Source organism: Beta vulgaris, chromosome 6, assembly GCF_026745355.1.
Source record: "Beta vulgaris subsp. vulgaris cultivar EL10 chromosome 6, EL10.2, whole genome shotgun sequence".
Classification (NCBI taxonomy): Eukaryota; Viridiplantae; Streptophyta; class Magnoliopsida; order Caryophyllales; family Amaranthaceae; genus Beta; species Beta vulgaris.
Window position 1 is genome coordinate 13997320 of NC_079207.1, and position 58486 is coordinate 14055805.

A 58486-nucleotide genomic window follows, 5' to 3' on the forward strand; every position below is an offset into this window, starting at 1 on the left:
GGTCTCAAGGGATTCAACACACAGTCAAGTGAGTCTACTTGCATTGTGTGCCCTCTTGCAAAGATAATAAAGCCACCCTTCCAAGCTAGTGAATCCAGGGCCCAGGAAGCATTTGAACTGGTTCACATTGACACATGGGGACCATATGGAGTGAATTCAAAATATAATGAAAGATACTTCTTGACTGTGGTGGATGATCACACAAGAATGACTTGGATTCACCTTATGGAACATAAAAGTGATGCATATGGAGCTTCGACTACTACCTTTGTCAACATGGCAAGAAATTATTTCACCAAGCAAGTGAAAGTCATAAGGTCTGAAAATGCTCCAGAACTTGATGATAGGTTAAGCAGACCTCTCTTCAATGCTCTTGGAATCATGCATCAGACTACATGTGTAGATACTCATGAGTAAAATGGAAGAGTGGAAAGGAGACACAAGAATATCTTGGAGATGGCAAGGTCCCTGCACTACTAGAAAAAACATCTTTTACTACTTTACAAATGCTTGGGTTGTTTTAATAACCCGAGCATTTGACAAGTTTTTGGAAAATTAAAAAGAAAAATTCACAAATGCTCGGGTTTTTAAAAACAACCCGAGCATTTGACTAATTTAATAAATTTTTTGGGAAAGGAATTTAATACTTGGAAGTTGAAACGCAAACTCTACAACTATTTCCCCTTTAATATCTGTTCTCTCTCTCTTTCCCTCAACTCTCGATCTACTTCTCTTTCTCTCTCTTCCCCTCTTGACTCACTCTCGATCTGCTTCTTCGAATGCATGTCCAGGTAATTTCTTCCGATTTTTATTACTGTATTTTAGTTTTATTGTTGTATTTTAGGTTCTTTTTGGTTTTCTGGATTTTGGGATTATTTTGGGTGTTGTATTTTAGGTTTAGGGTTAAAATCTCTTTTGCTGAATTTCTTCCGATGCTCCTCCTCTAACGCCGGCGACATTCTCATCAAATTTCAAGGTTTTTTTTGCAACCACTTATACATATTTATTTGCCCTAATCTTGCTGTAAATATTGTAAACATGAGAAAAATTAGAATATTTAGTGTTTGTGTAACTGATACATGTCTTGCATTTGCACTAATTTCACGTCCTTCTACTTTTAAATTACAAATTTTGATTTCCTTTAGTTTTGTATTTCGTCAGATTACTTGCAAATTGCAACATTTCTAGAATTCTACTTGATTTGCAACTGATTATATGAGGATATTCGAGTGATATCGGAAGGAACTGAGAATTCAGAAGAAGTTGTCTCAACTGTAAGTGCATGATAATCCAGTTTCGATTCGCAATATCTAGCTAGTTTGGATTTAGGTTCTTAGGTTTTCATTATCGGGTTTTGTTGCATTTTTTAATTGTGTGAGCTCGTCTGCTCGTGAGGTCGAATGTAATGTGTGTCTTTTTGCAAGTTGTTATAATATTCTTATGCAATTGATTTTAAGAGCAATATTACTATACCATGGTTTAAATGAAGTCACAATCGAACATCACATAAGCAAACTATCGAAACTAGATAAGTGGTGACAGCTAATGAATATAAACTGGCCGGTTCCTGATGAATATTACTTTAGTTTAAACTTGTTAATTTGAAAATCTATCACTCTCTGGCTGTTTTGTGAGGATAATTTTGCGCTTTTCTTTTTATGTTCCTTGTGGTCTTTGTTATCATTATTGACCGTGCTTTCTTGCTGTCGTCGTTGGGTCTTGAATGGTTTCTGACACCAGATTATATTTTGGGGCATACCTGAAGCAACTGTTAGAACTTCTAGAAAGAACAGAAAAGCCTTGACAAAAGTTTTCTGGTGATAGAATTTTGAGGATCACAATAACTATGCAGATCCACATACCTGTTCTTGCAATCTCCCTTTTTATTTTCTATTTTTTTTAGGATCATCTGTTGGATTCCAAGTAATAATTATGTTATAGGTCTTGAGACTGAAGCTTTTGCTATGGAGCATCATATTCTGGAATCTAAAACTAGAAGCACTTGACAAGATCAATGATGGTTTATGGATTAGAAGTAATAGATATCTTTAATCTATGAAGCACGGGTACTTCCCCGGAGTGCCGTTTCCCGTACCGGGGACGGGTACGGTACGGGTACGAGACGACTACGGCGGAAAAACGTCCCCGTGACGACTCTTGAGTGGTGGGGACGTCGGGTTCAGTAGGGGACGGCTAGGGTGGTTGATGGGAACGTTTTGGGGACGGATCTTGAAGCTTTAAGGCGTACCCCTCTGTCATGGCCGGATTTCTTGAAGCTTTTATTCATTGCCATGGCCGGATTTCAATAATCGTGTTTTTTGGAACTGGGAAGGAGAGAGAAAGGGGAAGGGAGGTAAAAGAGACAGCTGTTTTTTTCATATTTAAAAATTAAATGACTAGTGGTAGTGGGTGAACTGTAGACTGCGAATTATACCCGAGTCAGATTTTTTTTTGAGTATTGGGACAGGTTTGTTTATATTATTTAATATATAAAAGTAGACTAGGTGAGTAGGTGGTCAGGTTCCTTTGGGGTTTGAGTTAGTGGAGGGTTTGTTTTTTTCTGTTCTTTATTACTTCATCAACTTGTGCCATACAACAAACTTATCTTTTACCGATTTGAGTCTTTTACCCTAGCTATTTTTTTTTTCTTATTGCACCGAATTCCAATTATTATACTTCTATTACAACATTCTGATTTATCATAATTAAGCACATATATAAAGATATGGGCTATATCATTACTTTTCTTTTTTAATGACTGTTTATTTTACCAGACTTTTTTTAAATTATTAGTTTATATTTTATATTTATGTCATTTAATACGGTTCTACATAAATTAAATGGAGATTATATCTATTAAAAATGTAAGGTAATATTATCGATTTTTTTTTACCGAATCCAAGCCGTACCCGTTTTTGAAAATTTTGGTTTTGCCGTTTTTCGTCCCCGTACCCGTCCCCGTATCCGTCCCCGTATCCGTATCAGTGCTACCTAGTCTTTAATAACCTTAAAGTACTTAACATTTTTATTATAGTTTACCCCCTGCATTGCCGAGGTTTGGAAACTAACAATAACTGTCTATGGATTAATGACTTCATATGCCTAACACTAGGAAACCAACCGTTGATAGGAATGTATTTGTTTCCAAAAATCTAAACAAATTTAAACTAATTCGTTAACTCGTTATTATTCGGAATTTTGTTTGGATCAAGACATTAAGCTTTCGACATCATATCTAGGAGGAAAATCGCGGATGCGGTTGCATTCATGGTATTGGTTGCGATAACGCAGAACAACTTGTAACAGATGAACGAAATGAATAGCGGTTAATGTGGCGTGAATTCATTGATTTGAAATCATATTATGCTATGTTTGGATAGGAAGATTTCATTTCAAATTCTGGATTTGGATAAAATCTATTGTTTGGATGACATGGAATTTGAAATCATGGAATTTGTCCAAATTCCTATCATAAGGCTTGTATTAGTAGAATTTAAAATTCAAGTTATTACCTTGTCATTTGAAATTCTCTCCTCATACATATCCTAACTCTATGAGTATCTACATCCCAACTTCACTCATTCTTTCTAATATTTATTTCTCTCTCTCCTTTAGTAAATCATTTTTTCTCTCTCTTCCATTAAACCTCTATTTCTCTCTCCTCTATCAAACCCCCTTTACAAAACAATGATTAGGAATTGAAATACAAACTTCAAATTCCAGATTTCAATTCCATTATTTGAAAAGAAATACAAGTTTCCAAACACTACCTTAACAGATTTGTGACCTAAACTGTGTATATTTCAAGTCTAACAAGTATTTGTTCAACTTAGTATGACTAAACCTATCATATGCTTGGGTTATATATATGTTGAATGAATAATTACTTAAAACATGAGTGTTTTCTCCTATTATTCATATAAATAAACACTCTCATTTATATTATCTAACTTGAAATCCCAGGTCATGTTTTTCTTCCTTCTTTGGTGTGTGCACCGTTTTTTCTAGTTGCACTTTTGTGTAGTTAATTTATATTCAAGATCACTGTTTTGTGTAGTTAATTAGATTCCTAATTATGTCGTAAAAGTTCGAATCACTGGTTCATAATAATTTGTATTCATTTGAGTGTAGTTAGTAGAACTGGATTGTTGTTATACTGATGAATTTATCACTCTGAAGATTAGCAAACAGCCAAACCTCCCTTCCCCATATTCAATGCACTGCACCTCTGTTTTGCAACCTCGCTGCCCACGCATGCTGCCTTGTCACACAGTAGTGTATAATCTTCCTTGTTTCAGAAATTAGTGATAAAGGTCTTTTCATTTAACACAAAAGTTGGATGTCTGAATTGATATGGTGAATATTGCAGCCTATTACGGGATATGGAGTTGCCAAAGTTGTGGATTCCCGGCATCCAAACTCAAGGCAGACGACCTTGTATGGGGAATGACTGGATGGGAAGAATATACTCTTAGAGCATCTACAATGGGGTGGGTTTAGCTTGGTCTAGCAAATAGTAAAACTAGTTTTACTTGGTTTTGTTGTTGTGGAACTTGACTCTTTGGCTTGGTTGGTCTGGAAATCCAGACCATATGAGCATGGGATGGCGTGCACAAAAAGTAGCTTTTATTAATTTAAATCATCTATTTTATATAAAAAATAAACATTGTATATGGTGGAGTTTGGTAAAGGTAGGAGAGAGAATATGGTGGGGTTTGGTAAAAGTAAGAGAGAGAAATAGAAAAACCAAGTAAGACCAACCACACCATTGTGACAAAAAACAGATGAGTTGGTGGGAATTTTAGTGGGATGTGAGGTGTAAGAAGGAGGAAAGGAGAGAGAAAAAAAAACTCCAAGACCAAGTAAGACCAACCCACCCCATTGTAGATGCTCTTACTACGCTCACAGATCTGTTTTTCAAAATTGAGCAAACGGATGTGCCTCTTTCTTACTATACATGACTTCTTGGTATGCTGCTGTGTTCAAAATGTTTATTAAGCTTTTGTAGACGTGGGAGTTGTACCATGAAAGATTCTCTGGATTCTTAGGACTAGGATATTTAACTTCTAAGGTAGCTGTTAGAACAATGTACAATTAGGAAAGAACAAGGTTCCTGATTCTTGCAGTCAGGTGATCAAAATGTTTTTCCTAATAGTTTTTTCGCTCCACATGGAATTTGAGATTGTCAGCCCATGAATGAAGCTTATCAGATGATAAAATTATATTTTTAAAAAAAAATTGTATCTGTCAGGTGTTAGTTTTTTTCTGATAAGAAAGAAAATCTCATTTGGGGAAACTAATAGTTGGGAATAGAGGAGAGCCAAGAACTAGTAATGCAGCAACAAGTGGAGCTCCAAAGAAAGCTTTACCAATAGAACTGTCGGCTTTGTCATTGGATGAACTCAACAAATGTACCAACAATTTCATTCAGAAAACATTGGTTGGAGAAGGTTCTTATGGCCGAGTATTCCATGGCAAGTTAAACAATGGCCAAGAGGCTGCAATTAAGAAATTGGATACGAGTTCTGCGCAGGATTCAGATTCTGATTTTGAAGCTCAGGTATCTTACATTATATTTCTTCGTATACTTTAGAAACTCTATTTTTTCGGATTTTTGATCCAATTTCTCGCTTGTTATGTGGCTCATTGCAGTTGTCAATAGTTTCAAGACTAAACCATGAGCATTTTACAGAGCTTGTGGGTTATTGTTTGGATCAAAGTAACAGAATATTGGTTTATCAGTACACAACAATGGGTTCTTTACATGATGTATTGCACGGTATAACATTCTTTTCACCTGACCTTTTCAGAACTGAACTTATTCTACATGTTTGGACATGATTAGCCCCGATTTCAGCATATTTTTACAAATAATTGGACCTTTTATTTATCAACATTGGCTTATCTCTTGTATAGGGAAATACAGTGAATTGGTTCTATTAATAAACTGAAATATATGTTCTCTTCTTGTATTTTCTTTTACAAGACAAGAATATATACATGAATTTTTGTTTATTAGTTTCGAATTTCGATCGAAACGAATGATTCGTTCCCTCATTGTGTGGCGAAACATAATAACAGCATTAACCAAAGATTTTGGAAAACCAATGGTTAGAAACACTGCCAGCTACATGGGTGCCAATTATTTGCTAATTTTAGTAGCCAATTGATGCAGCTGAACATGCTGCAGTGAAGTTTCTACTGTTTTTACGACATGGGATTTGCTGCCTTCAGATTCTACCTCATGTCAGAAACCAATATAATGTGTTAGTATAATATGAGGTTCTCCGCTCCTTTAGCTTGTATTCTTTCTCTAGTATTGGTTAGGCTAATATGTTATTAATATAAGTACCCTTTACTACTAAAATGTTTTTGTCAGGGGCGGATCCAGGAATTTTTTTATTGCCTGGGCCATATAAATCGAACAAGAAATTTAACTAACCAAAAATTAAGAAATATGAATTTTTGAAGGACAAAGATCCACAATCATATGATTATATGTTCCAAAAACATTATTTGATACAAACTATTCTCGTCATCAAAATTGGACTCTCCTTGTTTTCATTGAATTGAAATCATCTATGATCGAGTCAATTGTAAATTTTTCAGCAATATCCTTCTCTATATAGACAATCAAGTACTCCGATAGAAAGTCGTCGTCCATCTTATTTCGCAAGCTAGTTTTGACAATTTTCATTGCTGAAAAAGCTCTCTCAGAAGTTGTTGTACTAACAGGAAGAGTTAAAATTAGTCGAATCAATCTATCAACTAAAGGATAGATATTGGACTTACCAATTTCAGCTAAAGTTCGACATAAATCAGTTATGGAACTCAAATTTTTCATCTCATCATGATTAGAGACACATCGGTAAAATAGCTGAAGTTGGTACCTCAAATGAAACTGATCATCTTTAGAAAAGTCTGCAGGATAGTACTTTTCTGCAAGACGGCAAATGTTATCCACATTGAAGTTCTTATATCCCTTGTTAGGATTCAAAGATGCACTTAAGACAAGAAGCTCTGTTGTTTTCTCACTGAAACGACTATTTAGTTCCTGCAATTGCTGATCCATAGTAGTTGTAAACACATCAATTTTATAATGATGCTCCACTGATATGTTATCTTTGTTACGTCGAGATCGTATTAAATCAGAATAACTAGCTTGCATATCTGGGACTAGAGTGCCATGTCTGTTGCAAAATGAGAGTACTTTGTCCAAAAGATCTTTCCAACCTTCATCTCTGAGATCTTCAATTGAGGATTTTGTATCAACAAGTAAATCCATAGCATGCAAAATATCTTGTGATTTTTGTTGTAAGGCTCGACAAAGTAAATCTGTGAACGCCATGAGTTCTTGATCATATGCAAAATGAATACAAAATCAAATGCTAATAATTTTTTAAGAGCATAATTAGCATCCCCTCGTTGTGAATATGTGGCTCGACGATCAATGGCTATTTTCTCAAGTACTGTACGTGTCGCATTGAACATTCTTAGTAAACTGCAAATTGATTTAAAATGTGAACTCCATCTAGTATCTCCAGGACGTTGCAATGTACCAATTTGATTCATCCCTTTTCCAGTATCAACCTCCTCAATTTCAATCAGGTGCTCCAACTCAGCTACTTGACTATCCGTAACTCATCATGACGCTTGGAAGAAGAACTAACAACATTCACAATAAAAATTAAATCTTTGAAGAAATCATGAACCTCAGATACTTCTCTTGCGGCAACAATAAGAGATAATTGCAACTGATGGGCCAGACAATGCACATAATATGCATAAGGGCAATCATCTATAAACAAAGCTTGTAAACCATTCCACTCCCCACGTATTGCTAGCTCCATCATATCCCTGACCTCTAAGATCTTTAATATTCAACTCATGATTAGACAAAACTGTTGTTATTTCATCTTTGAGAGTTCTAGAACTTGTGTCTTTGACATGCACCAAGTCCAAAAATCGCTCTTGTACAATACCATCTTTATTAACAAATCTTATAACAATAGCCATTTGCTCCCTTTTAGATACGTCTCGTGATTCATCTATGATTATGCAAAATTTTGAATGACCAATCTCCTTTCGGATTTCATTCTGCACTTTCTTAGCAAAGACATGCAAAATTTGCTTTTGAATTGACGGAGCAATATATTTGGCATTTTGTGGTGCATTTGCTAGCACCACGTCTCGTACATCCTTGTTATAGGATGCAATGAGTTTTAACATCTCTAGAAAGTTTCCTTGATTTTTGGAGTCGGCATTCTCAACATGTCCCCTAAACGCACACTTTTGAAATGTGAGCCATTTTACAACATTTATTGAAGCTGATAGTCTTAAACGATTATCTGCAATCTGTTTTGGAGTGAGATTTTCAAAAGCAGTGTCTATATGACCTTTATTTTTCTGAATATTCTCCCAACATTGAACTGAATATCCATGAGCTGAATTAATGTCTCTTCCTATATGGGATACAAATGCACAATCTTTTCCACCAACTCTCTTCCAATTTCTAAATCCTTGTACTGTAAAAGTATCTGAACCAGCTTTCCCCAATGGTTTCTTATCAAAAAAAGCATGGGAAACAATAGGCAGCATCAGTTGTTGGTGAATACTCTAGCCACGTAAAAGTCTTAAACCAATTAGATACAAATCGACGTGGATGGCTTTCTGGACCTGATAAAGGATACTCAGACAAACGAGTTTGGTAAGGTCCAAACTCAATGAACTTGCCCACAATTTCTCGTTGTATCCCGGAGGGATAACTACTGATTGGCTTATGCAATGCTGGATCACGCACAAAAGAAGTGTCACTACTATTAGGTTGTTGGTTTGGTATCTGAGTTGGATTATCCGGAATCACATTGTTCGTCGTTATTAGGATCATCAAAATTCACGTTATCAACATTTATTTCTGGAGTAGGTTTTTGTTTTTGGAAGTACGAATTAATGGTTTTTCTCTTCATATTTTAAACCTAGAAAAAAAATATTGAATTATATTAATAATGTATCAGATTAAGATATTAATTAAAATAAAAATTATATGTTAAGTGCTAAGAAAAAAGTTATACTTCGTCTAGCAATTAGCAATTATCAATTATCCTAGTTAAGTAATTTTATTAATGAGATATAAAAATCAACTATTAACTTAATATGCAATATAACAATAACATGATACAATTATGCAAGTCATACAATCAAAAGTTAAAAAATAAAAAAAAATGGTCGCCAATTGTATGAAACACTAAGAAATAAGAATGGCAAATATCATAATTCATAAATGTAATTTGGAAGCATAGGCAAGCTACTGCCTACTAATTACTAAAGATGTAGAATTGTAGAAAACTAGAAATTAAAGGTGAGTATACAGTATTCAATTGATTGATGGCAAATTGGCAATCATATTCTGATATAGTGATATTCATGGCATTAGCATAAAACTAGAAGTTAAAGACAACTAATAATTAATTAATTAAATATAGAATAAAGAAAGAAAGTGATGTACTTTTTGGATGAAAATTCTGAATTTGCTGTTGTAATTGCTGCACTGAGCCACTGACGCACTACGGCACTAGTACTATTGCTTTCTGCTTCACGAAATCGCCTGCTATTGTACCGACTTGTCTTACTAGGGTAGGGTAGGGATTATTTTAAACCTTGAAAACTTCAGTTTTTTGGCTTATTATATATATATATTATTATGGGCCTTTAAAGTAGATTGATTTTTTTTCTGGAACATGGGGGGGCCAAGGCCCGGATAGGCCCCCCCTTGGATCCGCCCCTGGTTTTTGTTCTGTTTTGTTTTTTTACCTGAATACATGGTATAATTGTAATTTGACAGCCTGACGGGGTGAGATTAAGTTTGAACTTCACAACTTTTTCTACTGCGGCTTTATCTTATGGATATAATATATCTGAAGAGTAATGAAGTTGATAAATGGGCATTTTCTGCATCCTAAATAGGGGAAGTTCGCTAAAATATGTTGTTTATTTGCCGTAGTCACAAAAGAGAGGAAAAAACTTATGGATGTATTTCTTTGCTTACATATACTGGGCACCAATCTTCTGGCTTAGTAAAACAATGTGAATGCCTCTTTGCTATGCTTGTGAGTTTAGAGGAGAGGTATCAGAAAAGAAATCAGTCATTTTTTTCTTCATATTGTTGTAAATATTCTCTGTTTCTACATCTATTTGCTTGTACTTTCAGTCTGTTGGCTTTTGGTTTTGCTTTCGTGTAAATTCTGCTTCCTTCCTTCATGTCTTTGCTTTCGTGTTGGACCTTTCTGTATAGCTATCTGTCTGGTTAGCAGCAGACTTCTTCCATATCTTATGAGCTGATTCTGACATGTGCTTCTCTTGGATTTATAATTATAAATATGCTACAAGTTGCTGGAGCTTTAACTCTGGTGAACCTGTTACGCAAGTGAATGACAGAAAATGATTGGAACGATGACAGACCTAAGCTAGCTATACTTAATTGTTTTGTTAATGTAAACATTGTAAACCAATGACACATATATTTTATTGTATTTATTAAGTTCTGGAATGCTTCTCATGTTTCTTTATCTCATGTGCTCAATGGAGCATAGGAAAGAAGAGGGGAAGAATTTGAGACATGCGTAAAAGTTGGAGCTATGCTTTATTGTTTTGTTGATGTAAACCAATAAATTATAGATTTTGTTATAGTTGATGCATTTCTTGGCTGCTCATGTATTCAGTTGTGATTTTTTGGCTCCTGTTATAAGATGGAATTTTTGTTTTGTTTTCTCGTGTTTTGCAGACTTGTTACTCATGCTGCTGGCCAGCAGGGTAGCAGGTCTGAATTTTTTTTTTATAAGAAAAGCTCAAATGCTCCGATTGTTAAGGAAAAACCGGAGCATTTGATATAACAAATGCTCCGGTTTTTCCTTAAAAACCGGAGCATTTAAAAACAAATGCTCCGGTTGTAAACCGGAGCATTTGTAAAATGCACAAATGCTCGTATGACGTTTTCTACGCGTTAATTATGGAGCATTTGAGGCCTAAACAACCGGAGCATTTGAGGTTTTTTCTACTAGTGCTGAAGCTTCAAGCGGGCCTTCCTTCAACTTTTTGGGGAGATTGTGTGCTTGCATCCACACATATTACAAACAGACTCCCCACTCCTACTCTTCAAAACCAGTCCCCATATGAGGTACTACATAACTCCAAACCTGATTATGATTTACTAAAAGTGTTTGGTTGTTTTGTTTTGGCTTATAATCAAAAAAGACTGGTGACAAACTAGACATTAGAGATGTTCCATGCATATTCATAGGGTACCCTCACACCCAAAAGGGGTATAGAGTGTTCAATTTATAATATTGAACAACTCCACCTTTATAACCAGACATGTCAAATTCTATGAACACTTGTTCCCATACAAAGTGTTCAAGAAAAATGACACACCTATTGAACATATGAGCACACCGACCCAGATGAAACTTGGTTTGAGGACCTTGCAAAACATGATCACCTCCTTCAGAAAGCCAAACAGGCAGTGATCCTCAAGACACTACTGATGAAACTATTAGTGATCCACAAGACACTGATCAACCACCCATTGCAGAAGTGAGAAAATCCACACGACATCATAAACCTCCCTCCTGGTTAAATGAATACCACACTAACCTTGTTCACTCTTCTCACTTTCACCCTGAAAAAATCACAAAAACCATCTCCTATGAACCTAACTCTCTGCACCATTGTGCTTCCTTTCCAAAGTTACCAAGTATAGTGAAACTCTTCACTATAAACAAGCTGTAAAAAACCAAAATTGGATGACTGCAATGAATGAATAATTAAATGCTCTTGAAATGAATGACACCTGGGATATAACATCTCTTCCCCCTGGTAAAGTGGCCATAGGTTGCAAATGGCTATTTAGAGTCAAGTATAACCCTGATGGAAGTCTAGAAAGACACAAATCTAGACTTGTTATTCTTGGCAACAAACAGAAATATGGGATAGACTATGAAGAGACCTTTGCCCCAGTTGCCAAGCTTGCAACTGTGAGGTCTCTCCTTGCTATAGCTGCCATCAAGGACTGGTATATCCATCAAATGGATGTTAAAAACGCTTTCTTGCATGGTGCACTAGTACAAAAACGTTGATTTACGTCGGACCCTGGACCCCTATTTGTCTCGGACTTGGGTCCGACAGCACAGGTCACGACGCAGATGACCTAAAATTGATCTGCGTCGTATGCGAAAACGATGTAGATTAGTTAGCTATTTGCGTCGCACGTTGTATATGGTGCGACGCAGATGGCTCTCCCTAGCCCAACACCAAGCTTCAAAGGGTAATGTGCGTCGCACATCGCCTAGGGTGTGACGCAGATGAGTGATTTGCGTTGCACCTTGGGCTACGTGCGACGCAAATTGCACTTTTTTTTTAATTTTTTTTTGTTTTTTAATTAAAAAAACTAGGAATGAGGCTGTTGCAAACTTGCAATAAAGATTTCAGTTTCTTCACAAAAGAATCGTAGATTTGTAATAATAAATTACAGAAAATAAAGAAAAAGAGATAATTACATAAAAAAGAATACATAAATTACAGAAAAATCAATTAAATAAAATTACGGAAAAATAAAGAAGATTACAGAATTACTGAAAATCAAAATCATAAAAGAAAGAATTTCAGAGCAACTACAGTCGAAATTTCAGATGGTGGTGCAAATCTAGATCTTCACCTCAAACGCAACTACAGTCGAGAAGAACCAGATCTGAAAACGAGAAAAGGTTAAGAGTCAAAATCAAAGTTCATGAACAAATTTCGAGGTAGGTTGCCGGAATACCTTCATCGGACTAGGAAAATACCATCCTTTTACTGAAAATTTCAGATCTGAAAACGAGAAAAAATGAACAAAAATAATCAGATATAAAAAAATGAAATGATATTAAAACCGATAATAAAACTCAATTCCATAGAACTTAAATCTGAGTTGAAATCCATGAATCACATACAAAACACGAAATGAAGCGATTAAACGAAGAAAAAGAAAGAAAAAGAAAGAATACCTGGTCGATTTCATCGATGCTTTCTTTGCTTTCGACATCGTCGGTAATGACGCCCAATAGTTCGACTCCCTTGATCGGTGCTTTCTTTGCCTTCACAACGGCCAATAGTTTGGCTCCTTTGATCTATAACGACACCCTTCACAACGACCAAAGAAAAAATGAAACGAAAGAGATGATGTTTACTTCTTGAAGTGAAACGAACGAATTTTGACGAGTGAAGGAGAGAGAGAGAGGGAGAGAGAGAGAGAGAGAGAGAGAGGGAGAGAGGGAGAGAGGAAGACGCAGCTGGGTACTGATGGGAGATGGGGATTTGTTTCATTTCAGTTTAAGAGGGATATTTGTGAGGGCGGCCCAACTGATGTGCGTCGCATGGGCTTGGGGTCCGATGCAAATTAGTAATTTGCAACGCACCTCAACGACGTGCGACGCAGATAGTTGTCAACACTGTGCGTCGGATGGACCTCGGGGTCCGACGCACATGAACGATATGCGTCGCACATCATCTAGATCCCGACGCATATTGCTCGTATCTGTTGGTTGTGAGCAGTTGTTTTACGTCGCACTCTGGCTCCCATGCGACGCAAATTCACTTTTTGCGTCGTTTCCGTTGTAGTGCGACGCACTTGGGGGGACGCAAATCGTCCTTTTTTTGGTAGTGGTGATTTGCAGGAAACAGTCTACATGAAGCTCCCACCAGGTTACACCAAGCAAGGTGACATAATTAAGATACAAACACGGGGGGAGTAGTGCAATGAGAAGCAAAAAGAACCTGAAATTGTGTGTAAATTAAAGCAATCCCTATATGGTCTGAAATAGGCACCTATGCAATGGTTCTCTAAGCTTAGCACTGCCTTGAAACACAAACACTTTGAACAATCCAGGTCTGACTACTCATTATTCACTAAACACAATGGAAACAGTGAATCAGGCATTGAAGAGGCTAAAAATTTCCTATCTGAGTACTTTCACATGAAGGACATGGGTCCAGTGAGCTACTTTCTTGGTTTGGAGATAGACAGATCCAAGGAAGGCATATTTCTTTCTCAAAAAAAAAAAATTAGTACTGGACCTCCTGCAAGAATATAACCTGCAAGGATTTAGGACTTTGAAACTTCCCATGGACACCCACAACAAGCTCACAAATGACACTGGCAACCTTCTCCCTGATCTAGAAAAATATCAAACGCTCATTGGGAAGCCTATTTATTTGACTGTCACAAGACCTAACATCACATTTATTGTGCATGTATTAAGCAAGTTTATGCACCAACCCACTTCATCTCACTATCAAGCTGGGCTTAGGGTCCTCAGGTACTTGGCTAGCTCTCCTGGACAAGGAATTCTTCTTGTGTTCTCAGGTCACCCCTTTGGGGCATATCTTGTTCTTCATCAACATCGTCGTCATCAGTAATCCAATTAATTTTATGATTAAGTGAGTCGAATGCTAGAAAGCTCCAGTTTAAGTGCTGTCAAAGGTACAAGTTCTATTGCTACTTCATATGCAAAGGCTTTTATGCTATGTTTTTGTTTTAGGATTACCCATAGGATTATTGGCTGATGGGTTTTTTATTAATTTGATTTTTGTTCTGTTAATGTCTATTTTCATCGTGGCATATTCAAATAAAATTTCAGGCCAAGTGGTTTCAATTCAATTTTTGGCAACAATGATGTAAGAGCTTATTTGGTTAACCTTCAAATACATGGGAAATTAGAATTCGTAGGAAGTAGGTATATGTGTTGTTGTTTGGTTGGCAAAAACATGGGAAGTAGAACTTTCTAGGAAGTTCTATTTCCTACAAAATGGAGGAAATAACTTACCTAGGCCCCTCTAGGTAGTGGAAATTCCCATGAGAAATAGAATTTCCCATGTTCAACCAAACAAAAAATTGTACTTCTTAAGAAATGAAATTTCATGGGCAATGCAAATTCAAGGGAAGCTATACTTTCCAACTTCAACCAAACGACCCCTAAGTAGTTTTAAGTGTATTTTAGATTTCACTTGGAACGAGATAGTTATATAAGTCTATTGTGCAACTCATTTCTTTATATTACAAAGTTGGTACGTTGGCGCATGAGTTGTTTTCTACGTCCTCTAGTTTTACTTATCTATATTAATATATTAAAATATGTTTTTAAATAAGAAACGGTGTCACATGGCGCTCATTTAACTCCATGTAATCCATATTCAACAAAAAAATAGTAATTGCATATAATATAGGGTTTGAACCCGCGATTTCAAATTTATATACTAAAGCTTTAACCACTCGATCAAATGACATTAAGTATTATTATTTTAAAATATAATATTAATAAATGAATTTTTTCCTTATACGGAGCATAATCCAGACCTAATTACTAGTTGATTAATTATTTTGAGTTAGATTATACTCACTTCACCTAATATAAGCTGATTACGTTTGGTCTAATTTTAGATTCATGATTCTAATATTTTAAGGATAAAGATAAATTTTGCAATTAAAGTTACTATAGAAGTCTTTTTCCCTTTTAATGGGTAAGATATGGTAAAAATCGGATGCTCACATTTCCTCAAAAGGGGGGGGGGGACGAATAAGGCGATTCCCTCCTTTAAGGACATGTACGAGCTATATGCTTGGCAATTAGGGTTTTGGAGGAAAAAAAAGTTTTGGACTATTTTTAGAGTTTTGATTAGTTTAAAACTCAAAATGGGTGTTTGGTAAAAGAGAGTTTTAGAGAGAGTTTTGGAATAAAACTCTCAAAATGAAAATCTTATTAGGAGCTTTTACTTTAGACTATTGATATGTCTATTTTATATAGAGATTTTACCTCCATCTCTCATTCATTATTGGTCTAATTGCGCTCTTCGGAGCCATTTTTACTACTAATGTGCTCCTTGTAGTGTGTTTGTATTTTCAGATTGATCATTGTAGGAATTTGTACGTTTTAGTGCATTTCCTACTCATTTATATTATTACAAGAGATGATGTACTTTCGAGAGCACAAGCATTGAGTTGGAAGAGTTTTGAAGCAAAGCGAATAATAAAAGAAGTAGAAAAATGACTCCAGTCCACTCTTTTGATTATATATCAAGTTATACAAATCCAAATAGAGTGATTCCAATTGTGTTAGATTCTACATTTCAAGAGCTTTCCAACGACTGGTCATTTGCCTAATTCCGACGAATGACGAAGAAGTTATGGCGTTTTAAAGATTGAGATTTTGTGCAGTCTAACGATCGCCCGGCCGGGCGGAATCCGCCCCGACAGCCCGGGCGCCCTTACTTAGCCAAATTTCATCGTTTTTGATGAGAAGAAAATATTTTGTTGCGGCCCGACCGGGCGGAATCTCGCCCGACCGGGCGGGGCGCTATTTTCTACTCTACGGTTTATAACCTGACGACCACCCGGGGCGAAATCCGCCCGGGCTGGTCGGGCGAGACGAATTCTGGGCCGTTTTAAGCGCGTGTTGTGCCACTTTTACGAGACATATAAATACTTATTTTCTTAGAGTTAAAAACGACCCCTTTTTATTAGAGAATACATTTTTTATTACTTTTTAGAGAACTTTTGAGAATACTCCATTGTTGAACATTGATTACTACGCTTTGATTCCTTCTAGTAAAGACTAAGTTTTCTTAATCTCTTCTTTCCTTCATTATTAGTATGTCTCTTAATTTGTTTATTATTTGTTTTGTTATTTCAATCATGTGTGAATAGTCTATTAATCTAGGGTTAAGTTAAACCCTAGCAATGATTTAATACATGAATTCCTCCATTAATCCCATGTTTATGTGATCAATTGTTCTTGTTTGATTGGATTGTTCTTATGTTCATTATCATACTAGGGATAGATGATTTTGATTTGACTCCATATATCTTGTTTTCAATGGGAATTGAATCTAGATGGTTTTGTTGATTCAATCAATGGTATGAATATCTCTAAGGGAATAAGTAGATAGGATTGCTAGGAATTTAGTTGTGATGCTATGCTTAATGTCTCTTTCTTGCATGATTCCACGGGAGTAGGTTTGATTGCTTGTTTAGAGTAGCCATTGGTACTCGGGAGAGGTCTGTGGTAGTTATAGGGTGCATTACTCCTCTTGAATTGTTGATTATGTTTATTGGGATGGAAATTATTCATGTATTGGTCATGCTAGTGGTGATGCTTAATTCTAGATGTTTTAATTAATTGATTATACCTTGTGTGTTTCTTGTGATTGTCGTAGTTTAGCATTAGTCTTAGTTCAACATCCTTTCCATCATTGTTTGTCACTCGTCTAGTTAAATTGAGTCAAGATACCTAGTGTTTGATACTGTTTGTCCCTGTGGATTCGAGCCTGACTTACCCTGCTACATAGTTAGGAGGTAGTTAGGAAATTACTTTTGTTAGGTGCGCGACACGCCTACCAACTATTAGGTAAAAATATGTTCAATGATTTTTTTGTTTCTAATAATAATACTACACATAAGTATTAAAATGTTATTAAAAGTCATTTCACATAGACAAATGGTAATAATTACTAAAATTATCACTTTGAGATTACAGAAGGTTATTGGCGATGTTGTTGATCTTGCTCAAGCTGGCTTTATTCCTAATAGGTCCATCTCTGACAATATTTTCTTGGCAACCGAACTTATTAAAGGGTACACTACCAAGCAAGTCAGTCCTAGGTGTATGGTCAAAATTGACCTGAAGAAGGCCTATGATTATGTAGAGTGGTCTTTTCTTCAAATGATGCTCTCTGAAATTGGGTTCCCTCAGAATTTATTCAATGGATCATGGTGTGTGTCACATCTGTCAATTATACCATCCTTATAAATGGAACTCCTAACCCTCCTTTTCCTGCCAAGAAGGGCCTAAGGCAAGGGGACCCTATGTCACCCTTCTTTTTTGCTGTATGTATGGAGTATTTATCAAGGTGCCTAGATCTCTTGAAGCATAATCCAAATTTCAACTTTCATTCTAGATGTGAAAGACTTGGCATCACACACTTAATGTTTGCAGATGACTTGCTTCTCTTTGCAAGAGCTGATCAAAGTTCCATCACTCTCTCCTAATGCAAACTTTCAATAAATTCTCTGCTGCTTCAGGACTTGTTGCAAATCTTGACAAGAGCAATGTATATTTTGCTGGGATTCATGATGATGAAATTCATAATCTATAAGAGATGCTCCGAATGCCAGTTGGGAGATTCCCCTTTAGATATCTAGGGGTGCCCCTGCACTCAAGGAAGTTGTTTTATACTTAGTGTAAACCCCTCCTTGCAAAAATTGTTGCTAGAGTCAAAACTTGGACAACTAGGAAACTTTCCTATGCTGGTCGAACATAATCGATAAAATTCTTCAGGGCATTCAAGCTTACTGGTGTCAGATTTTCTTGCTACCAAAGAAAGTGCTTAAGGAAATTCAGACTACTCTTAGAAATTTCCTATGGACAGGATTGGTACCATTTCTTGCTACCAGTTGAGTTTTAAAGAAATCACTACTTGGAATAAAGCTGCAATTGCAAAGTATTTTTGGGCTTTGGCTCTAAAACAAGATAGACTATGGATCAAATAGCTACATGTCTATTATATTAAGCAGTCTGATGTATGGACAGTTACTATTCCTAATAGGTTGTCTTGGGCTATGAAGAAAATCTTTGATTCTAGCCATGCTCTCATTGATGATGCCACCTGCAGCCAGTTTGTGCATCATGAAAAATTCTCTATCAGGAAATGCTATTGGTTTATGAGAGGTGATAGACCTAAGGTGGAGTGGAGAAGAATCATTTGCAACAGTAAGGCAACCCCTAAAGCCATGTTTATAACATGGGTGCTGCTACAAGGTAGGCTAAGTACAAAAGATAGGCTATTTCAATGGGAGATAGTTAGAGATCAAAGGTGTCCATTATGTAATGCAGCTGATGAAACTTTAGATCACCTATTTTTCAATTGTGCCTACAGCAAACATATCTGGAGTAGATGCCTGCAGCTAATTGATGTTCCTGTTGTTACTAATCTTGTCACAATCATCCCTACTGTGGCTAAATACAGTAGGAAAGCTTGTAGAAAGCATCAACTGCTTAATATGGTGTTTGTAGAATGTATTTATCATATATGGCTACAGAGAAATAGGAAGGTGTTAGATGATCAAGCCCTTAGCCCTTAGCCCTCAGCAAGCTGTTAAGCATATTATTTTTGCTATTACTTGTAGACAAGGACAGGATGTAACTCGGCTTTTGTTATAGGCTTTCATTGCTATGTTGTTCTCTGGGCATGTCCAGGAAGTGTTGGCAAGGGCTTGCTTTGAGAGCTTCACTTCCAAACCTTTCCTAGAAGGTGTGGGAAGGGTTGCTTTTGACGCTTGCTCCTCTTAGGTTGTACTCTTTTTTTTTTTGGTAGTCAATAAAAACTTTGAATTGTCAGAAAAAAAATGGTAATAAAATTTTACCAAACACATTTATAAGAAAAAGTTGTCAAATCAACCGTAAATCAAATTTGCTTAACAAAAAGTTAAAAAATTCTAACCGCAAAAATCTAAACTCTAACACCTAAACTCTGAACTATATTTGTCAAACAAGACGAACTTAAAATAGGAATCCTATACTAGTGTCCCGCATAGTATAATTAAAAAAGTTGATTTCCCATCATTTTATTAGTCATCGTTAGGCTCGTGGCTAGTGTCAACATTAATCCTATACTCGTAACTCCTTTTCCCGCAATCCTATAAATTAGTTATTCATTCTTGAATAGGATCACACGTACTAATAGAATTAGAAGTATTAGCATTGTAGTTAACAATTCTACTAAGTACAAACCATAACACTATTGACTGTAGTAATAAGAAAGAATTAGTAATAATAATAATGGTGGATGCATCACCAAAGTTTACTTCAACGGACCTTGGCAATGCCGCACATAATGGTGATATTTCATTCTTCGAGTCTCTCTCCAGAAAAATACTTTCCAAAGTTATCAAACTCCGCGATAAATTTGGCGCCTCTCTCCTCCATGTTGCCGCTAACGGCGGTCACTGTCAGGTAGTACTCTCTTAATCGCCATTGTTGTAACTTTTAAGTTTCTCTTTAATTATGGGTTTTTCTTTTTCTTAAGCTGCTGAAGATTCTAATTGGAGCTGATCATGGAAAGACTTTGATCAATGACAAACAAGTTGACGGTTTGAGTCTCCTTCATTTCGCTAGTACTAATGGTCATCTTGATGTTGTTCGTTTTCTCATTGACAATGGTTAGCAATTTCTTTTATTTTCATTTCTGTATTTTTTTTCTTTTACAATCAAGGAAACAATGGGTTTTCTTGATTTCTTGTTTTTTTTTTTTAATTGGGTGATTTTTAGTCATACATACGTACGAGTGTCTACTTGGGTACAACGTCTAAGCGTCCAACTCGTCAACATTTTAGGTTGAAATGAAGTGCCCGAGTTCCGATACAACACACGGTTCTTGAGGTAAATGAGGGTGTCGAAGTAACATAGTAATTAGAGCTCGTTTCATCATGTTCCTTTTTGAGGACCTTTTCCAAATTGGTTGGGTTGATAAATTGGCAACAAATTTTGGGGTAGTGTTCGTTGTGTTGACAGATTCAATGAATAAGGGAGTTACTTCAGTTTGCCATCGACCTTTTTTAAGCAGTCTAATTTAATTGAGGATGTTTCAATGTTTTTCTTTCTATATATTACTTGCCTTGACTTAAGTCTTTCTAGGTTGTGTAGTGTTTACATTCTATTTAGATTTCTTGAATCTGTATACCAGATATCATAATATGAATAAAAAACTGTGCACAGGAGCTGATATCAACGTGGTAAATAATCTTGGTGAAACTGCTCTTCAGCTTGCTGCCTGTAGTAGACGTACAGAAGTTGCTAAAATGTTGGTTGTTCATGGTGCAAACATCAATGCCAAGGATAAGGTCCATAACCTACTTTAAGCACTTAATTGCACATACAATGAAATATCAAATTACCCTTGAAACTTGTGTTGTGTCTAGTTTGTTTACAATGCACATGTATTATAGTGATTGATACTTGAAAATTTATCTCAGTTTGGGGCCACAGCAATGCATTATGCAGCTTACACAGGAAACTTAGAGTTGTGTAAATTCTTGATCCAATATGGAGCTGAAATCGATGCCCTTGACGAATCTGAGTTTACTCCTCTGATGACTGCTGCCCAAGCAAATCATAAAGAGGTTGCACTTTATCTAACTAGAAGTGGAGCAAGTTGGGTGGGACTGAATGAAGTTGAGGAAGGCTATACGACGGTTCTGGAGAGTTGTTCAGAGGATGTTGCAGAAGCAATTCTTGAAACTTTAAAAGAGATGGGTATGATTGTTGATACTGTGAGACGAGTTTCTTCGTCGGGATGAACATGTAAACATTCTTCCACTCACCCACTGGTTTTGGTGTGTAGGACTTTGTAACTTTGCTGCCTTCTCTTTTTGTATCTCTGAACCAAAACATGATCATATTTTGAGTCTCTATACTAGCTGAACTGTAGATAACCTTAGGAAATCCTATAGCAATTGTTAATCTTGTACATCATTGTTTTTTAGCAATTTGTAATCTTGTAGCTTCAACTTTGTCAAATTTGTAAATGTAAGCAAGAAAAAGAACAGATTTGATGCCTTCATTACTCTCATTTAGAGTTCAGGCTTAGAACTATTTCATTGAAGAATTCTGTCTGGAACAATTGCAGGAGAAATGTTTTTGTTGAATAATCTAGATTGGCATTTATACTCAAGCCCTCTAGATTATTACAACAGACAAAAATAGAAAAAGAATTACCAATACAACAAACTCTAACAACCTAACTAACTTGTTGTTGGTTGTTGCTAGCGTGGCTTGAGACCCACTTGGAGCTTGCTGCTGGGTCTCACACTCGATCTCACTATACTGTCCAACAGACTTCATTTGATATATTTCCATGAATTACGTATGTTTATTTTTTATTATGTTGATCCTTTTTCTTGTGTTTGGCTACTTTGTGCAGCGTCTGAATTAAATTATTTATCCGTATTGCTAAATGCCACGGTAAAATTTCTTATTAATTCCCTAAGGTCTTGTTTGGTTGAGCTTTTTAATGCTTGGAACGAAACAAATTTTATAATGAATCCATTACTCTTAATTTGGTTTGGGTAGTGGGTTAACCATAACCCTTACTTGAGGGTAACTCACCTCCAAAATGTTACCTTCCATATTAGAGGAGTAACAAAATCCTTTCCATTCCCTTACCAGTAATCCATTTCCTTTGTTGAACCAAACACCCAATAAAAATAACAATTATTGTTACCATTCCCCCCATCCCCCCCTCCCCGCACGCTTGATTTCATTCCTTTTTATTCATCTATTTACACCAAACGTCCCCTAAATACGTATTATTTTACTAGATTTATATATCCCTTATGAATTGCATCACTAGTTACCACCCCACCAATTTTTCCCGTGAGCGTCACTCCTCGGCGACACATCATCTCCTTTGGCAAGCTTGAGATTATCTCTAACAAACCAAAACTTGAAAAAATATGGTGAGGCGTCTAGCCGTCCACCATGGACGCCCCACCATAGGCACATGCGTCCATGGTAGGTGCATGCACCCGTGATGGGGCGTCCATGCTGGAGTCTGGAGGCCTCACTATATTCGAGTTCGTTGGAGCGTGTTCGACTAGTGTGGCGGATCGGTGTGCAATTCTTCAATTTCTGAGTGAATTTGTTGTTCAATTGTTTATTACAAATTTGGGGTGTGGTGAACTAGTGGTGGTGATGGCAGCGACGACAACAATGACGGAAGAATGGAAATGGGTTTTACCATTCGACAGCATAAAACTACCAACGCCTTAAATACATAATTTTATATTGTATTTTGTACCTCTCATTTCTTCTCCCTCTACCTTCCCCCATTTCCCTTTTCCCTTCTTCCACCGCCACCACCATTGGAGCATCCGCCGTCACCACCATCAGTCCACTACACCCCAAATCTGTAAAAAAAAAAATTGAACAACAAATTCACTCAGAAATTGAAGAATTGCACACAGGTCCACCACACCCCACATCAGTCGACCACACTCCAACGAACTTAGTTCTCATAAATTAAAGACCTAAATTCAATTTTTTTTTATATATAAAAATATGGTGAGGCGTCCATACTCCAACATGGACACCCCACCACATGTGCAGGCGCCTGTCATGGACGCTTGTGCCTGTGGTGGGTCGCCTGTGGTGAGTCGTGAACGCCTCACCATATTATATTGGGAAAAAAAACAATTTTTGGTTGTCAATGATAATCTCAAGCTCGCCGAAGGAGATGAAATGTCACGGAGGAGTCAGACTCGCCGGAAAATTGATGGTGGTGGTGTACTAGTGGCACAATTCATAGTCGAGGTGGAAGAAGAAAGGTAAGTGAGGGAAAGGGATGTACAAATTTAGTAATGAATACGTAATACAGATTAATTCCACACATTGCACAAAGTAGCCAAACACAAGAAAAAGATCAACATAATAAAAGTATTTTTGTCTGCTATAATAATCTAGAGCGCTTGAGTATAAAAAGCCAATCTAGCAATCTAGACTAGCTCATTTATTCATTCAACAAAAACATTTCTTCTGCAATTGTTCCAGAGAGAGTTCTTCAATGAAATAGTTACAAGTCTGAACTCAAAATGAGAGTAATGAAGGCATCAAATCTGTTGTTCTTTCGCTTACATTTACAAATTTGACAAAGTTGAAGCTAAAATATTGATGTACAAGATTAGCAACTGCTATTGGATTTCCTAAGGTTATCTACAGTTCAGCTAGTATAGAGACTCAAAATAAGATCACGTTTTAGTTCAGAGATACAAAAAGGGAAGGCAGCAAAGTTACAAAGTCCTACACACCCAAAATCTGTGGGAGAATGTTTACATGTTCACCCCAATGACGTAGAAGCTCGTCTCACATGATCAACAATCATACCCATCTCTTTTAAAGTTTCAAGAATTGCGTCTCCAACTTCCTCTGAACAACGCTCCAGAACCGTCATATAGTCTTCCTCAGCTTCATCTAATCCCGCCCAAATTGCTCCACTTCTGGTTAGATAAAGTGCAACCTTTCACCAAATTAAGCAAGAAGATCACACAATTAAGTCAATCTTCATAAATAAACGCCAATAATGGTAAAACCAGTCACAAACCATATTATCAAAGAAACCAGAGAGGCTGTTAGAGTCCATACAGAATGAAGAAATCACATAACTCTACAAGTAAAAAATAGAAATGTACCTCTTCATGGTTTGCTAGGGCAGCAGTCATCAGAGGACTAAACTCAGATTGGTCAACGGCATCGATATCAGCTCCATATTGGATCAAGAATTTACACAACTCTAAGTTTCCTGTGTTAGCTGCATGATGCATTGCCGTGCACCCATACTGAGATAAATTTTCAAGTATCAACCACCATAATACATGTGCATTGTAAACAAACTAGACACAACACAAGTGTATGTGCAAGTGCTTAAAGTAGGTTATGAACCTCGTCCTTGGCATTGACGTTTGCATCACCATGAACAACCAACAATTTAGCAAGTTCTGTATCAGCTCCTGTAGCAGCAAGGATAAGAGCAGTTTCACCAAGATCATTTACCATGTTGATATCAACTCCTGTGCACAATTTTTTTATTCATATTATGAAAATAACAAAATGTTGGCTTCAAAGGTGCATTGAGAAGTAAATACTGAAAAGCAGAATTTCAGTCAATTTAGCAGCAGATCATCCCATAGTGAACTTATCAGCGACTCAGTAAATAAGTGATACAACATATGTTAACTTTCTATGTTGCTTAGACTCGGGTACCCATGTCCGACACGGATACGTGTCCAAGTGTCCGACTCGGCTATTTTTTGGAATTTTTTCTATTTTTTAGCCCAAAACAAAGTGTCCAAGTGTCCCACCCAGGTCCGAGTGCCGAGGATCCGACACGGGTACTTGAGGTGAAATGAAGAGTCCGAGCAACATAGTTAACTTTTGCAGTTGCAAGAAAACATAGTAAGCATAAGGCAAACCTTAATTTGAAAAATTAAGTTGCAAATTTATGTTTAGTAAAAGAGAGAGTTTAGTTAATTAGTTACCCAAGAAACATTAATATGCATGATACCTGGTATCCAGATTCAAGAAATCTAAATAGAATGTAAACACTAGAAAACCTAGAAAGACTTAAGTCGAAATATTTACATGTAGTACTATATCACATCCCAGAAGTCAGACGTACTTAACTCTCCATCAATAAACTTCACCGTTTTTTTTCTTGTTGACACCGCATTCGAGTAGACACTACACTCGACATTCTAAATTCTTTTTGAAAGAGACATTCTAAATTCTTAATATACTTGTAATTTCTTGCGCGAGGAAACGTTTAGGAGTATTACTAAGCTACATGATACCAAGAAAATAAAAATTTACAAACTAACCTTAATTAAACTTCATGTTGATCAAATGTCACTAAAACCAAGAAATCACCCAATAATAAATAAAAAAAAAAAAAACAAGAAATCATAAAAACCCATTGATCCCTTGATTGTAAAAGAACAAAATACACAAATCAAAATTAGAAAAAGAAACTGCTAACCATTGTCAATGAGAAAACGAGCAACATCAAGATTGCCACTAAAAACAGCGAAATGAAGGATACCATAACCCTCATTGTCTTTATCATGGATCATAGTCTTTCCATGATCAGCATCTAGTAGAATTTTCAGCACCTTAAAAAAAAGAAAAGAAAATAAAAGAAAAACACATAATTAAAGACATGCAATGAAGAAAAGAGAAACTTGTAAGTTATAACAATGGCGATTAATTAAGAGTGTACGTACCTGACAGTGACCATTGGCAGCGGCAAGGTGGGGGACAGAAGCGCCACATCTATCGTTGAGTTTGATAACTTTAGAAAGTATTTTTCTGGAGAGAGACTCGAAGAATGAAATATCACCATTACGTGCGGCATTGCCAAGGTCATCTAGAGTAAACTCTGGTGATGCATCCACCATTATTATTATTACTAATTCTTTCTTAGTACAATGCTAAATACAATGCTAATACTTCTAATTCTGTTAGTGCGTATGATCCTATTCAAGAATAATTAACTAAATTATAGGATTGCGAGAAAAGGAGTTACTAGTAGTTAACTACTTTTTAGCCAAAATCATGTAAAAGAAAAAAGTTTCTGTCAATAAACAATTAATTTTGACACTAACCACGAGCCCAGCCAACATGGGCTTGTTAATTTTTCAGATTATATGAAAATGGGTCTGGGTAACCCAATAAGGAGGAGGAGAGTTTAGCCCACTTACAAGCTAGGAGGTTCCATCCTAAACACTCCTAATCTTATAAAGTGATTTATTCTCTCCTTTTTTTCCGATGTAGGACACTCACAAGTGGGCATTTAATGGGTTTGAACACACCCCCTCACTTGTGAGTGTCCTTAGGAAATTTAGAGCTAACTGGAAAGGTCAGAACAATAATCATCTTAGGGGCTGGACATCCTATCGAGGTAAACCTTATCTAGTAGCGATCAAATACCCAGTTTAGACGAGACCCACAACACAGGCTCTGATACCATATTAATTTTTCTATATGAAAATGAGCTTGGGTAACCCAATAAGGAGGAGGAGAGTTTAGCCCACTTACAGAGGAGGTTTCATCCTAAAACCAATTGGTGATAGGAGGAGTGACTCCTAATCTTATAAAGTGATTTATAAATCTAAGCTCTTTCATGTAATTATATAAGTATCTACACTTTTTGTAATATATATTAAAATTGCATATTTTTTTATTTCAAAATATTAAACGCGATGGAAGGACAGACTTAGTGTAGTATATTTAGGTGCAGCCGGTAGATTTTTAATTATAATTTGGAACATTATTGTTTAAATTAATGTAATTTAAAAAAACAACGAAGCCATTGAAATAACTACGGCTAAACCGTCATTGTAAAAGAAAGTAATGCTGCGACGGATGTATAAGGCAACGACTGCTGTTGAATATTGGTGACGGTTCAAAAAAGACGTTAACTGAAAGGTTGTTTTAAGTCGTCGGTGAGACAATGACTGTTTTAAACCGGCGTTGCAATAACGTCTCTTCAAGACCGTCGTTGTTTAAGCGACAACTCTTAACAGTAGATGACATATAATCCACATCGGTATTCAGAACAGCCGCGGATAAGTAAGCAAACCATCGTTGATTAGGGTACCGACGGCCAAACGGTCGTTCATTCCTAAATCAGCGATCATCGTTGCAACGACTGTCGATCAACGACCATCTAAGAACTTACACATACAATGAAGTATCAAATTCCCATTAACACTTGTGTTGTGTGACTGTGTCTATCTTGTTTACAATGCACATGTTGTATGGTGGTTTATACTTGAAAATTTATCTCAGCTTCGGAGCACGCGAATGCATTATGCAGCTAGCATAGGAAACTTAGAGTTGTGTAAAGTGTTGAGATCGATGACCTTGACCAATTTGATCTTACTCCTTTCATGATTGCTGCCCTATCAGAACGCAAATAAGTGCATGCATCTAAGTGCATGGTGCACCCGTTTCTAAACTACGTCGTTTTATCATTTTTAGAGTCTATAATTTTAAAAAATTATTGTTATTTGCTTCCTTAAATTTTGCAACTAAAGATTTCTTTTTCGAATTTAAATTTAGAAGGTATATGCTCTTTTACCTTAAGTGTAGATGTTCATTTACCATATGTTCTTTTCATTATAACATTTTTTCTTTTATAAATATAAATTTACGCGTTCTTTATTTTAAGTCGTGTGTTTTTTTTTTAAAGTAGAAAAGTTGTTGAAAAAAATTCATGTACTTTTATATAAATGGTATGTTCTTTTTGGGTGCACAATACTCATTGTGCATAATCCACGCTTTGCAGACAGCCTCTCAGCCTCTCCGTTTCTTTTGTCAAACTGTACAATACTGATACTCCCTCCAAAAATAATAGCTACATTTACCAATCTAATCATATTTTCTGTAATAGTATAGTTTGTGACTGGTTTTACCATTAGACCCTTTATTTACTATGATTATTTGATGAACAGAGTATCGGAACTAGCGCAATAAAATAGACAATCTTTTAACGAAAGTGTGACATTTGCATAATTATGAGGTATTGAAACAATGTGATTAGTTATTGGCGAATTATCTATGAAGATGGACTTAATTGTCTGATCTTCTTGCTTAATATGGAGAAAAATTGCACATTTTCTAACCAGAAGCGGGGTTTATTGGGCGGGATTGAAGCTAAGGAACGCTGTTTGACGATTCTGGAGAGTTGTCCAGAGGATCTTGCACACTACAAATGAATAAGAAGCGAGCTAGATTGGCTTTTATACTCAAAATGGTAAACTTTTTCATTATCATATAATAGAAAAAGACAAGAGTAACCACAATAACTAATACTAACAACCTAACTAACTTCTTGTTGACTGTTGTTGACGTGGCTTAAGACCCACTTGGAGCTTTGCTGCTGACTTGCTGAGTCTTTAAATTAGAATTATTTTTGCCCCCCAACGGAAACATCATGGTAAGATAAAGTGTCGTGCCAGACTGATACCTTCACAAGTTAACCGATCTGGGTTTGCGAGCAGACACTTTGACATTGGGGGATATATGGGAAAACCCTCTTCCAAACCTTGAGATTGAAAGATTCTTTCCTTACAACTAGACCAAATTTAGCTTGGTGGGTATGTATCTAGACTGACCAGTAGAAAACATACTACATTTGAAATATGATATTGTCACGTATTTGTTGATCCTTGTTCTTCTTCGGTTTGTGCAAAGTATGAATTTCATTATTTATCTTGAGAGCAGTATCAACAAGCTTTTGATTGCTCAGATCGGCTAATTCTTTCATGAAGCCAAATCCAACAATGAAATTGTAATTTAGATGTCATTGTAACTACTATCTTTGTTTCTTTTTAATCTTATGCATTTTTTTAAAGTTGTTTCGTTTTAATATGCATACTTTCACTTTATCTAAGAATGGTAACCTTTTTCATTATCTTTCCCCACCATTTGAATCCATCTCTACTCGCTCATATATGCTCTCTCGTCAAATTCTTTTATTTTATATTTAAAAGTAGCTTTTAATATTCTCGCTTTTCTCTCCCTTACTTTGAAGGTTTTTTCTTAGTCATCCCTTAAAAGTAAATTTTGTAAGTTTTTTGGAAGGCATTTAGTATTAAAAAAGGCTATTGAAGGTACTCTGTCCTTATTTATTTGTCTTTGAATATGCACACATTATTAAAATTAAGGGTTTATTCTTTTGATCAAAAACTTATTTGATCTAAATATTTTAGACCTAATTTTACCATATGTTTACATTTAATTGTATCTACAAATTTTATCAGACACTACATTGATGGCTTTTTTTTGCTCATTACTCATTTGGAATACTTAAAATGAGTAAAATAAGGAGAACGACGAGAGCTTCAAATTAACGAATTAGCAAAAATATAACCATAGATGTGCCATTCTCCGATACACTCACTGAAGGTCCTATTTCAACTTTTCAAGTATAGATGTATACTCCACCTTGGAGGAGTAAAAGTCGAAAGTGATAGCAGATGGATCTCGGAGGGATTCAATGTTTGTCACAAGTTAGGTTATACGAACACTTTTGTACGAGACACATGTTGTGTTTAACATATATAGAATACCAACACCATTGGGATACACCTAATATTTGTCGGACACTCTAAATGATATCATTTTTAATGAATAGTTAGATGACACTTATGAGTCACTTTCAAATCCTCGATGACATCATTAATACGTTAAATTTTTGCATGAATTGAACTCTTTTAATAAATACTCCCTCCGTCCTCTATTAGTTTACCCGTATTCTTTTTAAGGGTGTCCCTTATTAGTTTACCCCTTTCTTTTTTTTTACTGTTTTTGGAATGGGACCACAAACTTTTCATCACACATACATTCAACTTTAATATAAAATAATAGTTTCTCTTTCTTTCTATGACCCACAACATTATTTATCCTAAAACTCTGTGCAAAAGAAAGAGGTAAAATAATATATAGAGGACGAAGGAAGTATAAATGGCCAAACAAGAAAACGTATCATAGTCAAATGCTCAAACTAGCTTCATATAGAGCATAAGAACACATGGAAAGGAGTGATGATTAGTAAAACTACATGAGTTGCATGCAAGGTTTTTTATATGAAATTAAACAGCCAATAATGCCAAATCAATAGCTAAATGTGGTGGATCTAGAATATTACATGATGGGTATAATTTTTTTAAAAAAAATTTACTAGGTGTAAATGGTGAAATTTTACAGAAAAATAAACTACAAATTTTGACAGAAAAACACTATAAATCAAAATATAATTGGACACTCAAAGCCTAATGCATAATCAATAGCGAATCTTGCTCCTTTTTCTTTTTGGGAAGCCAAGTTAGCAAACTAAAAATTGTAATAATAACTACGTACGTACGTGGTATATAACTATATAAGGCATACATGCACATCGACATAAAAAGTTTTCGTACAAAATCCAAATAAATTTGTAGTAGTAAATAAGAATGGATGCAACACCAAATCCAAATGCAAAGTTGAGTAAAAGCCAGTTAGAGGAGCTTAAACAATCCGCAATTGTGGGTGATACTACATTCTTTGACTCTCTCACAAAACTACAACTTTTGAAGGCTATCGAACACCGAGACGAAACTGGACTCTCTCTCCTCCACGTGGCCGCTACCAACGGTCAGTTTGAGGTACTCTAAATCACCATTGTTAAGTGTTAAGATTCTACTTCTTGTTTCCTTCTTTATTCGCCATTGTTAAGTTTATGATGTTCTTCTTTAAGTTGGGTCATTTTCTTTGTCATCAATATGTTACGACAGGTGGTGAGAATTCTAGCTGAGAATGATTCAAAGAAGAGTTCGATCAATGACATGGAGAAACAGGGTCGTACTCCCATTCATTTCGCTTCCAAATGTGGCAGTGTTCAATCTGTTCTTTTACTAATCATCCATGGTTAGCAATTTCTTTGATTTATTTTTACATCTTTTTTGTCAATTATTGGATGATCATTTCTTGGTTTTTGTTTTATTGGGTCAATTCTTGATTTTGGTTTTAATGATATATTGATCAAATTGAACTTTTCAATTATGATTAGGTTGTGATTTTGCTCCTATAATTTACATTTTCTTTGCATTTGGCGAGTCTATGTATTCACTATATATTCAGGGAGGGTTGAGTAATGTGTTTGAGTCAAGAGTCACGGGCTGGGTTGGGTTTCGGGCTGGAAATCGCTGTAAACGCCTGGCAGAATCCGGCTTCAGGCTGAAAAATTACCCAAATTCCTAGAAGTCACAACTTGCATTGTATGAGAGCTATTTCCTAGAAATCTGTTCAAGTTACTTATGACATACTGTATTTGGTAGTGATTCCAAGAAGTTGCAACTAACATTATATGAGAGTTGATTAGCATTATTCTAGAACATAGCAAACTTCCCAAATGGGTTGAGGGTGGTAGCTACAGTGGCAACAAAGGGGAGGAAGTTTGTGGAGAGATGCAATGGGTGAGGGTGGTAACTAACATTGTATGAGAGTTGATTAGCATTATTCAGTTTCCCCCGTCCTTATGTGAGGTAGATAGATAAGGAAGTGGAAAGATTGGTCTTAGGGGTGCAAAATGCGAATTGTCAGCAGAAACAACTAACATCTTTTGGTGTTACCCCATCCTTATGTGAGGTAGATAGATAAGGAAGTGAAAAGATAAGGAAGTCAATGCCGGTGATTACGTTTCCAGTTCCCACTCCGGTCCCATTTTGCTTAATTTGTCTCACCATCGCTTCCAAAATTAGCAACTGGTCACTCTTGATTTTTGTAGGAGGATGATGCCTCTTCCTAGGAGTACTATTTTATCTTGTAGGAGTAGCCTCGTTGAAATCATATACTCTCAACTGACAGATGCTACTTCTTAGAGAGGTGATATTGACACGGTTGTTTACGATTCAACTCCTGTGACATTGTTCTGCAACATTTGCTTACCATGGTGGTTTCACAAGAAGCAATTGCGCTTCTGCTGGAATTTGGTCATTGTAAACTTGAGTGGAAGAAGAGGTTCAGATTTAGCTGAAACTTTCATATAAGAGCTTTTTATAAAGTTCTGCTCCAGCACCATCTATAGGGAGGTATTATGGGGATCGAATACGCCTTGTTGGGATGAGATGAGGGTGAACGAGTGGAGAGAACACTTCGTATAATAGCAAGACAGCCAAGACTTGCTGTTGACAATTTTTAAGCACTCCAATGTAAATTGAGTGTGTTTCCACGTTTTCATTTCCATATATGATATATCCATGGCCTTTAATGTAAGTCTTTCTAAGTTGTTTAGTGTGTACCTTCTTTTGAATTTCTTGAATATGGATACCAGGTATCATACATGATAATGTTTCTGGGAACAAAGGCGTGTTACTAGGATATCTATTTCAAATAACATAATTTGAAACTTGGATTTTCTTCAAATTTGGTGTTATACTACTGTATATTTTTCTACCCGCATTTTTGGCTTGAGTACTGTGCTTTCTTTTTTACAGCTAGACATCCCAAAACCTACCTATGATAGGATCTGAAGGGTGAGGGGATTATTCGCAGTTTTAACACACGCTGTATAGTTACTAAGGCATGATCTTGCTGCTATGTATGCCGTATTTTTTACCTTGCTGTTTCATGTTTCTATTGCCAGATGTACATGTTAGCCCAATGTTTGATCGTAAAATGGTTCTAAATTGTGGGCAGGAGCTGATATTGACATGGCAGATATTGATGGTAAAACTGCTCTTCACTATGCTGCTGGTAATGGATGGGAAAGAATTGCTATGTTGTTGATTTTGTGTTCTGCAAACGTCAATGCTAAGGACAAGGTTTATAACTTACTCTAAGCACTTTCACTTGTAATGAAGTATCATATCCCTATTTCACTTTGTTGTGTTTAGCTTGTTTACGTTGCCTATGTTTTATGGTGGTTAATGCTTGGAACATTTATCTCAGCTTGGAAACACGCCATTGCATCATGCAGCTAGCATAGGAAGCTTAGAGCTGTGTGAATTGTTCCTGGAAAATGGAGCTGAGATCGATGCCGTTGACATATGTAAGCTAACGCCTTTGATCAATGCTGCCATATATGCACATAAAGAGGTACACTTTTGTGTGATCTTGTCTTGTGAGTTCTGACCTACCCTCCACTTTTTACTGATCTATTATGGACTTTGATAAACTTCATTGGGCCCACACACAAGCCCATGTTGGAGGAGAGAATGACCACATACAAGGTTGGCAGGGTTCCATCCTAAAACCAATTGGTGATAGGTGGAGTAACCCACCAATCTATATGTTAGTCATTCTCTCTCTAATTCTTCAATGTGGGACAATTATTTCTAACTCACATGTGGGCTTTACTCTTAACACTCCCCCTCACATGTGAGTCACCTTTAATCTTGCAATTTGGATAGGTCACAACATCCTCGTTGGGCTCTCTCCGGACTTCCAACATGAGGTCAACTGGGCCCTTTCTTGGGGCCATTACAATTATGTTGGGCTTATTTTCCATCTTGCATTCATAAGAGGCCAAGATCGTCCGCTCTGATACCATGATAAACTTCATTGGGCCCACACACAAGCCCATGTTGGAGGAGAGAATGACCACATTGGTTTTAGGATGGAACCCTGCCAACCTTGTATGTGGTCACTCTCTCCTCCAACATGGGCTTGTGTGTGGGCCCAATGAAGTTTATCAGACTTGTCTTTTTTTTACTTCTTTTAGTTTCGTGATTTTTTCCTTCTCTGTACTCTAAAAACCTGTCTAGGTCTGTACTCTGTAGTAGGTCATTTGTCAAATTGTAACATACTGAATTACTAATAGTCCCTCTTCCTGGAATATTCACACTTACCAATATGGGATGTCCGGGGAAAGCTGTCAAGTAATGTAAAATTATAATGGTTCATGATTGATTTTATCATTATCTCTTATTTTAATAAGATTGAGTGCTGAAGACTGTATTGGAATGGTCCAAATAATATAAAGGATATCTGAGCGAAAATATGTGTTTAATTATGAAGTACTGGAACAATGTACTAATTTATTGGCAAATTATGTCGAAGATTGAGTTAATTATCTGATGTCTTTGCTTAATTTGATGATAGGTTGAAGCTTTTTTAATCAGAAACGGGGCAAAGTGGGAGAAACTGAATGAAATTGAAGAAGGTAGTAAGACGATTCTAAAGCCTTGGCCAAAGAATCTTCAAGACGCGGTTTCTGATGCTCTAAAAGAGATGGGTATGATTGTTGATTTTTTACAAGAGAAGAGAAAGATATTATGACAATTCTAGAGTGTTGTTTCAAAGGATCTTGCAAACGGGATGTTTTCTAATATTTGTACAAAAACTAAATAGTAGTTTTCTAATAGTAGTAATGAAGCAACAATTAATAATGGATGCAGCAGCAAGTTTGAGTGAAGACAAGTTTGATGAGCTTAAGAAATCTGCAATTAAGGGTGATACTACACTTTTCGACTCTCTCACAAGACTAGAACGTATCAAGGCTACCCAACAGCGAGACGAGACTGGTCTCTCTCTCCTCCATGTGGCCGCTACCAACGGTCACTCTGAGGTACTGTACTCTCTCTTAATCACCATTGTTAAGATTCTTCTTCTTGTTTCATTCTTTAAACGTCATTCTTAAGTTTCTGATGTTCTTAATTGCATTTCTTTAATTTGGGTCATTTCCTTTGTCATCAATATGTTAGGTGGTGAAAATTCTAGTTGAGAATGATTTGGATAACAGTTCAATCAATGACAAGGACAATCACGGTCGGACTCCTATTCATTTCGCTTCCATAAGTGGCAATGTTGATGTTCTTCTTTTACTAATCACTCATGGTTAGCAATTTCTTTGATTTATTTTTACGTTTTTTGTCATTAAAATGAAGGGATCAATGGATTTTAACGATTTGGGGTGATTTCTTGCTTCTTGTTTTATCAAGTGATCTCTTGATTTTTTGGTTGTAATGATATATTGATGAACATGAACTCCAATTACTGTTAGCTCCTATAATTTACATTTCCTTGGCGTTTGGTGTGAGGGACTGGTGAGTAGTGTGTTTGAGTCATGGGTTGGGTTTTGGGTGGTTTAATTGAAGTTATTTGATTATATAGTTCAGTATGACCCATGCATGTCCCTCAAGCAAGAAGTGTATTGGGAATTTTGAGATCATCAAATTCATCATGGTAGCGGTGGCTCCCCCCCCCCCCCCAAAAAAAAAAAAAAAAAAAAAAAAGAAGAAAAAGGTTTTGCGGTGGATTTTCTCTGTCCACGCCTGGACGCCTGGTAGAATACAGCCTAAGGCTGAAAAGCCTGAAGTATATGAGAGTTAGTTCACATTGCTCTACAGCATAGCAAAATCCTTTTGAGGACCTTTCCCAAATGGGTTGGGATGGTACAATGGCAACAAAGTTGGTGACCGTGTTAGTTGTGTTCCAGGGAGAGGAAGTTTGTGGGAAGATGCAATGGGTGGGTGTGATTTTAGTGTCCCTCTTCCTTATGTCAGATGGATAAGGATTTGAAAAGATTAATGGCAGGGCTGCAAAGTGGTGAACTGTGAGCAAAATAAACTATACTTGCAACCTATCCTTTGGTTCAGCAATAGGAATTTCTTCTGCAAATAGGATCAGCCAGAAAAAGAATTGTGAAGTTTATTGATGGACAGTTTAGTAGGTGTGACTTCTGAGAGGTGATGAGTACTAAATGTATTTCGCTTAGATATTCTGGTCTCCTAACAAGAAGAGTGACTATATCCCAACTTCATCCTCCCTCCCTTTACGAAACCTGCAGAGATCAGTAAAATTGGTTATTTACAAGACTCTCTCAAGTATCAACTATCTAACAGTATCAGGTACTAGTATTTGTAGTGTAGAAGCTACTGAAGAGCCAAACATGGTGTCATTTGACATCTTATATGAGATGGAGCTTGGAGGGAGCTTGCCATGATTATACCTTTGCGTTTTTTTCCTTTTTTGGTTTGTCTCTATAGCTTCTAGAGGCCCTTAACTAAGCTGTGTTGGAAACTCTGGTATCAATTCTTGGAGGTTTGTAGTAAAATAATTATATGCATGAATAATCTTAGGCTCTTAGCCCACTTCTTCCAGAGTGGTTATGTTTTTTTTTACTAAGCTAATAGTACACTTGAGGCAATTTTATGGATTGCATGGGAGCATCGGAGTCTAAATTGTCCAATTTGGAGGAGCTGTTGTTGTTATTAAGATATAGACTGCCTTGGCTCCTTCAAGTTGCATTCTAAGGATTTCTCTGACCTAAAGAACAATTTTATGAACATTGGTGACTATGTGAATTCAATTTGCATTGTTCTTGTTCTTTTTATTACTTTTTATTTTTTTTTTTTTTTTGAGGGGATTTACTTTTTATATTTAAAGTCCTATTACTGCCTTCACAAAAATCAGAGATTACGTTTCCAGTTCTCTTTGTCTAATCTGTCTTCTAATTCACCATTGCTTCCAAAATTGGCTACTGGTCAGTGGTCACTGTTAATATTTGTAGGTGTAGCATGCCTCTTCATAGGAATACTATTTGTCTTGTGGGAGTAGCCTTGTTTAAATCATATACTCCTCATTTTAACAGACAGATGCTACTTTCCAGAGAGATAATCTTGAGATGGCAGAATGATTCAGCTCGTGTGATATTTTTTTGGAACATTTGCTTTCAAAAGAAGCAATTGCATTTAAACTGGAATTTGGTCATTCTAAACTTGAATGGAAAAAGAGGTTCACATCTAGTTGAAACTTTCGTTTAAGAGCTTATTCTTAATGTTCTGCTCCAGCACCACCTATAAGCTACAGGGAGTTATTATAGGGTTTGAATTTGCCTTATGGATGAGATTGAGACGCCATTGACATTTTTTAAGCACTCCAATGAAATTTAAATATGTTTCAATGTATATCTTTCCACTTATCCATTACCTTGACTGAAGTCTTTCTAGGTTGTTTAGTGTTTACCTTCTGTCCTTGTGGATTTCTTGAATATGAGTACCAGGTGTCATGCATGATTATTTTTCTGGGGAACAAAGAAGGGGGTACCTAGAAAATCTATTTGGATAGACGTAAGTTTGAATCTTGGATTATCTTCAAATTTGGAGTATACTTTTGCAAGCTTTTCTACTCTTGCCTTTTTAGCTCAAGTACTGTGCTTTCTTGTTTAGAATTACCAAAACCCCACCTATATTAGTATCCATACTGAAGGGGTGGGGGGATAGTGGTTGTAACTGCAAATCTTAACACACGCCGTAATTTTATTAAGGCATGATCTTGCCGCTATGTATGCTGTATAAGTATTCTTTTCCCTGCTGTTCATGTTTCTATTGCTCGATGTACGTGTTAGCCCAATGTCCGTTTTTTAAATGATTCCAAATTGTGGGCAGGAGCTGATGTTAACATGACAAATTTTTTTGGTAAAACTGGTCTTCACTATGCTGCTAAAAGGGGATGGTTGCCAATTGCTAAAACGTTGGTTCTTGTTGGTGCACATGTCAATGCTAGGGACAAGGTTGATAGCTTACTCTGAGCATTTTACCATGTAACTAAGTATCAGATACCTATTTCACTTGGTTGTGTTTAGCTTGTTCATAATGCCTATGTTGTATGGTTGCTAATGCTTGGAACATTTATCTCAGGCTGGAAACACACCATTGCATAATGCAGCTTGCATAGGAAACTTAGAGCTGTGTGAATTGTTCCTTCAACATGGAGCTGAAATCGATGCCGTTGACACATCTGGGCTGACCCCTTTGATGATTGCTGCCATAAGGGCAAAAAAAGAGGTACATTTTTGTGTGGTCTTATCTTCTTACCTACCCTTTACTTTTTACAGTTGCGTGATTTCTTCTCACATACTATGCCTTTATCTTGTTTACTTCTTTTAGTTGCGTGATTTCTTCCTTCTCTATACTATTGACAATTAGGTCATTTGTCAAATTGAAACATAATGATAGTCCCTCTTCCTGAAATAATAGTCAATTAGTCACATTTATAAATTATGGGATGTGCGGAGAAAGCTGTCGAGTTCCGTAAAATAGTATTGGTTCATGAACAATTTTACCATTATACCTTTTATTTACTAAGATTGCGTGATGAAGGGAGTATCAGAATGGTCCAACTAATATAACGGATATCTGAGCAAAAATGTATGCAGTGCTTAATTATGAGGTACTGGAACAGTGTGACTAATTAATTGGCAGATAATATCTAATAGTGGAGTTAATTATCTGATCTCCTTGCTTAATTTGGTGATAGGTTGTAGTTTTGTTAATCAGAAGAGGGGCAAAATGGGAGGAACTGCATTCAGCTGAAAAAGGTTACAAGACGTTCCTAGAGTTCTGTCCAGATCTTGAGGATGTGTTTACTAATACTTTAAAAGAGATTGGTGTGATTGTTGATTCTTTACAAGAGAAGAGGAAGACAATATGACGATTCTAGAGTTTTGTTTCAAAGGATCTTGCAGACGCGATTGTTCATAGTCTAACTGTGTGAGGCGAGTTCTGCATCAGGAATCAGGATGAACCTGGAAGCATACTGCCACTGGTTTTGGTGTGCAGGACTTTATAAACCTTGCTGCCTTCCTTTTTTTTGCTGACTATGAACAAAAATGTGATCAATTTTTGTTAGTTTCTATACGAGATGAATTGTAAATAATGTTAGAGATCCAAATGCAGTTGTTAAGCTTGTAAATCCTTTTTTGCCTTCATAAGTCATAACAATGTCTGATTATTTTTAGCTTCGATTTTATTACAAATAGTATGACATTATTACCTGTGTTCGTTTGGTATTTTTTTGGTCCCTGTTTTTTGTGCAAAGGTTAAGATCTTTCTTTTTATAGGAACGTATATTAACTAAGATTTTTAAGTAATATATTAATTAAAAAGAAAAAACAATCAGAGTAAGATACTACGAAAGAACTCATCTCTATCTCTATTATATAAGGGAAGGGGAGCAATGGTGTCCTCTTTTGAAATGCCTATTTTACCCCCCTTCCCTTTCTAAATTACAAAAGGATTGTCAAAATCAAAATAGGCACTCAAAGAAAACTACCTTACAATACTCACTCACAAATCACTTAAAAGAAGAAACTTTACAAATCACTCATACATTGAGAAAATCACGCAAATCACTCAAATAATCAGGAAACTTTACTAAAACTTAAAATTAACATACAAACTAAAGCTAATAACCTAAAACGTCAATACATACAAAAATTTACTTACAGATCACTATTCTCAAGAACCATTCACAATTAGTGGTGGACCATAATAAAAAATAGAGGTGTATTTGTAGTGAAATCAGAATTTAATTAGAAGTTAAACAAGGAAAAAAATTATTTACTTTTTTATAGTGTTTCCTATATATAATAAAAAAATTTACATATATTTGCCTATCTTTCTCTATTATATAATAGCGATTAATTATCAAGGTAAAAAAGTTTATGTAAAATATCATTCAAGAATTAAAGTATAACATATCTCTATTATATAAGAGAAGGGGGGGAGCTATGGCGTCCCCAAATGAAGAGACTATGTTACCCCCTTCCCATTCTAAATTACAAATTCACTTACAAATCAAATGGGGCTTCAAACAAAAATACCAAAAATATAATTATAACAATCACTCACAAACTACCTTTGAAAAAATTGACTTGAAATCAAAGTGTCCACTTTTTTTATAATTTATGAAGTACTGTACTTAATTCAAAAATCAACTAAAAAATTATAATATTAGAAATCAGAAATAAATTCAATAAAATTTTTATTTTGTTCATAGAATTTAACTTTGAAATGTTTAAAAAAAAAAAACAATAAACAAAAAGAATGGTGAGAGACTTAAGTGACGGAAACTAAACCAATCAAATTTTGCAACTAAAAACAATTATACTTTGTATGTCTAATTTTCAAATTTTGACTCTTATGCCGAAGAAAATCGAGTTTCTGTTTCGAAAAAAAAATCAAGCACGCGTCCAAAAAAATCTAGTATTATATAAGGGAAGGGGAGCAATGATGTCCTCTTTTGAATTAAATACCTATTTTGCCCCCCTTCCCTTTCTAAATTACAAAAGGAATGTCAAAATCAACTCAAAGAAAACTATCGAAAATTAAATTACAACACTCACTCACAAATCACTTAAAAGAAAAACTTTATAAATCACTCATACAATTGAGAAAATCACGTTATAAAAATCACGCAAATCACTCAAATAATCAACAAACTTTATTAAAATTTAAAACTAACATACAAACTAAAACTAATAACCTAGAACGTCAATACATACAAAAACATTTACAAAAATTTACTTACAAATCACTATTCTCAAGAACCATTCACAATTAATGGTGGGTCATGATAAAAACTAGAGGTGTATTTGTAGTGAAATAAGAATTTAGAAGTTAGACAAAGAAAAAAAATTATTTACTTTTTTAAAATGTTTCCTATATATAATGAATCTTTTACATATATTTGGACCTATCTTTTTCTATTATATAATAGCGATTAATTATCAATGTAAAAAGGTTTATGTAAAATATTCAAGAATTAAAGTACAACATATCTCTATATTTGGACCTAGGAATTGCGTGACCGAGTATGATTTAGTTTGTTAAGTCTACTTATAGCGGAGGGATCATAATTCGAGAATCGAGATCATGAGTTGGATTAGGGTTTTGTTTAAGGTCAATTTCAGATTGTGATCAAAATCTATTAAAGAAAAGTCTATACTTTAATATAATTGACAAATTCGATAAATGAGTCAAACCAATTAATTTCAAGTCGTTCGAATTTGGTTATGGTTAATCGAGTTATTCCAGTAGGGGTGTAAGAGATTGTCGAATCTACTTGAAAGAAAAAACTTTGTCCTTTATCTGACTTTGCCTTGGATATATATGGTGTGTTGGAAAATGGATTTGGAGGAATTTTTTCATTGACTTTTGACTTTTTCATGTGGTCAAAATGGAAAAAAGAATTATTCTGATAAATAATTGTTTGAGTAGCTAAAATACCAACTTTTTTTTCTTGGCAAAACTAAAATACCAACTTTTCATCTGGAAGAAATAATTTGGTTGTACAGGCCTTTTGATATTAACTTCCATTTTGCATGAATTAGCCAACACCAAAAACTTAAATTACAAAACACATATTTCTAGAGCTCATGCCGCATAATCAAATAGAAGTAATTAACATCAACAGCCAACAGGAATAACTGGTCAAACACTGCATCAAATAGCTAACAGCCAACAAAGTGACAAACCATTGCCAACAAGTAAAACTCCAGTTGGATAATTTTATCCTTTGAATATATTGATGTTTCTCGTTGAGAATCAAGGTTGGCTTAGTGGTTGTAAGACCCTTCTTCCACTTCTGTGACAGGGATTCGATTCTCACCTCTTACAAGAAGGATCCCCAATATCTCCCTTCTTTGCAAGGGAATTCTCCTCACCTCTTAGCATTTTTTGCACGCGATGCGTGCTTCGATTTTTTTTCCAAGACAAAAATTCGATTTTATTCGACATAAGTAAGAGTCAACATTTGAACATTATACATATGAAGTATAATTGTTTTTAGTTGTAAAATTTGATTGGTTTAGTCTCTATTACTTAAGTCTCTCACCGGTCTTTTTTTTTTTACTTTTCAAAGTTAAATTTTATGAACAAAATAGAAATTTATATTGAATTTATTTATGATTTCTAATATTATAATTTTTTAGTTGATTTTTGAATTAAGTACACTACGGGCCTGTTCTCCCAGCTTATTTTCAGTTCAGTTCAGACCAGTTCAGTTCAGATCAGTTCAGTTCAGACTAGTTCAGTTCAGTTCAGCTCTTGACAATACTTTTACTCTCACATATCACTATTCATTTCAGTTCAATTCAGTTCAGTTCAGTTCAGATCAGTTCAGTTCAATTCAGCTGTTTTATGCCGAAGATAACAGGCCCAACTTCATAGATTGTGAAGAAAGTGGACACTTTGATTTCAAGTCAAATTTTTATTTTGTGAGTATGTATTGACGTTGTAGTGTATTGGTTATAGTTTGTAAGTAAATTTTTTAGTTTTGTAAAGTTTCCTCATCTGAATGATTTGTATACTGTATATTATTCAATTTTTTATATAAAAAGCTATTATATTATGCAATCATAGAAAATCGACCTATCTTTTTATTTATGCAATCATAGAAAATCACTCAGTTCACTCAAATTCTAGTTGCATAATATAATAGGCTAGTCACACAATTCCTAGGTCCAAATAAGTACTTAATAAAAATAAAAAAAAAAGTTTCTGGTTCGATATTTTTCCAAATTTTGATATAGCTTATAGTGTAGGGTGTTTGTTGATAGAATAAAGAGGAGTGGATAGAAGAAATAATAGAGATTATAACCTTCAAGGTCGAAAGCCGAAACTAGGATGGATATTAGACAAGAAATTGTTGCAATCTAAATCCAAATATATAAAAAGGAGGAATTTTTCAAGAGCATGAGGCGTGCTAGGTATGGTGGCTATGTCATTAGTTTTATTTTTATTTTTTTCGAAAAACGAGTTGTACATAGATTTAAATACATTTAAGGAGTTTTGGATAAACGAAAATTAAAGTTTGGTTTTGAATGAACAACTTAAATGAATGTATTATGTCAATTGTATAAGACGTTTGCTACGTAATTCAGAATATTACAATTTTGGTAATATTGCAGAGTGCTTGAAATAAATAGGATCAATTTATAATAGGAAAAATTGACGATAGAGGTCTCAACTTTGGGTGATAATTTTTAAAAGGTCTGAACTATTGATTAACTTGTGTAGGTCCCAACTTTAGGGTATTAACTTTTAGCGGGTCTTAGTGACTTGAAACTGGCTTAATAGGTCATAACTTGTAAAACTTGGGTCACACCAGAAGGGTTAATTGAGGGAGGGAAGTAGGAACTAGGTGAGAGTTTAAAAAAAATCGACAGTTTTAAGTCACCGAGGCCCGCTAAAAGTTAAGTCCCCCTAAAGTTGAGACCTACACAGGTTAATCAATAGTTCAAACCTTTTAAAAATTATCGCCAAAAGTTCAGACCTCTATTGTCAATTTATCCTTTATAATATAGTTTTACAACTTATGAAATTGAAGAAGTAACGTTTACAAATCGATTAAAGAAAAAAGAATTGAGGAGTAAGCAACACAGAGCTCAACTACTCAGGTTACTGTAGTGAAGTAATATCCTAGTCAATGGATAACAAAAAATCTATCTCTATCATATAAGGAAAGAGGAGAGAACTTGGTGTCCACTTTAAACATCAAATACACCCTAAAAAAAATGAAACTCATCTTGTCCACTTTAAACATCAATATCCGATTGTAACTCACCTTGTATATCTTGTCTATCAGATCCTTTGTATAGTGTAGTTTCTAACAAATTTATCTCTTTGACTTTATCAAATATCATATGGGTTGTTTCGTTCATTCACACTCATAATCTTTCTCCTTGATATTTGTGCTATACACTTTGGGTACAGCTAAAAGAAAACGGAGGAAGTAACAAATGGTACCAATATGTTGTAAAGATTTTTATCATATTCCCTCTTTTTAAAAAGATCTCTACGTACATTGATTATTCAAGTGGCCAAAGTCCTTTCGTATGTGATAATTAATATATGTCAATAAAATGATTAAGGGATACTTTGTCGAATTCATGACAATGTATATTTTTATTTTTATTTTTCATAATTTTTACTATTAAACAATAAAATATATTAATAGGCAAAGTAGTGTATTGGAGGCTATGAAAAACATGAAGGGAGTATCCTATCTCTATTATATAATGAAAGCGGTCGGATTTGACGTTCCTCCAAAATGAAAACTCTACCATACAAGAAAATAGTGCAGGGGGACACGAAATCACCATAAAAAAATATATTTCAACTTGGTGTCCACTTGAAACAAATACACCCTATTTTTCCTCTGTATATCTTTCTTTGATGTTGGGGCATACTCCAATTAAGAAAAGAAGTGTTCTTTAAACAATAACATCGTCAACACTCTTATGACAATTCATCCATAGCAACAGGCAACTCATAGCGGCAAAGAGGACAAACATTACTTTGATGAAGCCACTTAACAATACAACCTTCATGAAACACATGCTTACAAGGCAACCTTACACTCATCATCGTACCTCCTCCTTCAAGACAGATAGCACAACCAATAACCTCTTTTCCTCCATCACCCAACCTCTCCAACGCCTCGATAGCCGCCTCGCTAGCCGGAGTAGGCAACACCTCGCTCTCCAGCAACGCCCTAGCCTCTTCATCACTACAATAACGCCTTTGACTATATATCTGATCCACTGCGATAACATAATTTGTTATCTCATTAGGACGAAGGTTATCACGGTTTTCGTCTAGCAATTTTTCGACGTCGACTGGTAGAGAATCCACAACATGAATTGAATGCAGCACACTATCTCCTCGAGACACTAAGAAGTCTACGAGTTTCGAGCGACAAGAAGGACAAAAGGGGTTATAGGGGAAAGATACACTGTGGGAAGGACATGGACGAAGTGGTGTGATGGCTAATTCTTGGCCGTTAAGATCACATATGATCAATCTTTTGAAAGCTTTGCGCATGAATCTAGCTTCAAATATGTGGGAAGAAGAAAGGTGTATTGGGTGATGGGTGTAAGTTTTTATGGTAGTCGTGAGAGCAAGGAATTATTACCTTATCCATGGGAGAAGATCAAGATAATTTGTGTATATCTATTCGAATGATCGAACTAATATTTGATGGGTGAGTGTATAGGGTGTATAGGATGATGGTCGATGGGTGTAATAGGGCCTGTTCTCTTCGGCATAAAACAGCTGAACTGAACTGAACTAATCTGAACTGATCTAATCTGAACTGATCTGAACTGAACTGAATTGAACTGAACTGAAATGAAATGAATAGTGATATGTGAGAGTAAAAGTATTGTCAAGAGCTGAACTGAACTGGTCTGAACTGAATTGAACTGAATTGAACTAAACTGAACTGAAAATAAGCTGGGGAGAACAGGCCCTAAGTCAAGGATAGAGTGAGATTAATAACATAGTTTTCAAGCGTGCGGAAGGGTTTAAATAGGGAGTTAAATCCAAGTTCTAACATGTTTCCTAATTCTAGTAGCATTTGTGTTGGGAAAAAAAGAAGAAAAAAGAAAAACAAAAAGAGGAAAACAAAAGGAATTTAGAATTCTAAATCAACAAGGAAAACCAACGAAGTTGTTGATTATTGTGATTTTTCTGTTAATATATATATATATATATATATATATATATATATATATATATATATATATATATATATATTATATTATATATATATATATATATATGAATAGGATCTTGTGAAAACAACAATAAAGCTGAAAACTGAAAACAGTTAATCTGAGCCGTCAGATTTATAAAATGATTTTTGAACGGTCATGATTTAACCATACGCGTGCCTAGAATTTCATTCCTCCCACCTGATTTTCTTTCTCTTACTCCTCATTCTCAAACACGATTCTCTCAACTAATTTCTTGAAACGCCATTTTCGCTCTCAAGCTAACAGCTTCAACCTCTTTTGCTTCCATGCATGTTGTTCCTCGTCGACTCACGTTTGTAGAGCTTCGCAATGTTTCTCTCTCCTCAAATCCTTACCTTGAGACTGAGGCGTCAACCATGTCGTCTTCGTCACTTCTTCTGGTCGCCGATTCGTCGCCATTGATGGAGTTCGCGTCTCTTCTCCCGACCTCTACTTGAGGTCTGATGTCGCCGTTCATGGCCTCAACGGAATTCTCGTTTCCTCAATTGTTCATTCAAATTCGATCTGTTTTGTTTGCAATTTTCAAAGATCTATCACATTTTTGTATTGCACTTTATTCCTCAAAGGTAAGTTGTATTACAATAACTTTTGGGCCATTTAGTGCTGGATGGCTTAAACTTCAACCGTCGCTGAGGGTGTTGGTGAAGTTGAAATCAACTGTACTTTTTGATTTCTATTTCCTTTCTTCTTCTTCTTCTCTCTTTTTTTTCTGTTTCTTGGGGTTTTTTTTCCTTTCTTCCATCTGGGTCTTAGTTCTTATTCAACTAACATGAAGGAACTTCTTCTTAGTCTTGAATTTTGTTTTTTGTGCCAATTTTATTGAATTCTTTGGGATTTCAAGGTAAGCTTTTTTTTTTGGGGGGGGGGGGGGGGGTTTCTACTCTGTTTTATGCATGCGAGTATAATGCTTTTTGTAGATGTGTATGTAATTCTTTACGATGATTTCATTTAGAAATTTCCATGAATTTGGATCATTGAATTCTTTGGGTATTTCATGGGTTTTTTTAGGGGATTTTCTACTATATTTTATGAAATACGAGTATAATGTTACTGGGTGTTTTTTGTTTTGTGTAAATGTATAATGTATATTTATTTTAGACGATGATTTCATTTAGAAAAGTTTCATTAATTTGGATTCTTGGGTACATTGATTTGGTAAATATTCACGAGACAGATGCACGATTGAATCTGTTGATCGATTTTGAATTTCAATTAGAAGAAATTTACGTGATTGTTGTGGGTGATTTGATTTTTGACTTGTGAATTTTTGGTGGATTTTGGTGTAGATTTGTTGAAGACTTAAAAGTTACCCTATATCAAGTTTTTTATTAGTTTTCAAAGTATTGTTATTAGTTGTTGTTTTAAAGCTATTTGTTACCCCTCTCACTAACTTATATTTGGCGAAATTCATACAAAGTATTGTTATTAGTTGCCAAAGTATTGTGATTAGTTGCTGTTTTAAAGCTATTTGTTACCCCTCTCACTAACATATATTTCAAGGTAAAAAGTTACCTTAAAAGTGATAATAGTTACTCTTATAATAAATAAAGTTACCCTTGAAATATATAGAACTATCCTTAATATAATAAAGTTACCCAAAACTGACAAAAGTTACCCTAAAAGTGTTAAAAGTTACCCTAAAGGGATTAAAAGTTACTTTATTTTCAGTTTTAGCCTAAGAGTGGTTTTCAGCGGATCCTTCCCCATAATATATATTATATATATATATATATATTTATATATATATATATATATATATATATATATATATATGTATATATATGTTTTTTACCCATGCAAAAATGCACGGGAAGTTTTATAGTAAATATGATTTTGACCGTACATTATATTCAGTTTTTCTACGTAACTCTTAATTTGCCACACATTTTTCTCAAGCATCTAAAAAAAGGTTAAATTAATTATAAGTTGTACGATATCTTATTTTATATATTTTTTCCTTTTGTATTGTCCCTATTCTTTCAAACTTCTCTTGATTTATCAATCAAGACATCTACTATATTATAACTAATATGCTAAAATTTAAAATCCTTTTAAATGGGATGGTAAGGATAAAAAAATATATAAATATTTTAGATTTGACCCGTTCTAATTGCAAGAAAATTTTGTTTTATAAATTTTTAGATTTTAGAATGTTTTTCCTAAAACTATCTTGTGATTTAAAATTTTGTAACTATGTATTGGAAATATTTTTAAACTGGCTTATGAACCATGTGTTCTATGGTTGACGTAGTTAATGTCTTGGTGGATCATGTGATTTAATTAGGATTTTATTTTTAAAAGAAAAAGTTGATTAAATCCTTGCTCCAACTGCTGCTTTTTCTTAAAGGCCTAGATAAAATCATAATTCAAACCACCACCGACACTCAACCATACACCCGCTTCCGGCAGTCCTACTCTCCCCCCCCCCCTCTTTCTCTTTCTCTCTCTCTTGTTGCCCTCATGCAGCATCTCACCGTCTCAGGCCACTATATTATCATTTTTATTTGCCTAAGTTAACAAATATTTATTTTTAAGTTTTTTATTGTTTAACTTATCTTTAAAAATATAGTTTGAAGATTTTTGTAACTTATTGTTCTTGTAGAAAAAAAGATAACATAGATTCTAAAGGTTGTTTTTCATCCCCTTCAATTTTATACTTCCTCCGTTTTTTTTACTTGCAACTAACACTTTTTTTTTCATCAACTCCAATAATGTAAAATTTGGGTAGGAAAGAGGTAGAGAGGAAAAAAAGAGAGGCCCCATGTAATTGGAGAGATAGAGAGAAAGGAAAATAAAGGAAAAGCAAAAGTAGAAAGTATTGCAAGTAATTAATTATTTTCCTTTTAGGAAAATGTTGCAAGTAAAAAAAATCGGAGGAAATACTTACTTTATGGAATGAGAATATAAAGAGAAAAAACCAACAAAACATGAAATGCTGATACATAAATTTTCTGGAATGGGAAGATAATGAATCAACAAAATATGAATAATTCACCGAATAGTGCGGAGATTTATACAATTGTAATAGCTGATCAATGCCTCATATAATGTGATAGCCCGAATTTCTAGCATTTTTTATTTAGGCTAATTGTATTTTATGAGCTTAATAATGTGATAATATATATCTTTTTGAAATATTATTAGAAATACGAATTTTATCTCTTAAATATAGATATTAGTTTTGCAATCATAGTCATAGTTATCTATGAAATGAGTTTTCTAAATTCGCTTAAAATTGTTTTGGGTTTTAATGATCCACTTTTTAAGTATTTGAGCTTAATAAGACCATATTGTTAAACTACATCACTTCATTAAAACACAAACCCAATCCCTATTTTTGTTTACTAGATTCGGCCATTTGTTCTTTCTTGCTCTCATTCATGTCTTGAACTGTCAAAAGTGCTAAGCCTAAACCCTTCCATATTTCCTAAACAAAAGTTAGAAGCGCAAGTCTAACATTTAGATTAATTACCTAAATCACCTACCAACAGTGGTGGATCCAGGAATAACAATTTAGTAATTAGATATTTGGGCCTACTGGATATACACTACAAAAATATGTGGTTGAATAATTCTTTGTTTAAAATACAAAAATACGTTAATGCACATATTAGTAAGTTATTGTAGATGTACATTAACTTATAATATATGTATGTTTATCATTCCTTTGGTGGCAAATTCTTATTTTGGCACATGTAGCAAATACTATGTGGCCCCACATAACTTAATGTTGTATTACAAAAATAACATGCATCAATCCATTTGATACTATCGATGTTTACATGGATTAATCGGCCAATGATTCGACAACTTTATTTCCTGCATTAATAGTATATATAAATATGGTTATGCATATAAAAATATCCTAAACCTAATAAATAAAAAAGATATCACATTGGAATTTCTTTAAATGACAGTTGACACACATGGTTCATGTTAATAAATTTATTAATTGTTGTTCTCGTTGCATAGATATCATTAGTGTCATATTTAATGGGAAGGTACTTCTTTTTATCCAATTGACTTTGTGTCGGACAAAACAGTAAGTAAGAAACTTGTTCCAATAATAATAATAATAATAATAATAATAATAATAATAATAATAATAATAATAATAATAATAATAATAATAATAATAATAATAATAATAATAATAATAATTGTAATTAGTAAAATAAATTATACTAACATAATAATAATATTTAACAAAATGGTTATAAAAGAATGTACCTTAACTGAACTGGACTGAACTGAGCTGAACTGAAAATAAATTAGGGAGAATAGACCCTTAAAAGAACTTAAATACATATTGTAACTTCCTTATCAACGCATTATTCTTGTTGTAGTATTCCATATGTTATAGTTGTACTTCATATAATTTACAAGTACACATGAATTCTATATGGGAAAGATTTTTGTATATAATCACTTATGATGTAAATTATCGTTTGTTGTTTTGTGACCAGTCTTAATCACCTAAGAATTTTTGTGCACCCATATACTTAGTTGAAACTGAATGTTTGAACTTTATTTGTGTAAAAACCATTGGCTGAAAATAATAAATTTCCACATAGAATGGATTGCACGAGCCAAACAAGATATGTTGCTAAAGTGTTTCCTTTTTGGTGCAAAGAATTAAGATAAGTTGCTAATATGGTTGTAGAGTAACCTACCCACGTTATTAAACAAGTTCATGGTTCTTCCAAAAATAAAAATAAAAACAAGTTCCTGGTTCTATATTTTTCCAAATTTTGATAGACCTTATAGTGTAGGGTGTATGTTGATAGAATAAAGGGGAATGGATAGAAGAAATAAGAGATTATAACCTTGAAGGTCGGAAGCCGAAACTAGGATGGATATTAGACAAGAAATTGTTGCAATCTAAATCTAAATATATATAAAGGAGGAATTTTTCAAGAGCATGAGGCGCGCTAGGTATGATTGTCATATCATTAATTTTATTTTTATTTTTTTCGAAAAAAGAGTTGTACATAGATTTAAATACATATAAGGAGTTCTAGATAAACGAAAATTAGAGTTTGTTTTGAATGAACAACTTAAATGAATGTATTATGTCAATTTGTATAAGACGTTTGCTACGTAATTCATAATATTACAATCTTGGTATTGCAGAGTGCTTGAAAAAATTAAAATCAATTTATAATATAGTTCTACAACTTATGAAATGGAAGAAGTAACGTCTACAAATATATCAAAGAAAAAAAAGAATTGGGGAGTAAGCAACACAAAGTTCAACTACTCAGGTTACCGTAGTGAAGTAATATCCTAGTCAATGAATAACAAAAAATCTATCTCTATCATATAAGAAAAGAGGAGAAAACTTGGTGTCCACTTTAAACATCAAATACACCCTAAAAAAGAAAAATAAACTCATCTTGTCTACCAACTAAAAAAAACAAAAAAAAGGGCCAAGTTGTTGGTGCATGTGGAAAAACCCTATTTTTCCTTTGTATTTCTAGCTTGCTTTGATGTTGGGGACATACTCCAATTGAGAGAAGAAGTGTACTCTTATGACAATCCATCCATAGCAACAGGCAACTCATAGCGGCAAAGAGGACAAACATTACTTTTATGAAGCCACTTAACAATACAACCCTCATGAAACACATGCTTATTACAAGGCAACCTTACACTCATCATCGTACCTCCCTCTTTCAAGACAAATAGCTTCCTCCACCACCCAACCTCTCCAACGCCTCGATAGCCGCCTGACTAGCCGGAGTAGGTCTCACCGCCTCCGAATCCACCACCTCGCTCTCCAGCAACGCCATAGCCTCTTCATCACTACAATAACGCCTTTGACCATATATATGATCTATTGCGATAACATATTTTGTTCTCTCATTAGGACGAAGGTTATCACGATTTTCATCTAGCGATTTTTCGACGCTGACTGGTAGAGAATCCACGACAAGATTTGAATGCAGCACACTATGTTTTGCAGACACTAAGAAGTCTACGAGTTCCGAGCGACAAGAAGGACAAAAGGGGTTGTAGGGGAAAGATACATTGCCGGAAGGACATGGACGTAGTGGTGTGATGGCTAATTCTTCGCCGTTAAGATCACAGATGACCAATCTTTCAAAAGCTTTGCGGATGAATCTAACTTCAAATATGTGTGAAGAAGAAGGTGTATTGGGTGATGGGGGTAAGTTTCTAAGGTAGTCGTGAGAGCAAGGAATTATTACTTTATCCATGGGAGAAGATCAAGATAATTTGTGTATATTATTCTAAGGATCGAACAAATATATGATGGTGAGTGTATAAGGTGATGGCCGATGGGTGTAAGTCAAGGATAAAGTGAGATAGTTTTCAAGAGTGTAGAGGGGTTTAAATAGGGAGTTAAATCCAAGTTCTAACATGTTTCCTAAGTCTAGTAGTATTTGTATTGGGAACGAAGGAAGAAAAAGAAAAACAAAAAGAGAAAACAAAAGGAATTTAGAATTCTAAATCAACCAGGAAAACCAACGAAATTGTTGATGATTGTGATTCTTCTGTTAACATCTCCACATACTAGCCGTATATGCACGCGAATCTTATGTACGAATAGGCATATATTTTTTTAATCTAAAATTATTTTGGTAGTGATTTAAAATATTGAGGTTTTTTTGTATATGTTATTATCTTTTTGAACTAAAGGTGACCGATTTTTAACTGTTAGAAAAATTTGGTCGAGATTTAATAATTCTTTGTCAGCGTCTTTAGTATAGTTATTTAACGATTGTAAATGTTACTAAACCATATTGTTTAAACTTTGTAAATACGAAGTATTATGGTGTCAAGATATATCACTAACTTTTTTTTAATTGAAGATTCTAATTAATTTCGTAAAATGATTATGTCAATCAAGTCAAGTTATTAATGGTGATTGCATATTCCATTTTTTACTTATTTCATATGGCAAGTTGCATTGATTCTTGTTTTTAAAATTATTATAAAAAAATGTTATTACAATTTATTAAAGGGTATTCTAGTCATTTCAAATGGGGACACCACACCTCTCCCCTTGGCTTATATAATAGAGATATATATACTAGTTTTTTACATGTGCAAAAATGAATATATTGCATAAATCCAATGATTGCGTCAAAAGTTGATAAACTATAAGATATTGAATGATATATTTAATGATATTTATCCATAAATTATGTTATGTGAATTTGTAGAAGTGAATGAAATTATAAATATATATATATATATATATATATTATATATATATATATATTATATATATATATATATATATATATATATAACTTCTCAAAAAATAATATATGTACACAGTATACAATATACCTTTCCATTTGTTTTCTTTGTCTCGTAATTAACTTTCAGCTCCCAACAAATTACAGGTTTTCATGTGGCAAGTTTCCAGTTTGATCGATTTATATAAGTAAATAGTTGTTGTCGTGGACAAATTTTGCTTATGAAATTTGAATAAGGGATATCGAGCTAATCACAAAAGCTTGGTAATATTTGTTGCACATAAATTAATTAAAATTAGGGTCACTAAGTTACATTGACATAGGACCATACATTATATTCAGTTTTTCTACATAACTCTTAATTTGCCACACATTTTTCTCAAACATCTAAAAAGAGGTTAAAGTAACTATAAGTTGTACAATATTTTATTATATATTTTTTTTCTTTTGTATTGTCCCTGTTCTTTCAAACTTCTCTTGATTCATCATTCAAAGACATCTACTATATTATAACTAATATGCTAAAATTTAAAATCCTGTAAATGGAATGGTAAGGATAAAAAATATATAAATATAAATATTTTAGATTTTAGACCCGTGCTAATTGCAAGAAAAAAATTTGGTTTATAAATTTAAGATTTTAATTAGAATGTTTTTCCTAAAACTATCTTGTGAATATTATCTTGTGATTTAAAGTTTTTTATAACCGTGTATTGAAAATATTTTTAAACTGGCTTATGATCCCATGTGTTCTATATGGTTGACGTAGTTAATGTCTTGATGGATCATGTGATTTACGATTTTATTATTAAAAGAAAAAGTTGATTAAATATTTGCTTCGCCTACTGCTTTTTTCTTAAAGGCCTAGATAAAATCATAATTCAAACCACCACCGGCACTCAACCATAGACCCGCTTCCGGCAATCCTACCTTCCCCCCTGTTTCTTTCTCTCTCTCTCTCTCTCCTCTCTCTCTCTCTCTCTCTCTCTCTCTCTCTTGTTGCCCTCATGCAGCATCACTTTTCACCGCCTCAGGCCGCTATATTATTATTTTTATTTGCCTAAGTTAACAAATATTTCTCTCTCTTGTTGCCCTCATGCAGCATCACTTTTCACCGCCTCAGGCCGCTATATTATTATTTTTATTTGCCTAAGTTAACAAATATTTATTTTTGAGTTTTTCATTGTTTAACTTATCTTTAAAAATATAGTTTGAAGATTTTTGTAAATTATCGTTCTTGAAAGAAAAAAAGATAACAAAGATTCTAAAGGTTGTTTTTATCCCCTTCAATTATATACTTCCTTCGTTTTTTTTACTTGCAACGCTTTTTTTTAATCAACTCCAACGTAAAATTTGGGTAAGAAAGAGGTAAAGAAGAAAAAAATAGAGGGCCCCATATAATTGGAGAGAGATAGAGAGAAAGGAAAAGGAAAAGCAAAAGTAAAAAGTGTTGTAAGTAATTAATCATTTCCATTTTAGGACAGTGTTGCAAGTAAAAAAAAAAATCGGAGGAAATACTTACTTTATGGAATGAGAATGTAAAGCGAAAAAAGCAACAAAACATGAAATGCTGATACATAAATTTTCTGGAATGGGAAGATAATGAATCAACAAAATATGAATAATTCACCGAATAATGCGGAGATTTATACAATTGTAATAGCTGAATCAATGCCTCATATAATGTGATAGCCCGGATTTCAAGCAATTTTGATTTAGGCTAATTGTATTTTATGAGCTTAATAATGTGATAATATATATCTTTTTTGCAATATTATGAGAAATACGGATTTTATCTCTTAAATATAGATATTAGTTTTGCAATCATAGTCATAGTTATCTATGAAATGAGTTTTCTAAATTCGCCTAAAATTGTTTTGGGTTTTAATGATCCACTTTTTAAGTATTTGAGCTTAATAAGGCCATATTGTTAAACTACATCACTTCATTAAAACCCAAACCCAATCCCTATTTTTGTTTACTAGATTCGGCCATTTCTTTCTTACTCTCATTCATGTCTTGAACTGTCAAAAGTGCTAAGCTTAAACCCTTCCATATTTCCTAAACAAAAGTTAGAAGCGCAAGTCTAACATTTAGATTAATTACCTAAATCACCTACCAACAGTGGTGGATCCAGGAATAACAATTTAGTAATTAGAAATTTGGGCCTACTGGATGTACACTACAAAAATATGTGGTTGAATAATTCTTTGTTTAAAATACAAAAATACGTTAATGCACATATTAGTAAGTTATCGTAGATGTACATTAACTTATAATATATGTATGTTTACCATTTCTTTGGTGGCAAATTCTTATTGTGGCACATGTAGCAAATACTATGTGGCCCCACATAACTTAATGTTGTATTACAAAGATAACACACATCAATCCATTTGATATTATCGATGTTTACGTGGATTAATCGGCCAATAATTCCTGCACTAATGGATACTAGAATTTTTTTGCACGCGATGCGTGCTTGAATTTTTTCGAAACAGAAACTTGATTTTCTTCAGCATAAGTCAAAATTTGAACATTAGACATACTGCTAAGTATAATTGTTTTTAGTTGCAAAATTTGATTGGTTTAGTTTCTGTCACATAAGTCTCACACCAATCTTTTTGTGTTTTTTTTACTTTTTTAAAATTAAATTCTATGAACAAAATAGAAATTTTATTGAATTTATTTATGATTTTTAATATTATTATTTTTTAGTTGATTTTTGAATTAAGTACAATACTTCATAAATTGTAAAGAAAGTAGACACTTTGATTTCAAGTTAACTTTTTCAGAGGTTGTAGTTTGTAAGTGAATTTTTAAGTTTTTGTAAAGTTTTCTCATTTTAGTGATTTGCATAACATAAATTATGCAATTTTTTTAGTTGACTTGTGAATGATTGTTATAATTATATTTTTTGTATTTTTGTTTGAAACCCTCTTTGATTTGTAAGTGAATTTGTAATTTAGAATGGGAAGGGGGTAACATAGTCTCTTCATTGGGGGACACCATAGCTCCCCCCTTCCCTTATAAAATAGAGATATGTTGTACTTTAATTCTTGAATGATACTCCCTCCGTTTCCTAAAGATCTTTCCACTTACTGTTCCTACAGATACCAAGGAAAATCAAGTTGTGTGGGGCATGGTGTGAGTAAAGTAGGAGAGAGAAAGGGGTTAAGATATAAAAAGAGGTTAAAGTAGGAGAGAGAAAGGGAGTAAAATTGAATTAATAATGTAATGGTGGACCATATGATAGTGACATGAGAGGGTAAAGAGGAAAATTTGTTTTGCCAAATAAGGAATAAAGCAAAAGAGGGAAGATCTTTTGGAAACACCCTTAAACGGAAAGAGGAAAGATCTTTAGGAAACGGAGGGAGTATTTTACATAAACCTTTTTACCTTAATAATTAATCGTTATTATATAATAGAAAAAATAAGGTCCAAATATATGTAAAAGTTTCATTATATATAGGGAACACTATAAAAAAGTAAATAATTTTTTTCCTTGTCTAACTTCTAAATTTCAATTTCACTACAAATACACCTCTATTTTTTTATCATGACCCACCATTAATTGTGAATGGTTCTTGAGAATAGTGATTTGTAAGTAAATTTTTGTAAATATTTTTGTATGTATTGACATTCTATGTTATTAGTTTTAGTTTGTGTGCTTATTTTAAGTTTTTAATAAAGTTTTCTGATTATTTGAGTGATTTGTGTGATTTTTATAACGTGATTTTCTCAATTATATGAGTGATTTGTAAAGTTTCTTCTTTTAAGTGATTTGTGAGTGAGTGTTATAAATTAATTTTCGGTAGTTTTTTTTTGAGTGCCGATTATGATTTTGACATTACTTTTGGAATTTAGAAAGGGAAAGGGAAAGGGGCAAAATAGGCATTTCAAAAGAGGACACCATTGCTCCCCCCTTCCTTATATAATAGAGATATAAATATGGTTATACATATAAAAATATCATAAACATAATCAAAATAAAAAAGCTATTACATTGGAATTTCTTTAAATGAAAGTTGACATACATGGTACATGTTAATAAATTTATTAATTGTTGTTCTTGTTGCATTAGATATCTGTAGTGTCGTATTTAATAGGAAGGTGCTTCTTTTTATCCAATTGACTTTGTGTCGGACAAAACAGTAAGTAAGAAACTTCTTCCAATAATAATAATAATAATAATAATAATAATAATAATAATAATAATAATAATAATAATAATAATAATAATAATAACAATAACAATAATAATAATTAATAATTATGATATAAAAATAATAAAATAATAATAAGTATAATAAGTATAGTTAGTAAAATAAATCATACCAACATAATAATAATATTTAACCAAATGGTTATAAAAAAATGTAGCTGAACTGAACTGAAAATAAATTGGAGAGAACAGACCCTTAAAAAAAACTTAAATACATATTAAACTTCCTTACCAACTCATTATTCTTGTTGTAGTATTCCATGTTATAGTTGTACTTCATACAATTTACAAGTATTGTCACATGAATTCTATATATGGGAAAGATTTAATTTTTGTATATAACCACTTATGATGTAAATTATCGTTTGTTGTTTTGTGATCAGTCGTTAGGGTTAGGGTTATGGTTAGATTTAGGTTAGTTAATTAAGGTTAGAGGGTGATTAGGGGTTAATGACTAATGGAGTTTAACGCCGTTAGTCATTAAGGGTAACTTGATGTTTTTTTTCTTAAAGTGAGGAATATATATGGTGAATTTGGAAAGTTGAAAGAGTTATATATGGTGCAAAAAAATTTTGTCAGGGGTACATGGTGAAAAAATCCAAAAAATATTCCCTTTTATGATACATTTTTCTATTTCTTTTTAACCTACGCACTTTACACTTTGTCATCATTCATATATACATCGCTTCGACCATTGTTTGTAATTTATATATGATGAAAAAATTTGATCATGTGGAATCTTGTTAGATTTATTTCGAGAAACATTAGACATACGAAATATAATTGTTTCTAGAAATCATAAATAAATTCAAAATTTTAAGATTGTCAAAAATTTCTTTTTGTTTACTACTTAGTAATAATTAAGCATAAAAATGTCATCGCACGCATCGCGTGTATAAAAAGCTAGTGTGTACATAAGATAAGTCATAAGAGTCAATGCATGTATGGTGCTTTCGAGAGTATGGAAGGATGGAAGGTTCTCTCGGCTATATCATTGTATAGAGAAAGTTGTTTTTGGTACTGTTTATGGTTACAAAATAATTTGGATTTTAGTTAGGATTCGGATGTTTCTTTTACAATTTATAAGGGAAGGGGAACTATAGTGTCCCCGAATGAAGAGACTATATTACCCCCTTTCCATTCTAAATTACAAATTCACTCACAAATTAAAGGGGGCTTCAAATAAAAATACCAAAAATATAATTTTAACAATCACTCACAAGTCAATTAAAATCATAAAATTGCATAATTTACATTATGCAAATCACTAAAATGAGGAAACTTTACAAAAACTTAAAAATTCACGCACAAACTACAACCTATGAAAAAATTGACTTGAAATCAAAGTGTCCACTTTCTTTACAATTTATGAATTACTGTACTTAATTCAAAAATCAACTAAAAAATTATAATATTAGAAATCATAACTAAATTCAATAAGATTTCTATTTTGTTCATAGAATTTAACTTTGAAAAGTAAAAAAAAAAAACAAAAAGAATGGTTAGAGACTTAAGTGACAGAAACTAAACCAATCAAATTTTGCAACTAAAAACAATTATATTTCATATGTCTAATGTTCAAATTTTGACTCTTATGCCGAAA

The 58486-nt window shown here is 34.2% G+C and overlaps 5 protein-coding genes across 5 annotated transcripts; 2 read left to right on the forward strand and 3 right to left on the reverse strand.

Annotated features, from left to right (window-relative positions):
* Window positions 1–6538: 6538 nt before the first annotated feature.
* LOC104895929 (uncharacterized) lies at window positions 6539–7348 on the reverse strand. Its single transcript, XM_010682575.3, has one exon. The coding sequence runs from the start codon at window positions 7346–7348 to the stop codon at window positions 6539–6541; it is 810 nt and encodes a 269-aa protein (XP_010680877.3).
* Window positions 7349–19862: 12514 nt separating this feature from the next.
* LOC104895930 (uncharacterized) lies at window positions 19863–21379 on the forward strand. Its single transcript, XM_010682576.3, has 4 exons — window positions 19863–20036; window positions 20110–20242; window positions 20799–20923; window positions 21056–21379. Exons 1-4 carry the CDS (start codon window positions 19863–19865, stop codon window positions 21377–21379), a joined length of 756 nt encoding a protein of 251 aa, XP_010680878.1.
* A 2534-nt stretch (window positions 21380–23913) lies between these two features.
* LOC104895835 (uncharacterized) lies at window positions 23914–26026 on the reverse strand. The gene is made up of 5 exons (XM_010682462.3): window positions 25853–26026; window positions 25609–25741; window positions 24516–24643; window positions 24266–24412; window positions 23914–24093 (listed from the first exon to the last, which is right to left on the reverse strand). Exons 1-5 carry the CDS (start codon window positions 26024–26026, stop codon window positions 23914–23916), a joined length of 762 nt encoding a protein of 253 aa, XP_010680764.2.
* Window positions 26027–30586: 4560 nt separating this feature from the next.
* LOC104895931 (uncharacterized) lies at window positions 30587–38895 on the forward strand. The gene is made up of 10 exons (XM_010682577.2): window positions 30587–30778; window positions 30908–31040; window positions 32811–32935; window positions 33063–33209; window positions 34215–34347; window positions 34511–34680; window positions 34817–34949; window positions 37502–37626; window positions 37754–37900; window positions 38373–38895. The coding sequence occupies exons 1-10, from the start codon at window positions 30587–30589 to the stop codon at window positions 38544–38546; spliced, it is 1479 nt and encodes a 492-aa protein (XP_010680879.1). The 3' UTR covers window positions 38547–38895.
* Window positions 38896–44134: 5239 nt separating this feature from the next.
* Window positions 44135–44719, reverse strand: LOC104895932 (E3 ubiquitin-protein ligase SDIR1-like). The gene has a single exon (XM_010682578.1). It carries the CDS (start codon window positions 44717–44719, stop codon window positions 44135–44137), a length of 585 nt encoding a protein of 194 aa, XP_010680880.1.
* Window positions 44720–58486: the final 13767 nt, after the last annotated feature.

Coding starts and splice junctions, on each gene's coding strand:
- LOC104895929 (XM_010682575.3), bottom strand. CDS start 7,348: ATGGCGTTCACAGATTTACTTTGTCGAGCCTTACAACAAAAATCACAA.
- LOC104895930 (XM_010682576.3), top strand. CDS start 19,863: ATGGTGGATGCATCACCAAAGTTTACTTCAACGGACCTTGGCAATGCC. Junction 20,037..20,109: donor CTAACGGCGGTCACTGTCAG/GTAGTACTCTCT, acceptor CTTTTTCTTAAG/CTGCTGAAGATTCTAATTGG. Junction 20,924..21,055: donor ACATCAATGCCAAGGATAAG/GTCCATAACCTA, acceptor AATTTATCTCAG/TTTGGGGCCACAGCAATGCA.
- LOC104895835 (XM_010682462.3), bottom strand. CDS start 26,026: ATGGTGGATGCATCACCAGAGTTTACTCTAGATGACCTTGGCAATGCC. Junction 24,644..25,608: donor TCGTTTTCTCATTGACAATG/GTTAGCAGTTTC, acceptor AATTGTGCACAG/GAGTTGATATCAACATGGTA. Junction 24,094..24,265: donor CCCTAGCAAACCATGAAGAG/GTACATTTCTAT, acceptor ATTTGGTGAAAG/GTTGCACTTTATCTAACCAG.
- LOC104895931 (XM_010682577.2), top strand. CDS start 30,587: ATGGATGCAACACCAAATCCAAATGCAAAGTTGAGTAAAAGCCAGTTA. Junction 30,779..30,907: donor CTACCAACGGTCAGTTTGAG/GTACTCTAAATC, acceptor ATGTTACGACAG/GTGGTGAGAATTCTAGCTGA. Junction 34,681..34,816: donor CTACCAACGGTCACTCTGAG/GTACTGTACTCT, acceptor TCAATATGTTAG/GTGGTGAAAATTCTAGTTGA.
- LOC104895932 (XM_010682578.1), bottom strand. CDS start 44,719: ATGCGCAAAGCTTTCAAAAGATTGATCATATGTGATCTTAACGGCCAA.